Genomic DNA, 72,089 nt, shown 5'->3' with positions numbered 1-72,089 from the left:
ATGCTAAATAGGCTTCGCATGTTGAACCTAAGGTTTTGTCATGCAATTTCTATTGGCATATACCAAATAAGGCGAGTTCCAAATGGAATTATATTTTGACAAATTTGCATTTCCAATTTTTCCTTTATACATAAACATTTACGTATCAGTACTTTCTTATACTTTAAGTTATATTTTATGTATATCTTGGTAGGATTTTTGAGAGTGATTTCAAATCTCTAGGGGCTATAATGCAAATTCTAGCTTTTAGAGTATTCATATAAATTTCAGACAATCCAATTTCAACAATAAATTGTATCAGTACTCTCTCTCTCTCTCTCTCTCTCTCTCTCTCTCTCTCTCTCTCTCTCTCTCTCTCTCTCTCTCTCTCTCTCTCTCTCTCTCTCTCTCTCTCTCTCCTCTCTCTCTCTCTCTCATGTCTCCATCTATTTCCTTGAATTCCTCCTGTCTCTCTCCCTACCTCTTTGTCTCCCAGGTATCTCCCTCTCTTTACTTCCCTCCCTCTTGATGCAGAGCCCTGGCATAGGTATAGAGTAGGTTCCCCTAGTCCAAGAACAAATCAAGGACTCTAGAAATCACAAAAGACTTTAAGGGGTATAGGAAGATCAATTTGACAAGTCCCACATCCTTACCTTCCTAAATGCTTCCTCACAAGGTCACTTCCCTTGAGTGCTTCACAAGGACTTCTAGTGATTCTTAAGGACCATATAGCCCAACAAGGTTTGGTTCTCTCTCCAATTCATAAGTGCCTATATAGGGTTTTGTTTTAAGTTACCTAGGTCAAGAAATCTCTTTTAAATCACCAATTTAGGTTCCCTTTAATGGTTTGTGATAGCTACTGCAATAAGGCTTACTAATCCTAGTAGCCCTGCCAGGCCCGTTTTCCTCAATGAACTCCTTATTTCTCCAAAGGACATAGAAAAATAATTCCAGATTTGGATACCCTTTAATTATTTATAAAACATATCCAAATGGTTCCAATAGTTCAGTAATACAATGGTCCAAACCCTAACTTGGTTAGGAGACCTAATAGCCCCAATTAGGCCTATTTTACAAAGGAGAGGATAGGCACAAGCCCTATCTTGTCAAACCAACACAAGTAACACTCTTAGGACATGGTAAATCCATAAATTCCTAAGTTTTAGATAGTGATCAGACCCCTAACACCTGATGTGGAACCTATTTGCTTGCACTTGCACAGTGACCACATGGAGTTGCCCATCTTAATGCATCAAACCCTTGCCTCCAACTGATCCTAACCAGCAAAAGGATTTAAAAATATTAAAATAAATTGGCCATACTTGCATCTCCTCCAAAATCCATGGACCACCAATGAAGGATCAACAAGATTAGGTCATTTCTTTGTGAAACCCTAGGTAAAACTTTCAAATCTAAATCACTTCCAAAAAGTTGTAGGTTTCTCCCTTGTCTTGGTGAATTAGGACCTCAGACTTGGTGCATATGAAAGTTTATTTTCCACTCTATCACATCTCACCATTTTCCTAATTTCAAAATGTCCATACAGTATGGTATACCATTTAGAATAACAAAATTGTAGGAAATTCTCATAATTCTATCGCTTCAATGATGCCAATTGTTTACAAAACACTTCTCCCCCTTCAAGGGTGATTGGAAATTAAATTGTATGCCTTTATCAATGGTTATCGACCACCTTTTGAACTAAGGTGACCGTTGGGAAGAAGTTTCTCTTTGTAACCAAAAGTTGTCATGAAAAGTTGTCATGGTTTAGCAACTTAGACACATGTTAAGTCCGTAGACTTGGAGTTTCTTCCAACATGTCTTAAACCTTCCTAAGAAACCTACAATACATAACCACCTAGAAAATACTCAAATAAATACCCCTAGGACCATATGCCTGTTCAACCCAACAATAAGAATAATAACTCTAATTGAAGTCTCAACCCAAAGTTTGGACATTCATTTGGCAAAGTCACTATTTCCATAGTTGTTGTTCATTTGATTGTCAACCCAGGGACATAATACTTGAAATGGGCCTGCACTATATATGCACTAAGTTCCTGCAATAGCTATTCTACATTACTGCAGCAACTAACATTATGCGGAAAAGATGGAAAGGCTACATGAAAACTTCTGCATAAATTCATAAAAGAAATATTGGATAAATACATTGCTGATAAACAGAAACTACTATGTTCTAGTTTGGCTGCAGGAACAGTTAGTGGATCTTTTTCCAGTGGCTACAGGAACAGTCAATGCAAGAACATCTATTGTAGCTAAGGAAAGAAAACTAATATTAACAAATGCACAAGAACACTCACCAAGTGGTCCCCCTTGGATGAGTTGCACCAGGCTTCCCGAAAACAACTCTAAAAGATCAAAATATCATAATTTTATTCATCGTTCTTTGAAAGTCATTACATGATTCAATATGAAAAGAAACTCAAAAATTCTTATGAAAAATCCTCTGCTTTATTCTTCTCTCTTTCTATCTAACCTCTGAGAAGATGAAGAGCTTATTATTAAAAAGAAATCATCTACAATAGACAACACAAATCACACCGAAAAGAAGAGGGGGATGATTGACCGAGAAAGGAGATAGCTGGAGTTATGCTTCAGGAAACGCAGATCTAAAACCAAACCATAGTCATAACATACTGTGGCAATATTTACAACTTCAATGTCCACTTAAGTTAGACATTGGTAGTATCGCTTGATTGCTCCTCTTATGTCGTCCCTTACGCTTGCTCAGCTTTTTTGTTGTTCAATATTTAGTCATCTTCTTGAGTATCCTTTACTTCAATTGGTATGATAGGCGAACATCCACCGCAACATCATTTATTCCCTGCACTACAAAAGAAATAACATACAAGAACATACATACTCATTTTATTTAATCAGCACATCTATTAATTTCACATATGATATTGCCCTAAATAATCTGCATGGCAACATGAATAAATCACATGGCTGCAAGAATAAATGGCATGGCTGCAGGAATAAACTGGCAAAGATAAAACATGATTTAATAGGTTTAGGCTTAACATATGGAATACATATAGTAAACTTCCAATACATCACTACTACAATGAAAACCAAAAGATGACAAAAACTCAAGAGTTCTAAGGATAGAAATATGACAATGTCTCAACTCATCATGGCCCCCAACTTTAAGAGCTTGTTGATCCTATAGCAAAAGGAAAATTTATGATTCTTGCACTAATTCTCAGATCACCAATGCCTCCTTGACTTGTTCCTCCTGAAGCTAAATTCCACTAAAATCCTTTCATATTTTCCATCCTGGACCATCTGGCTGATTCTTTTGTAATTGCATCATAGGGCTTATCTGGAGTTTGACATCCCAATAGTGGCCACATAAGAATAGGAGGTTGAAAGATCAGTGGTAACTAGTTATTGGTCTTCTCTCTCCCAGTTGTATATATTTGGGGGCTCTTTGCATAGTTTCCTAAAAAAATTGCAGTGAATAAGGTTCTCCCTGCTTCAATTCTTCTGGTAACTTATTACAGCACTGAGTTAACCCATCTATTACAGATGCACTATCAATCTGAACTAAATGCTCATATGCTTAGTATATTTCCTCCCTCATTGGAAGCACTAGTTTCCTAACATCATCTCTTACCAGTAATTTTTGTCATTCATAATAAATAACTCTTGGTTCTTTTGCTTCCTTCCTCAATGGCAATGGATAGTCAAATTCAAAATCTGTATATACTCTGGCTTGTGCCCCTATGCTGATCTCATTTTGAATCCAAGATATTAGAGCTTTTATATGGATATCACCAATATATAACAAAGGATTCCACTCACTATATGATGGTACAGCATAGTTATGTAAATAAAATTCACATAACAAATTCTTCACAGCTGCTAGAGAATTCTGGTAAGTATAATAAAATTCCTCAGGGTTTTCTAAAGAGGGGCTAAGGTCCCTGACAATGCGGTTCAATTTGAAATTTAAATACCGCTCCCTTAAATGCAAAGCATAAACCCTTGGAGGTGCCCTACATTGCATTAATTTGGGGACCATACTAGCAATTGTTTCAACCTTAGCCTCTAATTCTTCAATTTTGTTATCCCTCTTTTCAATTTCTCTTTGTTATTTGTCAATAACCCCTTGCAATCTAGCCCTCTCTATTTCCCATTGTTTATAAAATGTTAATGCAATGGATAAACTTCTTAGGGATGATGGAGGTCTAATAGGTGTTACCTTAGGCCGTGGAATCTCACCAACAGTTTCCTCAAGTTGCTCTACCACATAAGCAAGATTTGACTATCTATCTACATCACCTTCTTCCTAGATTTCAACATCTATAGGGCTCCCTTCTTCTGATGTTTCCACTGCAATAACCTCTATCGGATCACCTACTAGACAAGCCTTCTGGGTCCTACTCTAAGTTCTTCTCACATAAACCTTTGGAGTGACTACAAGAATGGTTTCTAACTGTAGCTCTGCTGCAGAAGTTTTTCTTTTTGACCTACGCCTCTTGGCTGCAAGAGAAATTTGAGTTGCATGCAACTGAGCCATAGGTTCTTCATCTGTTTCATTTATTTCCAATTCCTTCCCTTTTCTCTTAGAAAGTGGTGAATCTCTTTGAAGAGAAGTGGAAGGTTTCTCCACATTTGCCTCAACCATCTCTTCTTCCACAATAACTGCAGCTCCTTCGGCAACGAGCAAATCATCCTCTGCAGAAAGTATGAGAGAAGATGGTTCTACAATATTTTCTTCTTCAACTGGTGGATTATCTGCAACAGGAGCATCTTCAACATGAGCATATTCAACCCTAAAATGCAATATATCCTCAAATACCCCCCATTCCATCTATGAAACATCTCTAAGAGAACATTTTACAAGCAATTTAACCAAACCATGATGGCTAACAGAATGATTTCCATTCTTTTGCATTTCTTTGGCACTTGTAGAAATGAGGTGGTATAGAAAATTAGGGACATTCACCCTCTGGCCATGTCGTAAATGACTAAGTAATTTAAAATGTGGTGAATGTAGATTTGAATACCTCCCTTTGCAAGTAATGTATTTCATGACATATAAAGCTACCTGAGGCCACTCTATTGGTAGGGAAACCCTCCTAGTTCCTTGCTTGTCCACCATTAGAGGTCCATCTATGGGAAGTGTAAACTCTGCCCTAGCGCTCCTTACGTCTTTTGATTCTAGAAACAATTCTCCTTCCTGCAGCAACCCTGTTACTTCAACTATCCGCTGCTCCATAGAAATAACCCTTAAACCTTTAATCATAGCTTCTCCTTCATTGAAGGAATACATAAACTCTGCAGCAATTTCTTCATTAAAATCTCTTATTTTCAAAAAGTAACCAATCCAACCATGGTGTCTAAAATAATGCTCACAAAGAGCATCCTGTAGCAACACTTCATGGACTGTTGGCTCATGGCAGATTGGATCTCCACCCATTTCTTACTTTGTTAGTATAGAACACTCTGTAGCTGAGAAATGGAGAACCAAAATATCTAATAGACTTGCAAAATTGAAAAATTCCATACATATCTCAAATTTGGTGGCAAAATTTATTACTTCCTTTCGTGAAAGAATATCTTGTTAAAACAATGATGGCAAGCAATCAATTCTAAGTACCAAAAAGGACAAATAATTACTAACTTTGGAAATCAAACCATAAAACACCCCCCCAACTTAACCTAGCACATGTCTGCACAAGCTGACGAGATTTAGGGGATTGTACGTGGATTTAGGAAGGCATAATCATAAGGAAATCATAAATGCATAATTAAAATAAAATACAATATATACATACCTGCAGTCATACAAATATGATGGTGAAATGAAGTGAAATGACAAATAAGAAAATAGGATGGGATGACAGGGATGGAATTTTATTTATGGAGAATAATATTCCCATAAGGCATGGAAATATTTATGATGAAGCGGCAAGCATGTTCACTGCAGTGGCTGCAGGAACCTTACCTTTATTATTTTGCTCAATTGTCATAGGAAGCTGATCAGTTGTTGCAGAAACTTTATCAGTTGCTGCAAGAACCTTTGTTTCATCCTTTTGAGAAAATTGTTGCAGGAACTCCTCTTTAGTGGTCGGCTTATGATATAGATGCAATCGGTGACCATTCACCAAAAGCCTAAACCGAACATGGTCAATTATGGTCAAATGAACAACTCCATTATTGAAAACTTCTTCTATCTCATATGGACCTAACCATCTAGTTTTAAGCTTTCCCATAGTATATTTATATATGGAGTCATACAATAGTGCCCAGTCACTGGCTTTGAACTTCTTCTCTTTGATATATTTATCATGCCACTTTTCTCTCTGATTTTGGATCAGTTTTGTCTACTGGACAGCCATTTTCTTCCACTCGTCCAAAGCATTCAATTGTTGAATACATTCCTTATGTGCTTCAGATAGTGTCATATTTAATTGCAATGTTTTCCTTAGAGTTTTATGCTCAAATTCTATAAGCATCATTATCGCTTTTCCATAAACCATTTCAAAAGATGTAAAACCAATTGGTGTTTTCCAAGTTGTTCTGTATGCCCAAATTGCTTCTGAAAGCCTATGAGACCAATCCTTTTTATGAACAAATAATGTTTTGGTAAGAATAGCCTCACGTTCCCTATTTGTAACCTCTACCTATCCATTAGCTTGTGGATGATATGGAGTAGATTTTATGTGCCTTATATTGTATTCATTTACCAAAGCTACAATCAATATTGAAGTAAATTATGGGCCCTAGTCTGATACAATTTCTCTTGGTACTCCATATCTTGTAAATATCTCCTCATAAAGAAACTCAGCCACCTTATTATCTCTTGCATGTATCATGGCATGAGCTTCCACCCATTTTGTTACATAATTTGTACATACCAAAATGTAGGATTTTCCATTAGAAGGTGGATCAATTGGGCCAACAAAATCTAATCCCCATTTATCAAATGGTCCAACTGATATTTATGGATATAATGGCATCTCATCAGATTTTATAGGTCTTCTCATTTGCTGGCATCTATCACATTTTCTTGTATATTGTGTTGCATCCTTGTGTAATGTGGGCCAATAGTATCCTGTATTTAGTATTTTGAGTGTTGTTCTTTTGGCAGCAAAATGTCCTCCACATGGCTCATCATGACACACATGCAGGATATCATATGTTTCATCTTCCCTTTCACATCTTCTCATGACTTGGTCAAGCCCAGTATAAAATAAACAATCAGCAATCCATGAGAAGTTAAAAAAAAATTCTACTAACAATCTTCTTTCCTTAGGAGAGAAATGAATTGGCATTTTAGCAGTAGCTAAATAGTTGTCAATATCAGCATACCAAGGAGTGTGAGCTTGTATAAGAAATAAATTTTCATCTAGAAAAACATCATCTATTACTGTAGAATCTTCTTGTAACTGAAGTCTTGAAAGAGAGTCTGCAACCACATTAGACTTCCCTGGTTCATCAACAACTATGATATCAAATTCCTGCATCAACAATAACCAGTGAGCTAATCTACTAGTAATTGAAGGCTTATTCGTGAGATATATGATTGCAGTATGATCTGTACGCACAAATATGGGATATCATGTGATATAGTGCCTGAATTTGTTGAGTGCATATATAACAACTAACATTTCCTTTTCAGTGAATGTGTAATTCAACTCAGGTCCCTATAAATTCTTGCTCATATAATATATTGCACTTTCCAATTTGTCAATATTTTGTCCCAATACTGCTCCTATTGCATAATCAGATGCATTTGTATGAACTGGAAATGGTAAAGACCATTTTGGACCTTTAAGAACTGGTGCTTGAGTCAAGGCATGCTTAAGCTCCAAGAAAGCTTCATTGCATGCAGAGGTCCATTTAAATTCCATATCCTTGGTAAGAAGTGAATATAAGGGACTTGCAATTTTGCTAAAATCTTTGATAAACCTTCTATAGTATCTAGCATGACCAAGGAAACTTCTTACATCTTTTTGCTTCACAAGGGCATTGATATGTTGAATGACTTTAATCTTTGTTGGGTCCACCTGTATTCCTTTTATAGAGATATGATGACCAAGGACTATTCCTTCCTGCATCATGATGAAGCATTTCTCATAATTTAATGACAAACTATAGTCCTCACATCACTGCCAAACTTTTTTTATGTTACCCGATGCTTGTTCAAATTCAAAACCATAAGTTGTAAAGTCATCCATATAGATTTCCATGATGTCTTGAGAAATATCAGAAAAGATATTGATCACTGCTCTTTGAAAAGTGGCTGGAGTATTACACAACCCAAAAGGAAGAATAGAATATGCATATGTGCCCCAAGGACAAGTAAATGTTGTCTTTTCTTGATCCTCTAGGGCTATCTAAATCTGATTTTTAACCACTGAACACATCAAGAAATGAAAAATATCTTTTACCAGCCAAAGAATCCAATACCTGATCCACAAATGGTAATAGAAAATGATCTTTTCTTGTTGCTAAGTTCAAGAATCTATAATCAACACATACCCTCCATTTCCCTCCTTTCTTAGGGACTATTACCAAAGGTGATACCCATTGGTTGTCAGAGATAGGATAGATAAACCCGACCTTTAACAATTTCGGCAATTCTTCTTTAACTATTTCTTTTAATGCAGGATTGATTCTTCTTTGCGGTTGTCTGAGTGAGCAACATTCTTATTTTATATAGATATGGTGGGTGCACACTGTTGGATCTATTCCATGTATATCCTTGTAATCCCATGCAAAAGCATTTTTATGACATTTCAACAAGTCCACGAGGGCCCCCTTTTGAGTATCTGAAAGATCTTTATTGATATTCAAACATTTATTCAAATCAACTTCTATCTTGATAGTAAGATCAATCTGGTTAAAATGAGAAGTAGAGACTTCCTATAGCAACAGGGTATGCAATACATCAACGGTTGTAAGAAAGTCTAAACCTGCAATATTTGGTACCAACTCCTATAATTGTTGTTCTTGCATCAACTCGTTTATCATAATTTTATAAAGAATTGAGTTTTCATCATGTAATTACATGAATGGCCCTTGATTAATCATCATAAGGTGATTAATAGAGTCAACTCCTCCAGATTCTTCTCCCAAAATAGACCAAACGGCTTGTTGTTGATCACACTGGGCTTGTACGGGAGAATACAAAACTAATATTTTTGTAGAGTTCCCATCTGGAATAGTCATATCCCCTGATCTACATCCAATATATGCATCAATCATGGCAAGCCAAGGTCTTCCCAAAATCACTGGATATCCTCCCAGTGTTGCCTTTGGAGATAGAATCATAAAGTCTGCAGGGTATTCCTATGAATCCAAAATAACCACCACATCTTCAATCATACCATCAGGTCTCACTGTAAAGCTATCAGCAAGTTGTAGAACTATGGGTGTAGGCCTTAGACTATTGATTTCATGTTGTTTCATTACTTCTCTTGTCATCACATTAATGGCTGCACCTAAATCAATTAAAACATTTCTTATCTGGCTGCCATTAATGATTATACTTACGGTAGGACTACCTGGATCAGAATATTTTGGAATTGCAACCTTGCCTAACATAATATCTGCCAATTGATCCATAACATGCACTATTTGTGGATCCTTCTTCCTATTGCCAGGTTTTTTTAGACATACTTCTCTCAGCATCTTACCATATATAGGAACATCTTTTATTGCTTGCAACAATGGAATTTTAACACAAACATGTTTTAGTTGATCTATAATATCAAAGCCTTTCTCTTGTTCTGTGAGAACTTCCTTTTCTTGGAATCTATGGGGAAATGGTGGTAATAGCTGCTTCTGAGGTATTGTATCTATTGGATTAGAGATTTCTTGTTCTTCATGTACCTCAGTGATAACTAGAGGAGATGGATTAGGCAGAGTTGTCCCAGATCAAAGGTGAATATCACTTAGAGATAGAGAATAGGTTGGGTATTGATTAAGATCAACTAAATAAGCTTGTTGTTGTTGCTGAGATTTAATATTAGGATTTGACATTGGTTGAGTGGGCAACTACATTGGTTTAGGTGGGACAACAGTGGTTGTAGGAGGAGGCATTATTGTAGGAGGTTGTGGTTGTTGATTAGGCTGTTGATAACCAAAAGATTGGGCAGTCTATGGCTAACTCCCCCTCCATTGAGGAGTAGGTTTCCAATTCCCTTGAAACTAACTTCCTTGTCCCTGAGGTGGATACCAATTCCCTTGTGGCTACTGCCACTATGGCATTTGATTAGAAAAATGTTGCCCTTGGCCTTGAGAACCATACTAGTTTTGATAATTACCAAGATTTTGAGCATATGGTGATTGCCATTGGTTATTTGGTACATAAGAATTTCCACTTTAACCAGAAAAACAAAGTGGATCTGGAAGCTTACCTTGTCTTTGGAAATTTGGCCTTCTTTGACAAACATAGAAGACTTACTCATCCTCACCTTATATTGGCTTGAAGTCGGGAACCTCCACATTTGTAACCATTTTACATCTGCAATCCTTCTTTCGCTATCTACAATGAGGGCCAAATTTTGCAAGAAATGCATCAGCTTCTTCATGCTTCTTCTTACCTGAAACTGTATCCAACTGAGTAGCCATATTATTTATAATGTTCTCCTTAAAGTCCTTCAATAAATGGCTAAGTTTCATTCTAGAAACTCTAGTACCAGATGCTGATGAAGATACTGTTGGCTTGAAACGCCTATTCTTTTTAGAAGTAGATCTGGAATACTTCTTACAAATTTGTCCTATTTCAGCCCACATGGACTATGTAATGTCACCTCCTCCCATAAGATCCAAAGAATCAGTGCATTCATCAATGACTCCCCTCAAAAATATCAACTTGAGGGAATCTTCATTTAGAGTACTATGTTTGGACTTTTTGATATTAAACAGAAACCTCTCCAGATAATCTTCAAGACTCTCATCTTCTTTCTGTGGCATTCTAAAGATATCATCCCCATGTTGATCAGTGCCTCTACAATAATCTTTATATTTTGCAAGAAACAATCATTTCATCTCATCCCATGTATTGATTGTGCTACTACCCAAGCTCATAAACCGTCTTAAAGATGATTCCTTCAAGGTGGCAGAAAATATTTTGAGTCTATGGGCATCTATAGTATAATCAAAACTCCTATAGAGAACATCAAACTCAAACAGAAATGTCTCTGGATCCTCTATCACCAATCCATAGAATTTAGGGAGGGAAGAAGCTGGAATGTTCTTGAGATTAGCTTTATCATGTTGATCAGATATGGGGAACTCAAATGTTGGGTCTGGTGGTGGTGGTGGATTACTTCCACCAGGAGGTGGGTTTCCTTGCATTGGACTTGTGGGGGTAGTTACTATATGAAATTCTTCTTCTTGAGGTCCAAAGAGGAACTGAAGACTACCTTCTATAAATTCAAATTCAGGATGGTTCAAATTCTCTGGGGTTTGGTAAAGTTCAGCAAAAGGATTTATATCTGGGGAATTTCTGCATGATTAGGATGACTGGGCAAAAATATACCTCAGCCATCTCTTCTTTTCCTTTGCATGCTTATTCATGAAATTTCATTCGAACAATCAGGTATGCCAAAAAAACAATTAACTAAAAACTGAAAAGACAATAACCATAACAGGTTCTTAGTTTGACAACATCCCTGGCAATGGCGCAAAAAATGTTCAACCCAACAATAAGAATAATAACTCTAGTTGAACTCTCAACCCGAAGTTTGGACATTCATTTGGCAAAGTCACTATTTCCATAGCTGGTGTTCATTTGATTGTCAACCCAGGGACATAATGCTTGAAATGGGTCTGCACTATATATGCACTAAGTTCCTGCGATAGCTATTCTGCATTATTGCAGCAACTAACATTATGCAGAAAAGATAATCAAGAATTGAAACTATGGAAAGGCTACAGGAAAACTTCTGCATAAATTCATAAAAGCAATACTAGATAAATTCAATGCTGATAAATAGAAACTACTATGTTCCGGTTTGGCTGCAGGAACAATTAGTGGATCTATTTCCAGTGGCTGCAGGAATAGTCAATGCAAGAACATCTACTGCAACTAAGGAAAGAAAACTAATTTTAACAAATGCACAGGAACACTCACCAAGTGGGCCCCCTTGGATGAGTGATACCAGGCTTCCCGAAAACAACTCTAAAAGATCAGAATAACATAATTTTATTCATCGTTCTTTGAAAGTCATTACATGATTCAATATGAAAAGAAACTCAAAAATACCTATGAAAAATCCTCTACTCTATTCTTCTCTCTTTCTATCTATCCTCTGAGAAGATGAAGAGCTTATTATTAAAAAGAAATCATCTACAATAGACAACACAAATCACGTTGAAAAGAAGAGGTGGATGATTGACCGAGAAAGGAGATAGCTGGAGTTATGCTGCAGGAAACGCGGATCTAAATGAAACCACAGTCATAACATACTGTGGCGGTATTTACAACTTCAATGTCCACTTAATTTAGACATTGGTATTATAGCTTGATTGATCCTCTTGTGTCATCCCTTACACTTGCTCAACTTTTCTGATGTTTGATCTATAGTCATCTTCTTGAGTATCCTTTACTTCAACTGGCATGATAGGCAAACGTCCACTGCAGCATCATTTATTCTCTGCACTACAAAAGAAATAACATACAAGAACATACATACACATTTTATTTAATTAGCACATCTATTAATTTTACATATGATATTGCCCACAATAATCCACATGGCAACAGGAATAAATCACATGGCTGCAGGAATAAATGGCATGTTGCAGGAATAAACTAGCAAAGACAAAACATGATTTAATAGGTTCAAGCTTAACATATGGAATACATATAGTAAACTTCCAATAAATCACTACAACTATGCAAACCAAAAGATGACAAAAACCCAAGAGTTCTGAGGATAGAAATATGAAAATGTCTCAACTCATCAATGCCCATGGTGGTTTATCAACTTTCCAAATCCATGCCATTGGGTAACAAAGTGGGGTTTATTACAAAAATCAAACAGACTAAACTATCATATTACATAGATTGAAAGATCACATTCTTATGCATGTGTGACCTTTAGATCTTGATTGCCTTGATTAGCCCTGATTATCTTAGTCATGAGGTGCCCCTGCACCACCTCTCTTCCTCTTGAGCTTTCTCTCCCTCTAGTCTTTCCCTCAACCCCAACCTTACTCCCTTTCTCTCTTTCTTACTCTCTCCCTCCCTCCTTCTCTTCACCTCTCTCTCTCTCTCCCTCTCTGTGGTTTATGGAAAGAAATACAAATACCAAGGGGGGAGAGAGAGAGAGAGAGAGAGAGAGAGAGAGACCTGAGAGATCAAGTGAGAGAGATAGATGGAGGAAGGGAGTGGTTGATGGAAAGAAAGGAAAATACCAAGGATAGATACATCAAGAGAGAGAGAGAGAGAGATCAGATGGGAGAGATGGAGGGAGGAACATAGGAGTTGATGGAAAGAGAGTGCTATATCAAGGAGAGAAAGATGAAGGGATGGAATAGGAGGAGAGGTCAAATGGAGAGAGATTAAGTGAAAGAGGGATGAAGGGGTTGAGGCAAAGACAAAGCCCAAGTGAGAGAGATGGAGGGAGGGAGGGAAGGGTTGATGAAAAGAGAGGGAGAGACCAAAGAGATATCCCAAGTAAGAGAGAGAGAGGGAGGAAGGTAGGGGTTGAGAGAGAGGGAGGGAGAGAGAGGAATGGGTTGAGGTAGAGAGGGGTGATAGAAAGAGATGGAGAGACCTAGGAAAGAGAGATCAAGTGAAAGAGAGGGAGGGAGGAAGGGAGGGGTTGATGGAAAGAGAGGGATATACTAGGAAGAGAACCCAAAGAGAGAATCTAAGTGAGAGAGGGGGGAGAAAGAGAGAGAGCGGAAGGTAGGGGTTGAGAAAAATAGAGGTAAAGACTTGAGAGTGAGATAGCCCTACCTTCCTACCTCCCTCTCTCACTTAAGCTCTCTCTCTCCCTCTCCCTCCCTCAATCCCTCCTTTCATCTCTCTCACTTTGACTCTCTCTCTCAACCCCTCCCTTCCTCCCTCCCTCTCTCTCACATGGCCCCTCTCTATCTCTATCTCTAGTCTTTTCCTCTCTTTCCATCAACCTCTCTCTCTCAACCCTTCCCTTCCTCTCTCTCACTTGGTCTCTCTACCTAATATCTTACTCATTTTCCATCCTTTCCTCCTACTCACTCAGGCTCTATCTCTCTCTCTCTTAGATCTCTCACTCTATTATGTCCCTCTCTCTCTTAGGTATATCTTGGGAGGGAAAGAGGGAGAGTGAAGAGAGAGGATGGGGGAGGGAGGGAAATAAAGAAAGTGATATTTGAGACGGAAAGAGAAAGGGAGTAGGAAATAGAAAGAAAGAGTGTTAGAGAGAGAGAGAGAGAGAAATGGAGTGGGAGGGAGAGAGTCAAAGATAGTTAGAGGGGAAGAGACAAAGAGAAATGAAGAAGGAGGGAGATGTTGAACACTAGATGTCACTGAGAGGGGGGGTGAATAAGTGATTTCTAAACTTAACCCTTTTCAATCCTATGTGTGTAAACTAGTTAACTGAACTAAAATAAAGAAGACATACCAGTTAGATGGAATAATGACACAAATGCAACCACACATAAAAGGGACCTCACATAACACCAGATGTATGAGGAAAACCCAAGATGGAAAAAACCTCGATGATAAATTCTATTGGAGTCTACTAATCCAATCTAGCCTCATAATGAAAACCTCAGTTACAACATTTAGGGCACCAACCCAAGGAGTACTACTTCTTTAGGGCACCAACCCCTGCACCGAGCTCCAACTCATTTATTACAATAAAACATATATCAGATACAAAAGTAATATCCTTGTTACAAAAGAACTTTGTAACTCTTATGCAAATCTCTCCATCAATTCTCCTCTCTCCAATTCCTTATCAGTTCTCTGATCACCCTCTCACTGCTGCAACCTTATCTCCTACTACAACTCACTCTTTTTTGCACCTTTACTGGTTCAGCCTCTTCTTCTTCTCTGTTGGTTTTGTTCTCTAGCAGTTTTCCTTCCTCTGTGTCATACTATTGTTAGTCACCACCAGTCTTCTTCACATAGTCAGATGCCTACTATCTGATTACTTCCAATTCACAACTTACCAGTTCTTCACTGCAATATTCTTTGTAATCTTTTGTAGTTCTTCTTTGCTGGTTCTGTCACCATCAGTGTATTCCTCTGTCATACTTAATGGCAGGCTACCGGTTGTCTCACTCTTGCCAATTGAACACTTTAAATCAGTTCACTCTCACACACTCAGTCTCTTCTCTAATTGATGTTGAGCACTTGGCTCTCTTTACTGGCCTCACTCTCTCATGCAACAACACCATTTACATATTTGATTTGCACTCTTATAGCTAGACTTTCCCGCCTAAACATGAGTTCAAAAATTTGCATACTATGATTTCTACCATACACCAAATCTGCATCCAATCTAATCTCTGATCATCATGGAACATCATATCCGATTAGATCTCTTGTCCTTGATTGATGATCAGCACCCCATCAATGAGCATCACCATTCTATTTACCTTGTGATTCACATCATCTATCTTTAGCCGTCTGCAGCATGATTTTTTTCCTTATGTCTGGTCAATCATGTGCATGATGCGGTCTCCTTCACCCACTTTGATCTTCTAGATCAGTTTCTATTGGATCTCCATTTTTTCCTTGATCTCAAGCTGCAATCCTCTACCATCCTTCTTCAATCTTCCCAGTCATCATTTAATGTTGGACCAACCACCAATGACCTCACTTATACACCACACTAACCTATGCATGCATGCCACTTTTACTCCATGTGGCCCCTTTGTCGGTATCCACCTTGGCTCACTATGTTGGTCTGACTTGGTCACCAATCAGTAGCACACAACCGGGTTCACCAACACTGTCGGTTATACCCTAACTAGTTTGTCTTAAACCTTGCACTTTTCTTCTCTTCTAGTGGAACACCTAAACCAGTCAACACACTTGCCAACCTACATCATGCACATCTTCAATAGATGGGAGCCTTTCACTTTTGTACCTTGTCAAATTTATCGATGGGCATACTTATCGACAACCACCTTGATGACACCATGTCATGATTATTCAACAAACTCCATCTTCAATCTAGTTGCTCTCTTTGTCTGCAATTTCTCAACCTCACCTTCAACTTCATCAGCCCAGACATCATCTTATCTAGTTTGTCAAAGTGACTAACCTATCACTCCTTTACTCTTCCTTCTATGTACCAGCAACTCATCATGTCTACCCTTGCTGATTTGGTGCACATCTCTGGTTTCATGTACCTAAGGCAACTTAGTGTTTCACTAGTACATCCGGTGTGAGCCTTCAATAACTTGCCTTTAACTCTTGGCAACCTATCCCAAAGAGATGTAATGCATTTCATGCATATTAAGGGATAAGTTCCACTTACTGGTGGGAGTGGATCCTTGTCAACTACATCCAATATTGCACCAATATGGCTTCCTTGTTTGAGTAGGCATATCTTCAATTAGGCACCAATAATCCAGTTGGGCACACTCTCTATGAGTCTTCTCATTATCTTGTGACTGCACTCTTGTGGGAGTCCTATTGTTTCACATCCAAACATCCAACAGCATATTGGTTGGCACTTCTACATTAGCTCACCCTTCTTGCTCACTTGTTGGTTGACAACAATGCACTTCCAACATACCGCTTATCGGTTGTTATCCAATATCAGTCTCCAGTATATGTCTTCAACACAATTCAACACTAACTTATGTACCGGTGACTCCAATGACCATTATGCTGGATAACATCATTTTCCTTACCGGTAACCTACTACCTACTATCCTAGTTGACACCAATGCCACCATTGCACATACATCTTCCATACCAGTTTTCCATCCTATACCAATTGACATCAATGACAACACAATGCCAACAATCTCCCCCTTTGGCATTGATGCCAACACATGTAGTATATGGCATATTACAGAATCTTTCTCCCCCTTTGACAACAATGGAAAAAGGAACTGACAAGGTTTCTCTCCTCCTTGTCTCTATCATGCACTGGCATATTTTTCTCTTTCCCTTTTCTCTACCAATTGCTTTTCCTCCTTTGACCATCATACTTTGCATCCTCTCAATCCACAGCACTTGAGATGGAGGGCTCAGACACCAACTAACACCAATTTCTCAACAACCAAATGTATATACAAACCGGATACCTATTGCATATACAAGTTTGATACCAATTGAAGGAACATGTGTCAGTGAATACAACTTACCTATCGGTCAGACTGCATCATCTCCCCTTGATATGCAGAAGTTATTCTAACCCTAATTTGTTGATACCAAGTGTTGAAGATAACACTATTACCAATTGTATCTTCTCTAATACCAAATGCATGTTCTCTTGTGCAGGTAACTCTCCCTTACTGTAGGAAACACTCATGTTGGTCTAGTTGTGATTTCAATAAATCACAAATTGGATAGACATTGAAATACCTCACAAACAAGGACCGATGAGCACATCCCAAAGTCTCAATCATACCGGTACAACCATAGACACTTGCACACCCTCTGTATTCAACAAATTTGATACAAGTTAGAAAACATGGTTGTGAACTCCCCCTAAGTCATACATCTCAAGTCTTCATTTGTCTGTCAAGTTCCAAATCGGAGCCAACCTACCCCTTATACCTGTTGAGTTGTGCATATGTGATCAATCTAATGATCTATTAGCTCCACAATTTCCACCACAACATATGACATGATCCTAGGTGTGCACAATGCCATGCAATATCACTATCATGCCACATATCAAACTGGTTATCCCAAAAAGGATGCATGCATACATGATCAACAACCTGGCCAACATATGTCATTTAGGTCTTCTTCAGTACCATCTAAGACATCTTCAGCTTCATCTTCTTCTTCATCTTCACTATCATTCCAAACACATCTTTTCAGTAGGATTGATATGCATGATCACTTTTAGATGTGTGCTACTCATGCTTTGACTCTTGAGCCATGAAGAGGTGGGCTCCTTCTTCATCTTTGTTGTTGCTGCTAACAGATCTACCTTCATCTGTAGACCCATGTGTTACATTTTCCTTCTTGCTTCCACAAATTGGTTCTACAGTGCTAGGCTCATTTCCATAGAGCTTCTTTAATCTATCCCATAAGCTCTTTGTCAATTTGCACCTGTCCACTTGTGAGGAAACATCATTTGAGAGCCCACAGAGTATAGCCTTCATTGCTACATCATTGCATTAGTATCTTCTTTCTTCTTTTGAATCAGTGGGAGGACTGACTTGACTAGGGCAGCCATTTACAACCGACATCCACACATCAAACCCTAAAGAGGATAGGTAGACTTCCATCCTACAACTCCAAATAGAATAATTTGAACCATGAAAAAATTTATTAGGGGTTGACACTAAACAAACCATTGTGTTCAAATACCAGAATCTACCCAAGTTGGAGAAAGATTATCAACTTGGAACCTAGACTTTAATACCAATTGTTGAACACTAGATGTCACTGAGAGGGGGGGAGTATCAATGATTTCCATACTTATCCCTTTTCAATCCTATGTGTGTAAACTGGTTAACTGAACTAACATAAATCAGACATACCAGCTAGATGGAAGAATGACATAAATGCAACCACACATTAAAGGGACATCACATAACACCAGATGTATGAGGAAAACCCAAGATCAAAAAAAACTCGATGAGAAATGTTGTTGGAGTCTACTTCTCTAATCTAGCCTCATAATGAAAACCTTGGTTACAACATTTAGGGCACCAACATAAGGATTAACACTCCTTCTTTAGGGCACCAACTCAAGGAGAACCAACCCCTGATTTTTGGGCACCAACCCAAGAGCACCAACCCCTACACCGAGATCCAACTCAGTGATTATAATAAAACATATATCAAATACAAAAGTAATATCCTTGTTACAAAATAACTTTGTAACTCTTATGAAAATCTCTCCACTAGTTCTCCTCTCCCCGATTCCTTGTCTGTTCTCTTCTCACCTTCTCACTATTACAACCTTATCTCATGTTGCAACTCACTCTTTGTTGCATCCTTACTAGTTCAACCTCTTCTTCTTCTCTATCAGTTTTGATCTCTGTCAGTTCTCCTTCCTCTTTATCATGCTGCTCTTAGTCACCACTGGTCTTCTTCACACAGTCAGATGTCTACTATCTAATTACTATCAGTTCACAGCTTACCGGTTCTTCACTGCAATCTTTTGTAGCTCTTCTTTGTCGGTTCAGTCACCATCGATGTATTCCTGTATCAAATGTAATAGTAGGATACTGGTTGTCTCACTCTTGTGGTTTGAACTATTCAGACCATTTCTCTCTCACACAATCAATCTCTTCTCTGATTGACATCGAGCACTTGACTGATTAGTTCTCTTTATTGACCTTACTCTCTCATGCAACACCACCATTTACATCTTTGATTCGCACTATGATAGCCAATGGTGTAGGAGCACCCAAAGATACAAATGAAGACACAAATGAAGTCTAAAAGAGCCTCATATCACCCATAAGGTGAAAATGATCATATGTAATAGGTTGATAGTTTTGTGAGTCAATAAGACCCAATTGATGTAAGGCATTGTCATGGTTGCATTTTATAAGCCACCATGGATAAATGACCATGTGGGTCAATAGGAGTCTAAGCATGAGTCAGGAAAATAAATATTGGTCCTAGAAACATTATACCAATCCTTAGAATAGGTCAAATACACCTTGGAGTCGCCAACTTTGAAAAGTGCAAGTTGACAAATTTTGTTGTCATTGCAAAATGTTGTAAAAAAGGATAACTAATCCTCCAATGGTTTTAAAGTTTGAAAACTGGTTGGAAACTATTAGAGAGGCTATATTATGCCTAATTGGATCGATTCCAGGTTCCTGTTGGTGTGTTTGTTGAAGTTGATGAAAATTGATGATGTTTCAGAGTTTGGAGCAATACAATATACTTGGAGTTTTCTGAAATTCTATATTTTTGTTATTCATTTCTGATCAGTATGGATTGGTGAATTCCTAAAACCAATTGGATGAGTTAGAGAAGTCTCTTACCTTTTGTTTGAATCAAGTTTGACGATTTTTAACAATCGGGTTGTAGGGATCCATCCAAATCTAACCAGACTGGTCACAAACCTTGTCAACACCTAGGGTTTCACTGTAAAGATGCCCTTAATCTTACGTTTTCACCAGAGGACCAAACAACCTATGGGAAAATGTTAGAAGGCCCATTATATCATAATATTTTGGTGTTGGTTTGTAGGGAGGCTTCAAGCCTGAAGAGATTGAATTGACCCTAGGCGGCCATCTCTATGTGATCACATAAACTGTAGAAGTGGAAATTACTTGCAGATGATAAAGAATATGGGATCAAGTCTTGAAACCTTGGATTTAGTGGTTTGACACATTAACCCACCTTGTAGAAGTAATGGTTTAGTCAAGGGACTAATACAAGGGGTACTTGCTTTGTAAATTAGGCCCAATTGGCTTAATTATCTTTGGAAATATAGTAAGGGTGCATGCCCTTCAACTTGTGGTTAGAGTCTAATCCTTTGGGGAATGGTGTAACTAGATAAATGGTATCTGAACCTACCTTTACTTTGTCTTTTCCTTTGTAACTTTTTTGAGTTGTGTTTGGAGAACTCAACCAGTAGGGCTACTAGACAATAGGACAGTTGTGAGGCAAGTATTCCCTAACACATCTGATAGCCAGATATTATGGGTTTTTTGTGTTGGTTGGACCACCAATGGAAAAAATCCAATAGATTTCCATCCCACTAGTACCAGAAGATACTAAACTAGTTCACACAAGGGTAGAGTATTTTCATCATACCAGTACCGGAAGAGACTAAACCGGTATGGATCCGGTCACACAAATTGTTGTGTGAGTTGATTATTTGGTAGGTGTGTTGTTCACACCCTGGACAAACAAAATAACTTGTTTTGGACATAGTAGTTATGGGTGAGAGAAGGTTTTCACCTATTTTGTTTCCTGACTCTGCATCATATTGGTATTAGAGCACGAGTTAGATCGCTTGGAAAAAGTGACTTGTTGTGTAGGTCTATGGAAGGAAGTGAGGGAGAGGCTATCAAAATGCCTCCTAAGAGTATGTTTCAAGATGCCATCAAGAAGTTGTTTGAAGAGATGTTTGAAAACAAAGTGAGGGAGTTAGAGAAGGCTAAAGGCAAAGCAAAGGAGGGTGAATGTGACTCTAATGAAGAAGAAGAAGAACAAAGGGGAGAAGAAGAGACCCCAAGGAAGGAAGTTGAGTTACCTGCAGATTAGAGAGAAATAGTTGAGGTCCTAAATTCCATTGGCAGAGAATCCTCATCAGGTAAAGATGACATTCCTATGTTTAGTGGGAAAATGAATGCAAAAGAAGTGATGGATTGGATTGAGGCATTAAAAACCATTTTGAATGCAAAGAGATCCTTGAGAATAAGAAGGTTATCTTTGCTAAGTCCAAGATGAAAGGAGCAGCGCTCACTTGGTGGAATTACCTCCAAGGTGAGAGGTGAAGGAAGGTAGAGGTATGATAACCTAACCTCATGGGATTGAATGTTGGCAAAAGTGAAGGCGCAATTCATCCCGGTAGACTATGAAGTCCAAGTCTACAAGAAGTTGCAAGGTTTGAGGCAAAAAAACCTTGATGTGCATACATATACTGAGGAGTTCTATAGGTTGAGTCTAAGGACCAAACACCATGAGGAGAATCTATCTACCATTTCTTTGCAACTAGGTTTTTAATAAAAGGAAATAAATGCATTGTTTAAATTCTATAGAATATATCTAGTCTGTTAAAAATGTTCAAAATAAAAACAGCAACATACATCTGCAAAACAGAATTTGCCTTGATGCAATATATATATATATATATAGAGAGAGAGAGAGAGAGAGATACATATATATGTATATATATGTATATATATATATATATGTATATATATGTATATATATATATATATATATGTATATATATATATATGTATATATATACATATATATACATATATATACATACATACATACATATATATATATATATACATACATACATACATATATACATATATATATATATATATATATATATTTATATGAAAATATATTCAATTAAATGAATTCTTTTCTATAAAAAAAAAATGTATATATATACTTAATTGTATAATACATATACATATATATATATATTTATATTATATATATATATAAATATATATATATATACAAATATTTATATATATAAATATTTATATATATAAATATTTATATATATTTTAATACATAATAAATATACAAAAAAAATAACTAAACAAAATTAAATAAAATAAAGAAAATATTATTTAAAGTTTTTTAAAAAATAAAAAATAAGCTAAGTTCGGGGCCGAAACCACTATGCTAAACACAGTGGTCGGCGGGAAGGCCGAACCATTGTGGTTAGCATAGTGGTCGGCACGGCACTGTGGGCGCCCACAGTCATCGGCGCCACTATGGCATCCCACAGTGGACAGCCCGAGGGCCACTACTGTGGGCGGCCACAATGGTCGCTGCCACTGTGGTAACCCACAGTGAGCGGTATCCCCAAGGACACCCGCCGCCGCCTGCGACCAAAACGCCTCCCACCGAGTCGGCCATGGCCACCGCCCATCCCTGCTCAAACAAGAAAAAATATATATAAAAACCCTAGCCCAGTTAGGGCTAGGGTAAAGTGGTCAATAAAGAATGATAAAATAAAAGAGGGGCCTATTTATAATAAATAACGGATTAGGGTTGTATGGGTAAAACCCTTTGATTTTATATATATTAATAAAGTTGGTATATATATATATATATATAAGTTGAGATGTTTTAGAGTAAATATTTATGAAGTAATATTTAATTTAAATTAAATAGTTTGAGATGTTTTAAAATAAGCTAATTATTTTTAAATTAAATAGTTATGATGTATTAAATCAAACATTGAGGGAATTTAATTCTGTTGTAAATTATTTGACTATAGGGATTAATTTTTAGCCCACCTAGACGTAGATATATGTGATTTAACTTTATGGGTCATAGGGCATTATGAATTTAATTGTCCCTTTAGTCGATTTAATTTTAAGTACATTTTAATTATTGATTGAAATATAAGTTTAGACATTATAAATAATAGTGCTAGGTCTAAATTAATTTGGCTCCTAAAAGTAATTAATGGTTATTAGTGAACAACATTATCTTTGTGAATTATTTTAGGGAGTTTGATATAATCAACTATTAACCAATTTTGATGAGAAAATAAATTAATTATTTTAGTAATCTGCATTTAATTCTAAATTATTCTCATTTACTTGAGTTGGGGTTTAAGTTAACTCAACCATAGTTAAGACAAAACTTGCCAAGTGCATTTATATTTGCAGTTCTAATGTATTTAGTTGTGAAATTTTTTAAAAAAAATTATCCCGTTCTTGCCCAAAATTTTGGGCATGATAGTAGAGGTATGATAACCTAACATCATGGTATTGAATGTTGGCAAAAGTGAAGGCACAATTTATCCCGGTAGACTATGAAGTCCAAGTCTACAAGAAGTTGCAAAGTTTGAGGCAAAAACACCTTGATGTGCATACATATACTAAGGAGTTCTATAGGTTGAGTCTAAGGACCAAACACCATGAGGAGGAACCAGAGAAAGTGGCAAGATATCTTAGTGGATTGAAATATAGTATCCAAGATGAGATCAGTATACTAGCACCGGAGACAATGAACAAGTGCTTTCAACTAGCACTAAGAGAAGAGGAGAAGCTAAAGAGAAAGAATGATCAAATTAATAGAGGTAGAGGGGGAAGAAACTTCAGAGGAAAAGGCCCTATGAATGGTAGAGGATAGAGTTGTATGCCACAAGGAGATGCTAATCAAGAAATCCAGCATGGAGATGGTAACACAAGAGGGAGTTTCAGAGGAAGAAGACCCAATCATAGAGGTAGATTTGGTGGAATAATCTCGGAGCCTTTCAAATGCTACAACTATAATCAAGTAGGTCATACTATAGCTAAGTGTCGTGAGAAGACCGGATCAAGCTCCCAAGAAGAGAGGAGAACACATTTGGTTCAAGACACTGATTGTTAGAGTGTCAATTCACCTGATTCCTACGGACTTCTAGAGAGAGGAGAAGCCTTGATGATGAGGAGAACATTCTTGAAGGTACTAAGCAATACTGAACATCCAAAAAGGAAGACACTCTTCCAAAGAACATGCAAAGTAGGAAGCAAGAAATGTAGGGTTATAATAGATTCAGGTTCAACTGAAAATTTAGTATCCTTAGAAATTGTAGAGAAACTAAAATTGAGAAGAATTCCTCATCCATTTCCATGTAAACTTTCTTGGCTTACTAAAGGAAAATAAACCTTGGTAGAAGAGCAATCATGGGTTGAATTTTGGATAGGAGCATACAAAGACAAAATTATGTTTGATATTGTTGGGATGGATTCCTGTCATCTTCTTTTTGGGAGACCATGGAAATAAGACCTCAAGGCCTACCATGATGGACACAAGAACACCTACTCCATCACCAAAGATGAAAAGGTGATTGAATTGATACCCCTACTTGATAATAGTGAGGATCAAAAGGAGAAGGAGGTCAAGATCATGATCTTGGAAGGAAAAGAGTTCCTCGAGGAAATCAAGGAAGGGGGAACACTTTGTTTTGCACTGATGTCAGTACCAAGGCAAGAAGAAGAGCCCATTTCAGATGGAAAAGTAGAAAAGAAAAGGGTGATAGTCCCTGAGGAGGTGGAGGAAATGTTGAGAAAATACAAAGACATAGTTGTAGAAGAGTTGGAAAGAACCCTACCACCAATAAGGGAGATAAGTCCTTGCATTGATTTCATTCCCGGTGCGACCTTACCAAACAAGCCAACCTACAAAATGACTCCCCAACAAAATGAGGAAGTTGCAAGGTAGGTCCAAGAGTTGTTTGATAAAGGTTTGATAGGGAATATCTTGAGCCCTTGTGCAGTCCTGGTTGTCTTAGCACCAAAGAAGGAGGGAACATGGAGATTGTGCACTGATTCTCGGGCCATTAACAAGATAACCATCATGTATAGATTCCCTATGCATAGAATAGAAGATTTGCTTGATTGTTTAGGAGGTGCAAGGTATTATTCCAAGATTGATTTAAAAAGTGGTTATCACCAAATAAGGATTAGAGTCAGTGATGAATGGAAAACTGCTTTTAAAACAAATGAACGATTGTATGAATGGAGGGTGATGCCATTTGGGTTTTCAAATTCCCCTATAACTTTCATGAGACTCATGAATGAGGTGTTGAAGGATTTCATTGGTAAGTTTGTCATAGTATATCTAGATGACATCCTAGTATTTAGCAAGATGAAGGAGGAACACTTAAAACATTTTGATATGGTCTTGAGAAGGTTTAATGAAGAGAAACTAATGATAAACATGGAAAAGTGTGTGTTTTTGCAAGAAGAACTGACTTACCTTGGGTTTGTGATTTCTAGAGGAAATCTGAAAATGGATGCTGATAAAGTGAATGTCATTCTCACATGGCCAACTCCTAGAACAATTGGTGATGTAAGGAGTTTTCATGGCCTAGCTACATTTTATAGGAAGTTTATCAAGAATTTTAGCTATATTTGTGCTCCCATGTTAGAGACCATCGGGAGTGGACAAAAGTGAAAATTTTCATGGACCAAGGAGGCGGATGAAGCATTTGAAATGTTGAAGAAAAAGGTATCATAGCAGCCAACTCTTACCTTACCTAATTTTGACAAAATCTTTCAGATTGAATGTGATGCAAGTCATTTGGCAATAGGTGTAGTACTTAGTTAGGAAGGTAGGCCAATTTCATTTTCCAGTGAAAAATTGAATGATGTTAAAAAGAAATATTCTTCCTATGGTTTGGAGATGTATGCATTAGTTCAGGCACTAAAGAAGTGGAGGCATTATTTGCTTCCTAGCGAGTTTTTTGTGTATACAAATAATCAGACACTAAGCTTCTAAATAGTTAAGAGAAATTGAGTCATAGGCATATGAAGTGGGTTGAGTCTATTCAGGCCTACACCTTTACAATTAAACACAAGAAAGGTGTTTCAATCAAAGTTGCAGATGCTCTTAGAAGGAGGGCACTAACAGTTTTAGAAATCTAGTTGGAGAGTGTAGGAGTTGATTCCCTCAAGGGTATGTATGTTGAAGATGAAGATTTCAAAGACATCTACAAGGTCTGCACTGAGTTTGGTAGTCGATAACATTTAGAGTATTCTGATTATTTGATTCAAGATGGTCTTATTTTCAAAGGATGATAGTAATGTATTCCTAAATGTTCAATCAGGGATAACATAATTAAGGAGAAGCATAGTGGTTGTATGGGGGGACACTTTGGATTAGACAAAACTCTTGAGTTGGTGAGAAAATTTTATCACTGGCCTAAATTGTAGACAAATGTCCAAAAATTTGTGGATTCATGTGTGGTGTGTCAAAAGGTCAAAGGGACAACATAAAATGCAAGACTATAGTAGCCATTGCCCATTCCTTCAAGACCTTGGGAAATTGTGAGCATGGATTTTGTGATGGGTTTGCCAAGAACTCAAAAAGGTTTTGACAATGTTTTTGTGGTTGTTGACAGGTTTAGCAAGATGGTACCTTTTTTGCCATGCAAGAGCACAAGTGATGCTACATATGTTGCAAACCTTTTCTTTAATGAAGTTGTGAGAATACATGGTTTACCCTTGAACATTGTGTCTGACAGAGATGTGAAATTTGCAGGACATTTTTGGAGGACCTTATGGAGGAATTTAGGCACAAACTTGTCTTTTAGTTCAGCTTATCATCCCCAAATGGATGGCCAAATAGAAGTAGTCAATAGTTCACTCAGAAATTTGTTAAGGTGCCTCACTAAAGAGCATGGTGAAAAGTGGGATTCCATCATCTCCCAAGAATAATATCCCTATAATGATTCTATCAATAGGAGTACCAAAAGAAGCCCTTTCCAAATTGTCTATGGACTGAATCCAAGAGGTGTGTTGGAATTGATAAATCTACCCTCAACTGAACAAATCAGTGCTTGTGGAGAATAATTTATTGAAGGGATAAAGGAGATTCATGACCAAGTCTGGATGCAATTGTAGAGAAGTACAAGGAGCGGGATGACAGAAGAAAGAGAGATGTGCAATTCCAAGTTGGAGACATGGTATGGGCAAATCTGAAAAAGGAGAGATTGCCAAAAGGGAAACACATAAAGCTCATAATGAGAAAGGTTGGACCTTGTCCAATACTCAAGAAGTTTGGGAACAATGCATATGAAATCCAATTACCTTCAGTTATAGGTATATCCCCAATCTTTAATGTTGCAAACCTGGCATCATTCAAAGGTACAATGCAGGAAGATGGTACATTTTTGGTGGAGGATGCTGCAGACATACTGAAAGAATTTACATCAAGGGCCAGCCAAAATTGAAAGGATATTGGACACCAAGATTGTGAATAAAACTAGGAATAAGGTCTACAAACAATACCTTGTCAAGTGGCAAGGACTCCCTGAGGTAGATGCAATATGGATGGATGAAGACTAGATGCAAAAATATGGGACTACATTGTCAGCACTCATCTCAAGTGGAATTGAGATTAAATCACCCAAGGAGTATGGTGCAAGAGCACCCAAAGACACAAATGAAGATAGAAATGAAGTCTAAAAGAGCCTCATATCACCCATAAGGTGAAAATGATTATCTATAATAGGTTGATAGTTTTGTGAGTCAATAAGACCCAATTGATGTAAGGCATTGTCATGGTTACATTTTATAAGCTACCATAGATAAATGACCATGTGGGTCAGTAGGAGTCTAGGCATGAGTCAAGGAAATAAATATTGGTCCTAGAAACATCATACCAATCCTTGGAATATTTCAAGTACACCTTGGAATCACCAACTTTGAAAAGTTCAAGCTAACAACTTTCATAGTCATTACAAAATGTTGTAAAAAGGGATAACTAATCCTCCAATGGTTCCAATGTTTGAAAAGTGGTTGGAAACCATTAGGGAGGCTATATTATTCCCACTTAGATTTATTCTAGGTTTTTTTTGGCGTAGTTTTTGAAGTTGATGAAACTTGATGATGTTTTGGAGTTTGGAACAATATAATATACTTGGAGTTTTCTGAAATTTTGTGTTTTTGTTGTTCATTTTTTATCAGTACGGATTGGTGGATGCATGAAACTAATTGGATGAGTTATGGAATTCTCTTACCTTTCATTTGAATCAATTTTGAGGTTTTCTAACAATCGGGTTGTAGGGATCCATCCAAATCTAACCAGACTGGTCACAAACCCTATCGGCACCTAGGGTTTCACTGTAAAGATGCCCTTAATCTGAAATTTTCACTAGAGGACCAAAAAAACATATGGGAAAATGTTATAAGGGCCATTTTATAATAATATTTTGGTGTTGTTTTGCAGGGAGGCTCCAAGCCCAAAGAAATTGAATTGACCCTAGGTGGGCATCTCTATGTGACCACCTGAACTATAGAAGTAGAAATTACTTGCAGAAGATAAACAAGATGTGATGAATTCTTGAAACCTTGGATTTTGTGGTTTGAAACCTTACCCCACCTTTCAAAATTTTTGGTTTAGTCGGGGGACTAATACAAGGGGTACTTGCTTTGTAGATTAGGCCTAATTAGCATTTAGGTCTAGAAAGACGGTAGGGTACATACCCTCCAACTTGTGGTTAGAGTTTAATACTTTGGGGAATTGTGTAACTAGATAAAGGGTATATGAATAAACCTTTATTTTTTCTTTTCCTTTGGAATTTTGTTGAGTCATGTTTGGAGAAATCAACTGGTAGGGCTACTAGGCTACCAGTAGCGCTACTAGACAATAGGACAGTTGTGAGGCAAGTGTTCCCTAACACATTTGATAGCCAGATCTTATGGGTGTTTTCTATTGGTTGGACCACCAATGGAAAAAATTCAATAGGTTTACATCCCATCGGTACCAAAAGATACTAAATCGGTTCACACAAGGGTTGAGTGTTTTCATCATACCAGTACCGGAAGAGACTAAATCGGTATGGATCAAGTGACACAAATTGTTGTGTGAGTTGAGTATTTTGTAGGTGTGTTGTTCACACCCTAAAAAACAAAAGAACTTATTTTGGACATAGTAGCTATGGGTGAGAGAAGGCTTTCACCTAGTTTGTTGATTGTCTCTGCATCAGCCAGACTTTCCCACCTAAACGTGAGTTCAAACATTTGCATACAAGGGTTTCCTTCATACACTGAATCTACATCCAATCTCATCTCTGATCATCATGGCATATCATATCTGATCAGATCACTCATCCTTGATCGATGATCAACACCCCCATCAATGAGCATCATCATTCTATTTACCTTGTGATTCATGTCATCTATCTTTAGCCATCTGTAGCATGATTTTTGGCCTTATATCTGGTCAATCATGTGCATGATGTTGTCTCATTCACCCACTTTGATCTGCTAGATCAGTCTCTACTATATTTGAGTTGTTTCCTTGATCTTGAGCCGCAATCCTCTCCCATCCTTCCTCGAGCTTCATAGTTGCCATTTAATGTTGGACCAATCGCCAACGACCTCACTGACACACCACACTGACCTGTGCATGCATTCCACTTCAACTCCACATGGCCCCTTTGTCGGCATCCACCTTGGCTCACTATGTCTATTTGACTTGGTCACCAATCAGTAGCACACAGTTGAGTTCATCTACCGGTTCACAAACACTGTTAGTTAACCCTAACTGGTCTATCTTCAACCTTTCACTTTTCTTCTCTTCTAGTGGAACACCTAAACCAGTCAGCACACTTGCCAACCTACCTCATGCACATATTCAATAGATGGGATCCTTTTACTTATATGCCTTGTCATCTTTACCAGTGGACATACTTACTGAAAACCACCTTGATGACACCATGTCATCAATCTTCAACAAACTCCATCTTCAATCCGGTTTCTCTCTCTATCTATGATTGCTCAACCTCACCTTCAACTTTATCAACTCGTACATCATCTTAACTGGTTTGTCAAACTGACAAACCTATCACTCCTTTACTCTTCATTCTCTATACTGGCAACTCATCATGTATATCCTTGCTGATCCGATGCACATCTCTGATTTCATGCACCTAAGAAAACTTAGTGTTTCATTGATACATCCAATGTGAGCCTTCAATCACCTACCTTTAACTCTTGGCAACCTATCCCAGAGAGATGTAATGAATTTGATGCATATTAGGGGATAATTTCCACTTAATAGTGGGAGTGGATCCTTGTCAATATGGCTTCCCTATTTGAGCAGGCATATCTTTAATCAGGGACCAATAATCCTGTTGGGAACACTCTCTATGAGTCTTCTCATTATCTTGTGACTGCATTCTAGTGGGATTCCTATTGTTTCACATCCAACAGCATACTGGTTGGCACTTTTACATTATCTCACCCTACTTTCTCACTTGCCGGTTGACAATAATGTACTTCCAACATACCACTTACCAGTTGTTATCCAATACTGGTCTCTAGTACATGTCTTCAACACAAGTCAACACTAACTTGTGTATTGGTGACTCCAATAACCATTATGATGGAAAACATCATTTTCCTTATCAGTGACCTAATACCTACTATCCTAGTTGACATCAATGACACCATTGCACATACATCTTCCATACTAGTTTGTCATCCTATACTAGTTGACATCAATGACAACACAATGCAAATAGGAGAGAAGGAGAGAAAGGGAGAGAGAAACACCTAAGATAGGTAGAGAGAGAGAGAGGGAGAGAGAGGGAGAGGGAGCGAAAGAATGGGAGGGAGAGAGGGAGAGGGAAGATAGAGGATGGTGGAGGAAGTGAGGAAAAGAGGGTAAGAGAGGGAGAGAATGGGGGACAAAGAGAGATGAAGGGTGAGAGGAATATATACTTGAGAAAGAAAGAGAAAGGGAGTTGGAGAGAGAGAGAGAGAGAGAGGATGGGGGAGGAAGGGAAAGAGAGAAACAAAGGAGAGAATGGGGGAGAGAGACACCTAAGAGAGGGGGAGAGATGGAGATAGAGGGTCAGAGAGAGAGAGAGAGACCTAACATAGGGTGTAAGAGAGAGGAAGACACTTGTGGGGAAAAAGTGAGATACCTGAGAGAGAGGGAGAAGTTAGGGAGGGAAAGAATGGGAGAGAGAGAGAGAGAGGTAAAGACTATGTTAATCCTATGAGTATCTGGTTAATACTAAGAGGGGGGGTGAATTAGTATTAAGACCAATTCAAACTTTAACTCTAAATAAAAATTATTTCAGATTATCTCAGATCTAAAACTATATAACAAATATCTCAACTTCTGTAATAAAATCTAATAACCTCTTTGTTAGATTTGCTTAGCACATTAATCAAATAATTTACCAATACTTTCACCACCAAACTAATCATATAAACTTGATCAATTACCAACTCATTAACCTTATCATTAAGATCAAAAACTTTCTCAAACAACTTCTTATCAGTACCGGTAACCTCCGATAAACTTCTAATAAAACATCATAACCGATTTCTCAGAAATAATGCATGAGATTAAATATAAACAAGAACATCACATGAAAAACATTCCACACATGAACACCATAATTTTTTGATGTGGAAACCCAAATAGGGAAAAAACCACAGCAGGAGTTGGCACCCACAAATATTTGTAATCTTTCAAAGTACATCATGTTAGGAGCTTAGCCTTGCTAGAAGCTTACAATACACCCGGTTATGAGCACACCCTGTCAGGAGTCACCCAGTTATGATCTATTAGGATCAACCTCATGAGAGGATTTAACACTCTTTTGAGAGCTTCCCTTTTAGGGGACTTAAATGATTAAGGTCTATTAGAACCTACCCGGTCAAGGGATTTAACCTGTTGCAACTATTAGGGAACAATAGTAAAAAAATGATCTATTTTTTTGTACTTCTTTGCTTTCTTGATCAAATATAGTTATACACAACACTCTACAACTCTTAGACAGATGACACACTTCAATTGGATGGCTTAACACATTCTCTAAGACCACCAACACAATAAACATCAATTGTGTCAACATAAATAGCCATCTCAACTATGTTGACCACAAAACCTAATTACATCAAGAATTTACAATAAGATTACAAAAGATCAATGTAGATCGCTAACCAGATCATAACAACAAATTACGATCCAATCTCAATCATTGATTGATCATAACTCATCACAGAAATATGATATGTATCCTCAAAACACTCTACTAAGCATTTCGCTGATTTCCAAGAAAGTCTTCCTTGAATCACGCTAAAACAACTATTAAACTTTCACGCGGGTTGTTTTGTGTTACCCACTTTAAGTAGACTCACTATTGATCACTGTCATAACATATATTATTATCGGTTTGGTGATTTGTTCACCAGTCGTTAAACCCTACTATAACCTTAGCAAAACTTCATCATAAATTGAAACACGCCTTTCAATAATCATCACAAGTTCCAGTTTCGATCACATACATCTTTCCATGATACAAGTTCACCATCCAAACCACAAATCACCAATCATCGCCAATCAACCAATCCAATCAAAACAATTCTGCTTTACCGGTTAAAGTCCTATTTCACATACTTTAGCTCACTGTCGGTAAACCTTGTCTTTTGGTAAACCAAAACACTTAGATGATAAAACAAAACATCAGGAACATCAGTTTCCAGCAATGACAATACAAATAACTAATCATGTCATCTATTCATAAAATCTCAATCTCTTCATCACAAATAGACTTCTATCCTTTACTGGTCCAGTCATCCAACTTCAACTACATGACCTGATCTACATCAGTTATGCCAAATGTCAACAATCTCCCCCTTTGGCATTGATGGCAACACTAATCAAATACACAATCTGAATACCATCATCATCATCGACTTGCTTGTCGATATCACATCTTTGATCATATCTCTGTTGGTTCTCCTTTTGTATCTCTGATGGTTCTCCTTTTGACATCTCACCCTAAACCAATGCTTCACTCAATTTGATCTTTCAACTTGTCACATGTCTGCCAAATCTTATTTCTATTCATTTCTTCTCCCCCTTTGACAACAATGCCAAAAATATAAATGCATCACTTGTCTTTAATTTTGTTGGTGCCTCTTTCATCATCTCTGCTACATAAATCAGAAAATTATAACAGAGCATTCAATCATAATTTTACATCAGACCTGCTCACAAAGGAGTAGCATGTACCTTCATCAATCCTTAGTTTAAAATAAACATTAAATCCATAGGATTGATGGATCTCCATCATTCTATTTCTTTGTATGTAGGGGTCTAACCCCTAGTTTACCTCTAAGAAACTCAAAAGTAGCCTTTGGTAAGGGCTTAGTAAAGATATCAGCCAACTAATCTTTACTCTTCACATATTCCATCTTCACCTCCTTATCTTTAACTCTTTCCCTTAGGAAATGATACTTCAATTCAATGTGCTTTGTTCTAGCATGTAATACAAAAAATTTAGAAATGTTGATTGTACTTGTATTATCACAATAGATAGTCATTGGTTCTGACATGTCTATCTTGAATCCTTCTAGCACATGTCTCATCCATATTGCTTGTGTGCAATTCATGGATGTAGCTACATACTCAACTTCAACTATAGATTGAGAAACACAAGTTTATTTCTTGCTTGTCCATACCACCATTCTTCCTCCAAGTAGAAAATCTCCACCAGTTGTGCTTTTCTAATCATCAACATTACCTGCCCAATCAGAATCAATAAAGAAATCCAAAGTAAAATCACCTTTATAGGGATACCATAAACCATAGTCTATTGTGCCTTTGAGATACCAAAAAATTCTCTTCAGAGCCACCATGTGACTTTCTTTAGACTCTTTTTGAAATGGAGCAATTAATCCAGTAGCATGATCAATGTCCAGTCTGCTATGGATAGCATAATGTAGCTTTCCAATCATAGATCTATACTCTTTTTCACTAACAGCAAGGGAATCATCTTCCTTTGACAACTTGCAACCAGACACCATCAGTGTACCTACCAGTTTGTAGTCTTCCATGCCAAAAGTCTTCAACGCCTCTTTGATATACTTGGTCTGACAAATAAAGATACCACCATCTAGTTGTTGGACCTGTAAGCCAATAAATAACTTAATTTCACCTATTAGAGACATTTCAAATTCCTTTTTCATTATATCAGCAAAGTCCATACACATTTCATCATTGCCACCAAAATTTTGTATCATCAACAAACACTTCTACTATAAGCATCTTGTCTCCATCAGTCTTCAAATAAATATTGTTGCCCTCACCAGTACGATGGAATCCAATCTTGATCAAATGTGCATTGTAATCTCTCATACCATGCTCTCGGTGCCTGCTTAAGACCATACAAAGCTTTGTGCAATTTACACACCATGTCTTTATCATCAGTCAAGGAAAATCCATCTGGCTATTCAATGCATACTTCTTCTAGAATCCCATTTAGAAAGGTTGACTTGACATCCATTTGGTAGACTTTGAATCCCTTATATGCAGCAAATCCCAGTAGCATTCTTACACCTTCCAATCTAGCAACAGGTGCAAATATTTTACCATAGTCCTCACCTTCTTCCTGAGCATACCCTTTGAAGACTAACCTTTCCTTGTTTCTTACAATCCTTCCTTCTTCATCCAATTTATTCCTAAAGACCTTTTTTCTTTCAATTAAATTTTTATCCTCTGGTCTAGGAACAAGTGACCATGTCTTATTCTTCTCAATTTTATCTAATTATTCATTCATTGCCTTAACCCAATCATCATCCTTTATGATGAATAGTAAGAGGGCGGGTGAATTAGTATACCAAAAAACACTGAACTCAAACTTCTAAACAGTTTAGCAGATAACCAGTATAATAGATTCATAAATAAACGGGTTAAGATAAATGCAAACCAAATATCAAACAAAGCATTTACCCACAGGAGCACAATCACCATAACACAAGATGTTTGGCATGGAAACCCAAATGGGAAAAACCATGGTGAGCAGAAACTCACAAGTAACTATCTGTAGAATAGAAACCAGACCGGTTAAGGTCATACAATGTTCTTCACTAGAACAGATCCTGTTAGGAATCCAGATCTCTGTTAGGAGATAAGTCATGTTAAAGACTACCTTGTGAGAGCATTTAAGATTCACAGTTGTGAACCACCATGTTAGAGGATTTACATGTTGGTATTTTGGTATGGTTTTGTCATTGATGTCAACACCTACTAAATACACCTACTTTGGAGATCCAGCAACATTCACCAGCAAACAGACACCTACTTTGGAGATCCAGCAACATTCACCGGCAAACAATAAACTGTGCAATAGTTACTAGCATATGATTAACCGGTAGGATATAATGTTCACCGGTACTTGGAATGACATGGAAGACACTTGGTAATGTCAAAGACATCATGTGGACACTTTATTTTGAAGTAATAAACATTGGTATATTCTTATTTGCATATTTGCTTTTACCGGCAAATAGGTCCAGGTTATCTAGGGTTACACTGGCAGGTTTATCTTTTCCAGATCAGCATGGCACACTACGCAGATGATTTATTATTGTTGTAAATGCATTAAGCCGACATGTTCAATCAGTTATTGCATCGGATATTGTATTGCTTGTAAAATGTTTTTATTGTAATATCTTGTAAAGCCGACCTACTAAAATTGGTCTTAGGGTATGGTATAAATGTAAGATCTTATTTGTAAGATCAAGTGTGGAATGCGAAAAAGAATTGTGTGAAGGTATATGCGAGATCAAGCAGAGGTATACATGAAGACATCATTTGAAGGTGAAGGTAGCTTTTTGCAGAAGCATATCAGCATTACACCGGTACTGAATCCAGCATATGAAGATGCTATTTTGTGCAGTACATTCTTATTGGATTTAACCATCCAATTGTAGTCAGTGTGACTCCCATTTGTGATTGAGCAGTGAGCTCTAGGCTGTTGGCCTTTCTGCATGTTCAGACCCCTCTTGTACACTTACTATCTGCAGTAGTATCATCTAATTATGGGTAAGGTTTCCCACCATGTTTTTTCCCCTTACAGGGTTTCCACGTACAAATATTGGTGTCATGTGTTGTGGATGACTTTGTGCTTATGTTTCATGCATTAATTCTTACCGGTATAGCAATTTACTGTTAATACTGTCTACCGGCATACTTAACTGATTTACCGGTATTAAGCATTAAGTTGGTTAATAAGTTTTTGGTTTAAATTTATTAGACAACTAATTCACCCCCCCCCCTCTCAGTTGTCTCCAGGACCTACAATTGGTATCAGAGCTTAGTCCTCTTTTTGCAGAAGTTTAACAACTTGAGGAGATCCAATGTCTACTAATTATTTCAGAAAGGATAGTCCTAAACTTGATAGAACTGACTATGGGATATGGAAAATTAGAATGGAGACACATCTAAATTGCATTGGTAAAGACATCTAGGAAGTTACTAAGAATGGCTATACTATTGTTGTAGCTGGTCAGACTGCTCCCACTACTTTAGCTAAAGATGAAGAAAATGATTGCAAAGCAAGAGAAGCACTCTTGAGCACATTATCAGATCAACAAATCATGGGATTATCAGATAGGTCCACTGCAAAAGCTATTTGGGATCACTTGGAAACACTAAATGAAGGGGACTCCACAGTCAAAATTGCAAAACTTGAAAGCTTCCGAGTTAGGTATGAACATCTGAAAATGGAAGAAGATGAAAGGATTTCTGCTTTTATGGAAAGAGTAAATGAAATTATTTTAGGTATCAAATGTTGTGGAGGAACCTTGAGTGAAGATGAGATTGTTTCAAAAATCTTGAAAGGTTTTCCACTGGCATATAAAATGAAGGTTACTGCTATAAATGAGTTGAGAACAATGCCTAATACATCAGTAACTAGGGATACATTGATTGGAAAACTTTCAGCTTTTGAAATTGAGGAATTTGGTCTTGTTACTACTATAAAAAGTGATTTGGCCTTCAAAGCATCAACATCATCTACTCCATCCTTTGACAAATCAGACTTGAGAGCCTTTTATGCAAGAGAACTTGAAGAAACCAGGAAGGAGAATGAAGAGCTTGAAGAACTTGAAGCACTATTTGCAAGAAAAATGCCAAAAGGCCCAATTGGAAGTAAGTATGAGGGTAAAGCACCCTTTAAATGTTTTAACTGCAATAAGATTGGTCATATGGCTTCAAGATGCCCTGATAGACATGCTAGACTAAGAGAAGAAGCTAGAAGAACATACAAACCTAATCCTGAATATCAGAGATACAGATTTAAGAAAAACAAATATAGATCTTGTTAGATTGCTGATGAAGGTGTGACTGATGATTCTGATGAGGATCCAGCAAACAATGGATGGGTCTTTGTTGCTATAATAGAAGATCAACCGGTACCTATTGCTCAACTGGTAGAACAAGCCCTAGCAGCTAAAGTTGAATCAAAGGATGAATGGATTATTGACTCAGGATGCTCACATCACATGACTGGAGACAAAGGTAAATTCTTGAACTTTCAAGAATACAATGGTGGTTTAGTAAGATTTGGAGATGACAAAGCCTGTTTAATCAAAGGTAAGGGTTCAATATCTCTTGATGGCAAACATAACACTGACAATGTCTACTATGTTGAAGGATTAAAACATAATCTTTTAAGTGTTGGTCAATTAGTTGAGAAAGGTTTTCAGTTACAATTTAAAAATGGAAAATGCAAAATCATGAATAGAACTGGTTTGGAAATTGCAATCGGTAATCAGACTAGAGGAAATATATTTCATTTGAATAACAGTGAAAAGGCATGCTTAATTGCACATATAGATGAAAGTTGGCTATGGCATAAAAGACTATGTCATGTAAATTTTGATTGCATGGTAAAAATCAGTACTTCTAAGGCAGTTAGAGATCTACCTAAAATTGTGAAACCTCAAAATACAATTTGCAAGGAATGTCAATTTGGAAAACAAGTTAGAGCTAGTTTCAAAAGTATTCCAGAAAAATCCAATAATGCCCTTGATTTATTCACACTGATTTATGTGGTCCAGCTAGAACTAAAATCTTACAAGGTGATAGATATTTCATGCTAATTATTGATGATTATTCTAGAATGTGTTGGGTTACTTTTCTCAGAGAAAAATCAGAAGCACTTGGGAAGTTCAAACTATTCAAAGCAATGGTTGAAAATGAAACCGGTAAGAAAATTAAATGTTTAAGATCAGATCAAGGAGGAGAATTCACATCTAAAGATTTTAATACATTTTGTGAAGTAAATGGAATCAAAAGACAGTTATCATCACCTTGGACACCACAACAGAATGGAGTTGTTGAAAGAAAAAATAGAACTATTTTGGATGCAGCAAGAAGTATGTTATCAGAAGCAAATCTACCACATGTGTACTGGAGAGAGGCAGTAAGCACTGCTGTCTATACATTCAAGAAAGTTCACATCAAAGGTGAAACCGGTAAGACCCCTCATGAACTATGGTTTGGTAATACTCCTACTCTTAAGTATTTCAAAATTTTTGGAAGTAAATGTTATATTAGAAGAGATGAGTATATTGGCAAGTTTGATCCTGGAAGTGATGAAGGAATATTTCTTGGTTTTTCATCTAAGAGTAAAGCATATAGATGTTTTAATAAAAGATTACAGAAAATTGTTGAGAGCACCAATGTAAAGATTGATGAACAATTCAAAGGAACTCAAGGTATATAGACTCTGAACCAGGAACAGAAATTATGACAAATGAACCTACAATAAATCCATCGATACAGAATGATGATCCAGTTACTCTGGTATCATCAGAGGATTCCACAGTAATTGAAGAACAGCAACAGACTAAGACACCCTGGTATGTAAGACTGAATCATTCTAAAGATCAGATAATTGGAAGCAAATTTAAAGGAGTCATGACAAGAGGAAGATTGGCAAATGAAGAGGTATGTCTTATTTCTCAAATTGAACCATTATCTATCAATGAGGCATGTGAAGATAAATTTTGGATTAAAGCTATGGAAGAAGAATTAGGACAAATTGAGAAAAATAATACTTGGACATTAGTTCCCCGGCCTAAAAATAAAAATGTAATTGGAACCAAATGGGTATTTAGAAACAAACTCAATGAAGATGGTGAGGTTGTCAGAAATAAAGCAAGACTAGTGTGTAAGGGATATTCTCATAAAGAAGGAGTTGATTACAATGAAACCTTTGCACCGGTAGCCAGAATTGAGGCAGTTAGATTATTCTTGGCCTTTGCAGCCCACAAGGATTACAAAGTTTATCAAATGGATATCAAATGTGCATTCTTGAATGGAGATCTTGAAGAGGAAGTCTATATTGAACAACCTGATGGATTTTTCCTTGACAGATGACAATGATATGGTTTGCAGATTAAGAAAAGCTCTATATGGATTAAAACAAGCTCCAAGAGCTTGGTATGCAAGATTGGATAAGTATCTTTTAAAGATTGGTTTTACTAAAGGAAATGCAGATAGCAATTTATATTACAAAGTAACTAATAATGACATCTTGATTATTGAAGTATTTGTTGATGATATAATCTTTGGAGGAGAAGATGAATTATGCAAAGAATTTTCTCTTGAAATGCAGCATGAATTTAAAATGTCTATGATCGGAGAAATAAAATTCTTTTTAGGATTGCAGATTTTACAGACTAATAAAGGCATATTTTTTAGTCAATCTAAGTACTTGAAAGAACTGCTTAAGAAATTTGGGATGGAGAACTCTAAACTAGTAAGCACACCTATGACTACAAATGACAAATTATCTCAAAGGGATGAATCTACACCTGTTAATCCAACTAGATACAAATCTATGATAAGAGGTTTATTGTATTTGACTCAAACCAGACCTAATATTATGAATGCAGTGTGTATAGTTTCTAGATTTCAGAGTAATCCTAGGGAAAATCATGAATCAGCAGTAAAAAGGATTTTTCGGTACTTACAAGGCACAGCAAATCTTGGATTATGGTATCTTAAAGATGAAAATTTTGATCTATATGCATACACAGATGCAAATTGGGCAGGAGATGTGGATGATAGAAAAAGCACCACTAGAGGAGCATTCTTTCTTGGAAAAAGATTAGTTTCTTGGTTAAGTAAGAAACAAAGTTGTACATCTTTATCAACAGCAGAATCAGAATATGTTGCAGCAGCAACAAACTGTACACAGGTACTTTGGCTTAAGCAAATGTTGAAAGACATAAAGGTAAAATGCAAGGAACCTATTACTATATATTGTGATAACACTGCAGCAATTGATATATCTAAGAATCCAGTATTACATTCTGAAACAAAACATGTTTCTATCAAACTGAATTTTCTAAGGGAAAAAGTTGAAGAATAGGAGATAAAACTGGTTTATGTGAATACTAAAGAACAACTTGCAGATATTTTCACAAAACCTTTGCCTAAGGAAACTTTTGAGTATCTCACAGATCAACTCGGAGTCATACCTCCACCAATAGAGACTTAGATAGTTGATGATTGTCATCAACTGGTAGAATTAAATGGACAAATCTTTTATTCTGGTATTGGATGAGGAAGCTACTTCTCAGGGGGAGTAGTTGGTATTTTTGTATGGACTTCAAATTTTATAGCTTTGGCATTTGATGTCAAAGGGGGAGAGATATATGGAAAAACACATTATCAATTGAGGAGAGATATCTATGGTGAAAATTGGTACAGGATAACATAAAATAACTCATGTTGCTCCCAGGGGGAGAGATTGTCATTTTAAGGAGATTGTTGGTTTTACACTTGGCATTACTATTTTGGCACTTTGATGGTTTTTCCATCTTGTGTTGCCATCAATGCCAAAGGGGGAGATTGTTGGTATTTTGGTATGGTTTTGTCATTGATGTCAACACCTACTAATTACACCTACTTTGGAGATCCAGCAACATTCACCGGCAAACAGACACCTACTTTGGAGATCCACCAACATTCACCGGCAAACAGTAAACTGTGCAATAGTTACCGATATATGATTAACCGGCAGGATATAATGTTCACTGGTACCTGGAATGACATGGAAGACACTTGGTAATGTTGAAGACATCATGTGGACACTTTATTTTGAAGTAATAATCATTGGTATATCCTTATTTGCATATTTGCTTTTACCGACAAATAGGTCCAGGTTATCTACAGTTACACCGGCAGGTTTATCTTTTCCAGATCAGCATGGCACACTATGGAGATGATTTATTATTGTTGTAAATGCATTAAGCCGACATGTTCAATTAGTTATTGCATCGGATATTGTATTGTTTGTAAAATGTTTTTATTTTAATATCTTGTAGAGCCGACCTACTAAAATTGGTCTTAGGGTATGGTATAAATGTAAGATCTTATTTGTAAGATCAAGTGTGGAATGCGAAAAAGAATTGTGTGAAGGTATATGTGAGATCAAGAAGAGGTATACATGAAGACATCATTTGAAGGTGAAGTTAGGTTTTTGTAGAAGCATATCAGCATTACACCGGTACTAAATCCAGCATATGAAGATGTTATTTTGTGTAGTACATTCTTATTGGATTTAACCATCCAACTATAGTTAGTGTGACTCCCATTTGTGATTGAGCAGTGAGCTCTAGGCTGTTGGCCTTTCTGCATGTGCAGACCCCTCTTGTACACTTACTATTTGCAGTAGTATCATCTGATTGTGGGTAAGGTTTCCCACCATGGTTTTTCCCCTTATAGGGTTTCCACGTACAAATATTGGTGTCATGTGTTGTGGATGACTTTGTGATTATTTTTCATGCATTAATTCTTACCGGTATAGCAATTTACTATTAAGACTGTCTACCGGCATACTTAACTGATTTACCGATATTAAGCATTAAGTTGGTTAATAAGTTTTTGGTTTAAATTTATTAGACAACTGATTCACCCCCCCCCCTCTCAGTTGTCTCCGGGACCTACATTACAAAGGCTTTGCTAGGCCTACCCTGTTAAGGGTTTCAGACTTGTCGAAGATATGAGTAATCAACAAGTAGGTGATCTAGATACTAGCACAGTATGCCTGGTTAGATCCTTGATAGCTCATTGTTAATGCACTTCTAGCATTACTTCAGTCTTCAGTATCTCAACACTCTATTTCTTCACACAGACCTAATATTCTCTTCAATGATCGCACATAACCTTGTCTATCTCACATACACACATATCTCTCATACATACAAACCCTAGACATGATGTCCTTATAAAGGAGTCTGATTTCATGTCAGTCCAATAGGATTAAACTACAAGTTCCTAGGTTCAGTGCATCTAGACATATTTGGTAACACGACACAAAATCACTGCCAAAGTGTCGGTGGATGATAACTCATCACAAAGTAATACCGGTTCATACAATTTACCGATTACCAGTTGTCAAAATGAAGACTGGAAAAATGTTAACTACCGCTTTGTTCCTTCGTACCACTTGATATCTTCATACCGCTTTGGGTCTTTAGTTAGTTTGTGATCGATAACATCTTCTGCAAAACACCGATAGTCTAAAGACTATAATACATAATACTGGTTGGAACAATTACTGGTTGAGCATAACTCATACATCAAGAAAGTGTACACAAATCAAGTGTGTGTCCATCAATGACAATGATAACATCATCAAAATTCCAAGACTTTATTGCTTCCTTAACTGTCTTGGGTTCAATTGTAGATATCAAACATGAATTCTCTCGAATCTTTCTCCTAGTTTGCACACCTACATTCTTATCATCAATTATCTATTCTTGTGAATGATTCAGTCTGACATATCTAGGTATTGTCTATGTCAGTTTTGCATCTTCTTCATCAAGTTCTTCATCTTCACTGTCATCGCTCACCACTTGAGCACCTAGTTCTACATTTGTTGGTTATTCATTATTCTTTGCTTCTGGTTCAATGATCACAAACTTTTCCTTATTATCATCCTTTCAGGTTCAAATCTACTTGTACCTTCAGACTTATTGGATAAATCATCAACTTTTACATTAGCACTTTCAATAATTTTCTTAATTCTCTTATTATAACATTTATATGCTTTACTCTTAGAAGAGTAACCAAGAAAAACTCCCTCATCAGATTTTGCATCAAACTTATCAATGTAGTTATCTCTCTTGATAAAACATTGTCTTCCAAAGATTTTAAAATAACTAACACAAGGAGTTTTTCCATACCATAGCTCATAAGGTGTCTTATTATTACCTCTTTTTACCAGTACCTGGTTAAGAGTGTATACAATAGTACTGACCTCTTCTCTCCAATTTTTTTTGGATACATTAACCTATAATAACATGGTTCTTATAGCTTCAACTATTGTTTTGTTCATTATTTATGCAATGTCATTCTATTGTAGTGTCCTTGGAACTAACATCTGTCTCTTTATACCCTGTTCATCACAATACTTAACAAATTCATCAGCTATGAATTCACCTCCTCGGTCTGATCTTAAACACTTCTTGAGTTCTTACCCATTTCCTTCTCAACCAGAGCTTTAAATGATTTAAATTTATTAAATTCTTGTGATTTTTCTCTCAGAAATGTTACCCACATCATTTTAGAATAGTCATCGGTGAAGATCATGAAATACCTATCACCATAATAACTCTTTGTTCTTATAGGTCCATAGAGATCAGTGTGTACCAAATCTAAAACATTCTCAGAAATACCATTCTTGCTCTTGAAATAAATAGAGGTCATCTTACCGATTTGACAATCTTTGCATATCACATTATCTGGTTTGACAAGTTGGGGTAATCCTCTTACAACACTTGACTTGCTTATCTTAATCAGATTATCAAAATTAACATGACAACATCTTTTATGCCATAACCAATTGTCATCCATTCTTGAAATCAAATAATTATTAACATTACTATTCAAATGGAATAAGTTACCTCTAGTTTTCTTCCTGGTAGCAATCAGTTCACCATTTCCTCCAAGAATTCTATAGACTCCACTCTTAAATTCAAGAAAATAACCTTTATCATTGATCTGACCAACACTTAAAAGATTATGTATAAGACCATCAACCCAAAATACATCATCAGCATTACTCTTTCCATTTAAAGAGATAGAACCTTTACCTTTCACCATGCAAGGAGAGTTGTTTCCAACTCTAACAACACCTCCATCAAATTCATTAAAGGTTATGAACCCACTTTTGTCTATGTTCATGTGGTGTGAGCAGCCCTTTCCTTTGAATCTTCTAAACTTTTCTTTATTATCAGTGTTAGGGCGGTTAGTAGCAATATGACCAGTTTTATTACAAGAGAAACACTTCAAAGGTATATTTCCTCTATACTTACTAGTGCCTCTTGGAAATATCTTTGCTAACAATGCTTCAAGTTCCATCACTTGATCTTCACTGTCTTCATTTCCCCATTTGCTTCCATGACTTGTCCTGCACTCATGATTTTGATATATATCTTTTCCTTTTCTAGCAAATGAACCGGTAATAGAAGTTTTAAAGGCAGATTCAATAGATTTTGTCACACTGTTGTCAAAAATAAAATTTGTAAGCTTTCCAATCAATGAATCAATAGTTACCTTATCCTTTGAAATAGATCTAAGTTCTCGGATTGCTAATACTCTTATAGCATACTGAGGTTGAAGAGTTCTGAGCATTTTCCTTACTATTGCATCATCTTCTATTTTGCCTCCAACACTCTTAATGCCACCAACAAATCATTTGATTCTCTTACCATACTGTCTAATATTCTCTCCTTCAAACATTCTCCTGTCATCGAACTTTCCTCTCAATCTTTTCTCTTTGGCTCTTTGAACATGTTCATCTCCTCCATAGATTGTCTCTAACTTTTCCCAAACCTCACCTGCAGTTTCTGATCCTTGAACATCAATATATTTTTATTCAGATAAAGTACTTACAATAGATTCTAAGGCTTGTGCGTTATCTTTTTGTACTCTAATTTCATCTAGTGTCAAGGGAGTAGTGGTAAGATCAACATATGTTGTTTCAACTTGATTCCAATATTGTGCACCAAGACCTTTGATGTAGATCTTCATCTTGTCCTTCTAGAGCTTGTAGTTGTCCTTGTTGAACTTGGGACCCTCTTTCTTCATCATCTTGAATTCCTCAAATTCTTTTCCTCAAGCAATTAGGCTTTTTGCACAGAGAGGATTAGAGATCTGATACCAATTGTTAATCCTATGAGGATCCGGTTAAGACTGAGAGGGGAGGTGAATCAGTATTAAGACCAATTCAAACTTTAATTAAAAATTAAACTTATTTTAGCTTATCTCATATCTAAAACTATATAACAAATATCTCAACTTTTGTAGTCAGATCTAATTACCTCTTTATCACATTTGCTTAAATCAAATCACTTACCAATACTTTCACCACCAAAGTAATCACATAAACTTGATCAATTACCAACTCATTAACCTTATCAATAAGATCAAATACTTTCTCAAACAACTTCTTATCAGTACTGGTAACCTCTGATAACTTCTGATAAAACATCATAACTATTTTCTCAGAAATAATGCATGAAATGAAATATAAACAAGAACATCACATGAAAAATATTCCACACATGAACACCATAATTTTTTGACATGGAAACCCAAATAGGGAAAAAAACACGGTGGGAATTGGCACCCACAAATATTTGTACACTTTTGAAGTACGCCCTGTTAGGAGCATAGCCTTGTTAGAAGCTTACAATATGCCTGGTTAAGAGCAGACCTTATCAAGAGTCACCTGGTTAGGGGATTTGCCTTGCAACTCGATTAGGATCTTGATGATCTATTAGGATCAACCTCATGAGAGTATTTAACACTCTTTTGAGAGCTGCTCTATTAGGGGACTTAAATGATTAAGGCCTGTTAGAACCTAGCCAGTCAAGGGATTTAACCTGTTGCAACTATTAGAGAACAACAGTAAGAAAATGATTTGTTTTCTTCCACTTATCTGCTTGCTTGATCAAATCCAGTTATACACAACACTTTGTAACTCTCAGGAAGATTACGCACTTCACTTGAATGACTTAACACATTCTCTAAGGTCACCTACACAATAAACATTGACTATGTCAACATAAATAGCCATCTCAACTAGGTCAGCCACAAAACCTAATTACATCATGAATTTACAATAAGATCACAATTTAGATCATCATAGATCGCTAACCAGATCATAACAACAAATTACAATGTAATATCAATCATTGATTGATCATAACTCATCGCGAAAATCCGATCTGTATCCTCAAAACACTCTACTAAGAATTTCGCTAATTTCCAAGAAAATCTTCCTTGAATCACGCTAAAACAACTATTAAATCTTTCACGCAGGTTGTATCGTGTTACCCACTTTAAGTAGACTCGTTGTTGATCACTGTCATAACAGAAATCATTAACGGTTTGATGATTTGTTCACCGGTCCTTAAACCCTACTATAACCTTAGCAAAACTTCATCAGAAATTGAAACACGCCTTCCAGTAATCATCACAAGTTCTGATTCTGGTCACATACATCTTTCCATGATACAAGTTCACCATCCAAACCATAAATCATCAATCATTTCCAATTGACCGATCCAATCAAAACAATTATGCTTTACCAATTAAAGTCCTATTTCACAGAATTTAGCTCACTGTCGGTAAACCCTGTCTTCCGATAAACCAAAACACTTAGATGATAAAACAAAACATCCAGAACATTAGTTGCCAAAAATGACAACACAAATAATTGATCATGTCATCTATTCATAGAATCTCATTCTCTTCATCATAAATAGACTTCTATCCTTTACCGGTGGAATCATCCAAGTTCAAATGCATGACTTGATTTGCAATAATTATGCCAAATACCAACAGACTAGGAGAGAGATACCTAAGAGTGTGTGTGTGAGAGAGAGAGAGGGGGGGGGGGGAGAGAAAGAATGGGAGAGAGAGACACCTAAGAGAGGAGGAGAGAAAGATATAAGAGATAAAGGGTGATAGGGAGAGATACTCGAGAGAAAGGGAAAGGGAGCAGGAGGGAGAGAGAAAGAGAGAGAAAGAGAGAGAGAGGGAAAGAAAGAGATACTTGAGAGAGAAAGAGAGGGTAAGGAGAGGGAGAGAATTGGAGAGAGGGATTCCTAAGAGAGTGGGAGAGAGTGATAGAGAGATACTTGAGAGAGGTAGAGAAAGAAAGAGCCCAAGTGAAAGAGGGGAAGAGAAGGAGACACAACAGAGAGAGAGCGAGTGGGTATGGGAAATGGGAAAGAGAGGGAGAGATACCTAAGAGAGGGACGTAATTAGAGAAGGGGAGAGAGAGAGAGAGAGAGAGAGAGAGAGAGAGAGAGAGAGAGAGGGAAGAGAGAGATATGGGGGAGGAAAAGAGAGGGATAAACCAAAGAGAGAGAGAAGGTGAGGGAAGTAGAAAAGAGAGGGAGAGAGAGACTTGAGAGAGGGAGGGAACTAGAGAGGGAGAGAGGACAAGGGAAGAGATATATATATATATAAAGAGAGAGAGAGAGAGAGAGAGAGAGACTTGAGAGAGAAATAGAAAGGGAGGGGGGGAGAGAGGTCCAAAGAGAGTTAAAGGTAAATATGAAAAGAGAGGGAGAAAGAGGGAGAGATTTAAGTGGAAGCATGTGAAGAGAGGGAGTGAAATGGGAAATCGAAAGAATAGGAGAGAGGGTAAGGGAGTGGGGGAGATGTAGAGAGACTTGAGAGGTTGATGGAGGGATCGTGAGAGAGAGAGAGAGAGACCAAGTGAGAGAGAGGGAGGGAGAGAGTGAGATACTTAGAGAGACATAAGAGGTGGAGGGAGGGATGGTGAGAGAGAGGGGGGAGAGAGGGAGGGAAAGAGTGAGAGTGAGAGATAGAAAGAGAGAGATCAATTGAAAGAGGGAAAGAAAGAGAGATATACTTGAGAGATGGAGAGAGGAAGGGAGGGGTTGAGAGAGAGAGAGAGAGATGGGGGAGGAAAAGAAGGAAAGAGTGAGAGATAGAGAGAGCCCAAGTGAGAGGAACGGATGGAAAGAGAGTAAGAGGTCAGAGAGAGAGGTGAACAGAGGGAGAGAGTGAGAAAGAGAGAGAGGGACGAAGGTGGGTGTTGAGGGAAAGACTAGAGGGAGAGAAAAACCAAGTGAAAGAGACAAAGTGAGGGAAAGAGAGGGAGAGACCACAGAGAGAGAGAGAGAGGTAGGGGTTGAGGAAGAGAGAGATGAGGAATGTAGGGAAGAGACCAGAGAGATAATGTTGATATGAGCATGTTGATTACTTAAATTTTACTAAGTCTAAGATTTATATGAATACTCTAAAAAACTATAATATGCATTATAACTCCTAAAGATCTAAAACCACTCTCAGACATCTTGACAATATATAAATAAAATATGACTTAAAGTATAAGAAAGGAAAAAGACAAATAGAAATATGACTTTTATGTATTATGTATATATTTGAAGACAGAGAATAATTTGTGCTTTCTAAGATGAAAAATTGCTATGGAATACATTTGGTGTGTGTCATATTTGGTGCACACCAAATATTTTTTTGCATTTTTTCATTTGGTGCATGCCAAATTTGGCGTGCACCATATTTGGTGTGTGCTAAACTTGTTTCCTTTGAAAACACTAAGACAAAGGCTTGGATTTGCCTTGGGAGTCCAAGACAAACCCTTTTCAAGCTTGAGACATGTTTTCCAACAAATATTGAATATTTTATAACTTTTTTGTTCGTGCTCTCCACCAGGTTTGCATGTGTTTCAATCCATACAAAAAAAACACAATAAAATCGTCAAGCCCTCTCTTAGCTAACCAGTCATATAATTATTTTCGAATTTTGATAATGTTAAGGTCTTCATCCATAATTTCTTTTGTTAGTGTGTCCGTTTAAGTTCAAAAACCAGCATGTCGTATTTCAGCCATAGATTTTTACTCGTTTATCAAATTTTGAGTCAAATTACTTTTTTAGAAATTAGACTCTATTCTACATAATTTAAATATATATATATTAGTTTTCACAAATTTTTTGGAGGGGGCATTCTCAATTTTTTCAGTTCTTCAAGATATGTCCATTTCAAAAATTAGTAAAATAATCATATACTCATTAAAAAAATAGCCAAAAAATCTAGCATAAACTACATGGTGTTAGCAAATTTTCCACTAGAGAATTTTTAAAACTTACAAAAAGAGGTTAACATTTTAGGGGAAGAATACTGGGTGCTATGTTATGTTTTTTTGAAAAAAAAACAGGACCACTTTGTGTGCTCCCCCTTTTTAAAACCCTTAATCTCCAGCGTTTTCAAACAAAGTTAGTAGTTTAGAAAGTAGACTTAGATCACTACAACTCTTGTTCTTGTTGCATCCTCATATTTTGAGTGTAACTATCTTCATTTTCTTGCCAAAATTCAAAATTTGCTAATTCTAGAAAAAAGTGTCGTCTTAAGACCCCTCTTTGGTCCCTCATCTTTGTGCACTTAAACTATGATATTCTTAGAAGAGAGATCATTGAGTAAGGTGTTAGCATTATCATCCTATTGGCTAAAAATGTCCTTATGAATATGAGGATCTTTAGGAGAGGGATAAAGGGTCATAAGAAGAGCTAAGAAACTATCACATCCATGAAATGGCTACATTGTGAAAACAAATAACCATAAAATTAGATATTTAAATAAATAATTTTTTTGTAAATAATAACAATGAGGTACCAATATTGTGATTAAGAAATGAAAACACATAAGAAATAGTTTTTGAGAAATGGATGAATCTAAATCTAAAAATTTCATGCAAGAATCATATTTAAAACTAAAAACTAGAGAATATGAAAGTGTAAGATACGTTGAGTTCACCAAAATGAAACATAGTAAAATGGGATCCTCACCTAGCAGCATAAACTATGATTCGAATCAATATCATTCACTGGAGTAAATAGTCAACAAGATCCAATGTTAGTCCTAAAGGAGAGCTAGATGTTGCGTATGATTATTTCCTCTTTTTTAATTAAATTTAATCTGATGTGAATGTGTAATGACTAGGTAAAATGTTAGGAAGTTGACAATAATCAGCATAAATAAACAGATACAAAATTGAAAGCTAAAACAGAAGTATATATTTGAAAATGAGATGTCGAGAACTAGTTACTAAAATTTAGACCTAAAAGTGTTGGTCAAGTTTGGTATTTTTCATAGAGCTGAAGGTGCTTCCATTAGCTAAAACTTTAGATTCTAGATCAGGATGCTCTATAGATTGTTCCCTCCAAAATTTATCCTAAAAGTATTGGCTAGGTACGCGAATTGGCATAGACCTAGGGATTTTTTTGTATTCAAAGTGTGAAACTATGTGTCTCAATATAGTCTATGTACTTGGTGATCCCACAATACTGGGTTACACTTTTTGGTACATCTCGATTTTTGCTGAAATTATACGTTTTTTAGAAAATATAATGATTTAAGCTTTAAGAGGTCCCAATTGAAGTAATTAATTGAGGAGAGTTAGAACAAAGGCTCTTAGATCAAAATTTCTTCGATGGAACCTCTCTTCTTTTAAATCATACTTTTAATGGAGTCTCCTTCGCACCTATCAAAATGCTAATAAAAAACCACTTTTACATTAGTTTTTTGGGGGTCAAATGAATTCATTTAGAAGTTTTATTTTTTTAACTATTTAGTCTTTGTTATAAGCTTTCCAAATAGTATAATTTTTATTCTATTTAATTTCATTAATATATTTATGTTTTATTTCTCATGAATGTAGGTTTTTCATCAAACATTAAGGATTGTGTTCCACATGCAAAAAGTTTGTAAAATAGAGAAAAAAAATTATAAAAAAATATATTTTCCCTAGGTATTGGTATCCTCATTTAAACACAAAAAGAAGTAGTTAATTCAAATCCATACAAAAAAATGTTATTCATTACAGAATACACCTCTGTTGAAATTACAATTACTCTATCTTCAAAAATTAACTAAAATATATATATGCAACAAAAAATTATGAAAAAATATCCATTCACTAGATATTGGTGTGAATTTTCTATATTTCGAAAATTAGAATTTCCTTATCGCTATAAAAAAATGTTATGCGTTACCAAATAAATGTCACTTTTGAAAAATGTTGATTATTGTAAATATTGAGTTATTAAAAGTTACATAACAATATGAACAATCATTTTCTAATTACTTTAAAACATATATATTTAGAATCTATATGAAAAATCTCACAAATTAGTAGTTAACTTCATGTTCAAATTCTTAATGGTTTAGCTACTATAGGTTTTAGAAAGTAAATATTTGACGCAAAATATTAATTTTAGTATCAAGTTTGGCCAAAAAGTGTAACCCAGTATTATGGGATCACCCTGTAAATATGTAACTATTGGTTATCTAATATTTATCTTCATGTAGAGAAGATGAAAAAATGGTTGTGTTGCATAGGGCTTTCCTAAGTCAAACCTTATTTTGGTGTTTCCACCTACACTATAACTATGATGATAAAAAAGAGAGATTATCTCTAGTAGGGAATAGGCTAAATCTAAATTTAAATGATATTACATTAGGATTGATAATGGGAGTAATGCAATAACATTAATAAATTATAACAAAATCCAACATGAAAACATACTTGGAGATAAGTTGTTGTAGCTTGATGCTCATTCTACTTAGATATTCTCTTAAAGGAATTAGGAATGCTTCAATAGTAATTTTAGGTTTGTGAAATTAGATTGTGAATGATTAGATCACAAATTGTGGGACCTAATAATTAAATACATTTGAATTTGGGCCCCGTTTGGATGGACTATGCCACTAGGAACTATAGTACACTAGGACTATGGTGCTAGGCACCATAGTCCATCTTGAAAGGGACAAAAGAAAGATGGTTTCAAAGTGCACATGCCCAAGACATATGGTTCAGTCACCAAATGAGAATATTATGATAATTTGGATGAGATAAGACAAAAATAGGCACAAAATGGTCCATAATAAGATGCACTAAAGCAAGGGCCCAAAGAGGAGTATGAAGTTGTATAGGGGTTAGAACTTACAACACTATAATTGTATGTAATGGAAAAGAATTATTATGTTAATATTAAGGGTATCCCCTAATAAGGTGAAATTTGTGTTTTCATGAGTACTTTACTAGGAACAATGTAATAAGGAGGACAATTATGATAGGCGTAACATTGTGCGATTAGTTTGGTGACATTAGCTTGATAGTTATGGTGAACAAGAAAGCACTTACAATTATTTCAAAATTATTCCACCCATTTATATATCATTTTTATTCGTCAATAAAGTTGATGGAACATTTATACTCAATTTTTTACCCACAAGAAGTTTATTATGGGTGAATTTTTTAGTTCTAAGAGTATATCATACATCTTATGTGTGGATTATGTGAATATAATAAACATATTTTTAATGTTGCTATGTAAAAGTAGTATGCAATTATTTTATAAATACCTATATGCAAAATAAATTAACCAATGTACCTTCAATTTTATACTTTGACCTATTGCTCGATAATATTAGAAACTCCTCCAAAAAGATTAGTTAGCTATTTCATAAATTAAAATTGATTTTTTTTTTTTTTAAATTATTATTAATTTTTTATATTAATATAAATTTTTATGTTTCTAAGGTAAAAGTGGCATGGTTTTGAATTTCTAAAAATAAGTCAAATATTTTTGTTTTGAATTTCTAAAAATAAGTCAAATATTTTTTTATGTATATATAGGTTTGTGAGTATGCTAACTTATTTGAAATTAAGACAAAGCATTTTATTAAAAGTCATTTTATAAACAAAGTTAAAAGTAATGTGGATCAAGATTTTATAAATGGCTCTAAATATTCTTCATCTTGAAGACTATGTAAAGTGCCTATTTCTATCTTTCTAGAAGGATGGGTAAGGAAGTCCTTCATGTATCTAGGCACTACCTAGCTAAGAAGATTAACCCAGTTATTAATGCTTAGTAAAAAACTAAGTTTCAATTGAGTTAGAAGCTATTTTTTAGTAGCATTTTTGTATGGGATATTCTTGTACGAGCTCTTTGTCACTATGCTAGCTCTATTTGGATACATTAGAATAGGTAATATAATTTGGCATATTTTGGTTTTTCTAGACCTTTCTTATTGTGATATTATGATGGTTGGTTAAGTATAGATTTGATCATTATTCTTCTTAATTTAAAGATTATACTTTTTTGTGGTGACTAATGCTTTTTGAGTAATATGTGAAAAGTATAGTCATATTAAAAATATTTTATAGGTGGATGTAGTGAGGCCTAGTTTATTATAAAGTCATAAGTTATGTTACAAAATTATATATAATGGAAATGGGCACTTAACTTTTCAAATGAATATTAGTTTCATTTTTCAATGATTCTTCAATTTGATTGATGCCTTATTCAACGAATAACATCTCTCTATCTTTCTAAGTTCTTAAATTCTATGATAAATTGGTGCTCTGTTAGGAATTGAATCTATAGGTAAAGGTCTCATGTATAGTTAATTATCATTAATATCAGTGAGGGGAGATTTCTATTAGTTCAACTTACTGAAAAATTAGTTAAACAAATATGGTTGATACTCATTCATGCATATATTTCTAAGATAATAATGAAGATTTAGATTCCTTTTACTTCATGAAACTGAAGAGTTTGTCTCCCTTAGATAAAAGAATACATGAGTCATGCTTGAACAATATGAAGATTTGACATGATTCCAACCAAATACTCTAAAACATTACGAATATAATTAAATTATTCCTATTAATACTTGGTCAACTCAACATCAAAAAATAATGTAAAAAAATGGACCAACATTTTAAAGTAATTTTAAATGATTGATGATCAAATTCCACAACAATGGAAATGACCTCATGTATATAAACTATCAAATCTAGAGATGGATACCATTTATGCTAAGGGAGATGTACAAATAAATGTAATAAATGCAATCCTTGAATGACTATATTCAAGTATGTGGATAAGAATGAAGTAGGAGCTAAATGATTGAGCCTATACTTACACTAGATTGTGTCATTTCTCAATATATAAGTTTGTATTGAGACAATGTCTCAAAATAATTTTAAAAACATATAAGAAATGAAATAATTGTACAAACTTTATCAAAACTATATCATATCAATAAAAATATAAAATATTTAATATTATGAAAATTAAAAATTGTGTCATTAATATGACACAATGTACACTTGTCATTTTTGCTTACAATTTCAAATGTATCTTAAATAATGTCACAATATTCTAAACATTATAAGTATCACATTCTAAACATCATTTCATCTCCTCACAATATACCAGACTATGCAATATGTAATTCATAGAACATTATTATTATTTGGTTGGCTGGAAAACAAACCAACAATACTTATGCAGACCTAGGATGTGGATGTGGATGTAGATGAACCTTCATTATTCTGTGAACTGGTCATATATATACCTCCTCTATTGTCAAGAAAGGGTGAGATATCTATCGGTAATTGAATAGCTTTAGGTGCACCAAGAAATGTACTCCTTATGACCTTTAATCTATCAACTATCTCCATCATATTTGGGCGTTCTTGAGGTGACTCCCTTGTGCAAAACAGCCCAATTTGTAAGAATTGGGTAAGGCATTCCATTACAGTTGATATCTCTGATTCATTAACATCTATAAGAAGGAAATTATCCACCACATTTGAAATTTTATTTGGAAAATGCATTTCTATCCATTTTTGTAGATTGATTCCTTCATTGAATATATCATCTGTTGGTCTCTTCATTGTCAACAACTCTAAAACCAAAATTCCATAGCTGTATACATCTCCCTTTGAAGTAAGTTGACAACCTATTCCATACTCTATAATAACAAATAAACAAGGATCAAAGACTCATAAATCAATTGAAGCATTCAATGATTTATAAGATGAAGCAAGAAAATCAACAAAATTCATATTGCAATAATGAGTGAGAAATGTATACCTGGTGCAATGTACCCAATGGATCCTCTAAGTGCATCTGCAGAAGTTGAAGAATCCATGGAATTTGCATGAATAAGATTGGAAATGCCAAAATCTGCTATATATGAAGTCATGTCATCTCCTAATAGGACATTACTCGGCTTGAGGTCACAATGAATCAATTGAACAAAACAATAATGGTGAAGATATGCCATTCCTTCTGCTATCTCCATGGCTATCCTTATTCGATCACTCAAATTTAATCTGCATCTACCCCCTTCATGAGGATACAACCATCTCTCTAAACTTCCATTTGTCATTAATGGAAGAATTAAGGCTTTAAAATCAAAATTAGAGCATGATGAAATGATTTTGATTATATTACGATGTCGAACTCTCTTTAATGCCTTGCATTCTCTCCCGAAACTTTTGTGAGCACGTTCATCTTGTACCTTGAGAACTTTAACAGCAATATTTGTCCCATTGTTTAGAACCCCTTTATAAACTGACCCAAAACTGCCAATCCCTAAGAGATTGTCGTCATTGAACCCACCAGTTGCATCTACAAGTTCTTTATATGAAATATTTGGAGGCCATACTTTCAAAGTAGGGGTACTAGAATGTTTGCATCTAAATGAAAATGCTATCAATAGAAGAGACATGATCAAAATAACAATTCCCACTACAACAGGAATTATTACCTTTTTGGAGATTGATGGTTGTTTTTGTTTGGATTGAGAGCATGGCGGCAAGTTTATCCATCCACCGCAAAGGCCAAGATTTCCCATTACTTCTGAAGCATCAAGTGTTGCAAAAGCTCCTCCCTTTGGGACCTCTCCAGTTAACCTGTTTGAAGAGAGATTGAGATGCCGAAGCATTTTCATCTTTTTGAAAGCCATCGGTATTGTACCTGACAAATTATTGCAAGAAAGATCCATGTACTGCAGATTTTGCAAATCTGCTAGTGATGCTGGGATTGACCCCTCAAATGCATTCGAAGAGAGATTTAGATATTCCAACCCTTTGCAGCTTGCTAGTGCATTGGGAATGCCACCTGAGAAGTTGTTTTGGGAAACATCTATAGCTAAAACCATAACCATTTTGCTCATTTCCGAAATAGAACCTTGCAATAAATTTCCAGAAACATTGAAATAGAACTGGAGATTCTGAAGACCTGCAACTTCAAGGGGTATGCTTCCAGTTAGTTTGTTGTGCGCCAAGTCCACCATTTCCAAAGTCTTGCATCTTCCTAAACTCGCAGGTATTCTGCCGGATAGTTGATTGTGATGAAGTACAAGCCTTCTTAATTGTGGAAGCTCGCCAAGACTATCTGGAATTCGCCCTGAAAGCATGTTCCCATGGAGGTCCAAGAATCCAAGCCTTTTTGATTGGCCAAAGTTTTCTGGAATGCTTCCATGTAAGTTGTTTGTGCCCAGAGCTAATATTTCCAAATTTGAAAGTCCACCTAGTGTAGATGGAACAGTCCCATTGAAGTTGTTTCCTTCTAGGGTTATTGTCGCCAAATTGGTCTGGTTGCCAATCTCATTTGGTATGTTTCCCTCAATATCATTTGATTGCAATGATAAAAATGAGAGTGAATTTGATAGCCGACCAATTGAAGTGGGCAAAACGCCTGTGAGATGATTAAATCCCAAATCAATAATTGTTAAGCTGGAGCAATTAGTTAACGCTATTAAAATAGACAAACCACTGCTTCCACTAACAAAATGATTTTGCCACAAGAGAAACCGTCTCAACTGCTGCAGTTTACCAAATTCCAGGGGCACTGTGCCGCTCAGTTGATTCTTATCCAAATACAATTCTTGCAGCTGAGTCCAATTACCCACTGATCTGGGTATTTCTCCAGTGAGTTGATTTTTCCACAAACGCACTACTTGCAACTCTGATAGCCTTCCAAATTCCCTTTGAATCGGGCCTTTTAAGAAGTTATCACATAGCTCCAACATTTGGAGACGAGTGCAATTTGAAAGGGCAACAGGGATCGACCCTATTAATCTGTTAGCGCAAAGATCAAGCCAGTTTAGGTGACTAAGCATACCCAACTCAGCAGGAATACCACCTTGGAGTCTATTTTCGGGCAAGTCAATGGTAATTAAAAGGGACAGATTTCCTAAGAAAGGTGGGATAATACCTGTCAATTTGTTATCTGCTAATGCCAAGGTCTCTAAATTTGACAGAAGACTAAATTCAGAGGGAATGCTTCCGCTTAAATTGTTATACGCCAGTATTAGAGATTGTAAAGAACGACAGTCTCCTAGAGAGGATGGAATGGGGCCTGCCAACTTGTTTCGAGACAATCGAAGCCTTCTCAAGCGAAATAGCCTTCCAAGCTGATATGGAATAGGGCCCTCGAAGCTATTATTAGAAAGATCAACTGCTTTAAGGAAGGAAAGATTACCCAGTAATGGAGAGATAGGGCCAACTAGTCCCTTACCTGTGAGATTCAAGGAAACTACACGCTGTCTACGAGAAGAGCATGTAATGGCAGTCCAATTGCAGAAGGCGTGATTGGGAGACCAATCAAGGAAGGTATTAAATGGATCGAGGGAGATGGCAGCTTTGAAACCCAGGAGTGTTTGTTCATCAGAGTGATAAGAAGGTTTCGCCATATGTGCAGGCAGCTCAGCGAGACAGAAAAAGAGTAGCAGAGGTACCATCATCATCTTCATTATTAGCTTGCCTTGGACCGAGCCCACGGAAACCCCCCAAAAAAAAAATTAAATGGTATAATGGTTAGGTTCACATATAAATTTGTCATGAGAGCTCATACAAATGAAAAACGCGTATAACGTGGGGCGCAAGGTAAACCATATACGATTTACTGAAAGATATGACAGAGGCTTTGGTAAAAATTACTTGAAATAGAAGAGAGATTTTTTTTAGTCGACGCGATTTTTTACGTCTCCATCTATGTTGTGAATTAAGATCGTCTAGCATCACACCTCTTAATTAATCTTTTGATTTTCGAATTAATTGACATGTTTAAAATTTAAGTTAAAATAAAAAAAAAACAATAGTAGAAATTGGTTGAAATTTTTATCGTTTTGAAAAACAAATATATTAAAAAATAAAGGTTCGGATTTTAAATTTAAATATTAAATATTAAATTTTATTTTTTTAAATGGGTGGTTATAATTATTTATGCACTATTAATTAATTTTTATGGTGAATTTTCTTTTATGATATTAGAGTGTTTATTATTGACAAATAATTTTCATGATGTTAATTTTTACTTTAATAATCTTTATTAATGTTAATTTGATGGAGCCGAAAAAATTCTCTAGTGCATGCTCATAATAGATGGGAGGCTATATTATTGTTATCAATCATCGCAACCTCTCATGGAATCAAAATATTGCTTTGTTGCAGTTTGTTCTATAGCTTTCCATGCAACACCTAAAGGCTCACACCATACCCTCAATCATTGTAGGAGACTCTCGATTAGGATTGAACACACAATCATGTGCCTATTAGCAACATAAACACACTTATACTTTTTCACATGTACAAATGCAAAGAATCACCCATCAACATAAGTAACTAAATGGTAGTAGCATAGGGTGTGCAATCCCAAATCATGGATAGAGAACAATGTATCATGCATAGTCTAGTATGGAAAATTAAGCGATCATCCTTCATTAGTATAAGGTAGAATATCCCTTCAACATTTGCATTGGTTGGTAGCATTGCAAAATAAGAGTGATTTAAAACTGCCATATATCTCTATCTAATTAATAAGACTGATTTAATTTTGGCCTCCCCACTAAAACCTCCTATTTGAGTGCTAAAATTGTCATATCTAAAGATGGGGGCATCCTTGTTTGATTTCAAAACTATTAACCTCTTTTGGTTGTGCATAGCTAAAACAAGATTTATAGTCCTTCTTCCTCAATAGTAAACAAAAGATTCAAATCCTACATTGGTAGCAACCTTTAAACATTGAAAATTGAGGTAGAAAATTGTAGTGATGTAAGCTAGTACAATACCCTTACATCATACTTTTCGAATTAAAAAATTATGAGCCATCACTCAAATAATTTGTGATAACTACACTTCATAACTTGTGTTGTTGCAAATAAGTTTACGATTAAAAGCCTTGTAGATTGTTTATCAATGACAAATTACTTTTATGATGTTAATATTTCTTTTTTTAGCAACCTTTGTGTAATGTCATTTTAATGGTGCCACTATGGTACAAAACATTTCTCTAATCCACACCCATGGAATAAGGGAGATTATATGAACATTGGGGTAATTAGGTGGCTACACAACATCCCCAAGATCCCGACCGAATGAGCAAAACAACTTCCACGAGAGATAATGACGAGAAATGTTGCTTCAACAATGCAAGATTGACTCAAATGATAATTGAGAATACAAAATGTAAATCAGAGACCTTTCTTTTAAAGACATGGTGATGAGGTAGGATGACAAATACCCTTGATACAAACATTAAATGAATGATGCAAATATTTAATGCTATGTGGCCAAAATTAAATAATGAGACATGGCTCCATTATAAAGAACTTTTAGAATGTCCTCTAGGACAACTTACTTAGACCTATGACACTTAACTTAGATCCTAAGTAAACCTAAGATATGAATAAGTTCCCACTAAGAACTAGATAGGTAATAACCTCATTCACACTAACAAGCCCCCTTAACGCCAACAATCATCACAACCTCTTATAGAACCAAAATATTGTTTTTTTGTAGGTTTTTCTATAGCTTCATACCCAATACCTATAAGCTAACACCAATCCAATACCTATAGGATAACACCATTGCCCAAATTATGTAAGAAACTATTGATTACGATTTCACAGTCAAGTGTTCCTCTATCCGTAGCATAAATACATAGATAAGATGCTTCCAACACACAAATGCAAAGAATCATCACAACATAAATAAGTAAAAATGGAATTAACATGGGATAAACAATCCTAAAGCATGGATCGAAAATAGTGTACCATGCATAATCTATATGGTAAATTAAGCTATCATCCTTCATTGACATAAACTAGAATAGCCCTTTGGCATTTAAATTGACTAGTAACAATACAAAATAAGAGTAATTACAATTACGATCTCTCTCACTCTCTCTACAATTTTAATATACTTATATTCATATGGGATGCCTCTATTCAAAGTTCTTTCTAATGGTCAACCACTCCTTAATCTTGCAACTCATCGTTCCTTCACAGATGATGTCATCCTTCTACTTTTCTCTTTCTTTCTAGAACTCACTCTCCCTTTGTCCTTCCTACCATATACTTTGTCTTTTTTGTTTTCTCACATGTCATATTTATACTATATATTCTAGCACAAAACAAAACTCTTCTTATATGATGGAATAGAAATGTGCTTCACATTCTCTCCCACCATTGGTCTCCTAGTATTTCTTCCATCTTTCAAGTAACTCTTTTATTGAATGCCTACACTACCATCACCTCAAAACTTATCAAAATCATATTCAAATGGTTCTAGCATCTAATTGGGTCAATGTTTTCACATGTAGTTTCCTATACAATTCTGCTCTCATTCTAGACTGCTTCTTATTCACTCAAAACTATCCTTTTATCCTATTTATGTTGTAAAAAACTACGTACTCCAAACTAACTCAAAAATATAACCTTTTTTTGTTGAATGCTAAAATGGCCCTCTTAAAATTTTAAATCTTTTATATGTTATATTCTTAACTCTTTCCTCCCCACTCAAATCTCCACTTTGATTGCAAGAATTGGTAAAATCTAATGATGGGGCATCCTTATTTTATTTCAAAACTACCAACCTCTTCATAGTTATCTTGATTGTGCATAAATGCTTAGCTAAAACAAGTGAATGGTTTGTTCTCATATAATTGTTAGTAAAAGATTCAAATTCTAGTGTAGTAATCATTTCTACAACTTAAGAAATAGATAAAAATAAATTATGGTGATGTGGGCCATTATAATTCCTCTATATTGTAATATTTGAACTACATAAATTATGAGCCACTACTCATAGTAAAAACTAGATCACTACAATTAATAATCCATTTTTCTACATATTAAATTATAGTTATTCAATACCTTATATTTTCTCTCATTTGTGCCTTTAATAAGAGCCGTCTATTATCTACATCATTAATCTAGCTTATATTATCTTACATCTTATATATATATATATATATATCATCCTCCATGATAATGATCTTATTTATTCTCTTTTCTAATATGTAAAAACTAACTAACTAATAAATAATGGCTCCACCTTTAGCTCTTATCAACAAAAATTCTAATGAAGTGATGGTAGGTAAAAAAGTTTATGTTTTATATTTAAGGGTATATCACTACAAGGCCTATGTTCATGGACCTAAGGAAAAGTGATCTAAATTGGATCCAAAGGAACATTAATTTAACTTTATCAATTTTAATGAGAATTTAAAAGGTTATAAACATTGAATTCCACTAAGGAAATTTGGAATATCTTTAAATTTTTGCATGCCTAATACTACACATCCAAACATGGCAATCTAACGATAGTCTAGGAATCTAAATTGCAACACTAGAGGTTTGAAATATATGACCTCTTAGCATCATTTTAAGATGATGATAGTTACCTCATATGTCTTAACACTATTATCCATTTGACTCATCCCCCAATATAGGTTTTAATTATCTATAAAATATCGAAAAGATTTTGTAAAACTTTGACTAGAGGATAGTTTGAGAGAACAAAGGTATACTTGGGTGACCTATTCTAAGTTGAGGGGTCACATGGGTGGCAAGCCCTTGTAAAACTGGGTATTAGACTCCCAAAAAGACCTTGGCACTATCAAATTTTTGGAATTTATAAAATTACTTTATTTTTACTAGTTGTTGATTAGTTGATCTCATAATTAAGAGTCCATTCAAAGCCTAATTCAGCCAATTTAACCCCTAACTAATTCTAATCCCTTTTTAACTTTAAATTAATTTTTTGTCATCTATCCATAAACTCTCTAATCTTCTGCCAAATTATTTTCCTAGAGTAAGTAGCTTTTAAGGTACAAATACTCCCATTTCCTTTTATGTCTACAAGGTTGATTATTCCTACAATTTTTGTAAGTCTCTTTTAGGATATCTAATTCTCTATGACATTGATTGTAACACAAGGATAGTGAAGAAGAAACATAGTTTACTAATGGAGAGAGGGAGTGGGAGTGTGTGTTCTATTAGAGTTTTGGGTGGAAGGGTTGGAGATGTTGTTGCAGAGAAGTCAGATGAGGAAGATGGGGATCAAGTTGGTGGGCAGGATGTTGCTTGCCCTAGGTTGTTTGCCCTTGGTGTTTGGTTTCCTTGCATGTGGCGGTAGAGGTCTTGTCTTTGGTCGATATTTTGTGTTTCTCTAGCAGTTTTTGGAGAGTGCAAACTCTTTGATGATTGTCTGCCCCCCTCGGTGGCTATCCCTTCTATGGTCATGTTCATTTATGTGATGGATCTTCTTGTGCGATGTGGGTTGGAGTTATTTTCCACCCACCTTCTCTACTATTCTTGGTGGATCCTGGTTCAACAGTTCTTTCTTCGTGTCCCACCTACGTTTTTGCTTCCCTTTTATTGGAGCTTGTTCTTGGGGCCTATCGAAAGTTTGGTTCAATGGTGTGGAGGGTTGGCCTTCCTTAGTGGGGGTTCCATTTCCTTGTTGCCTCTTCCCTTTTCTCCTAGTCCTATCACCTGTTGGTATGGGGCGGAGTTATGGTTTCTTGGGTTTTGTGGGTTGGTGTTGGTTGTCATTTTTATGGAGGTTGTGGTTTCTTTTTCCTCCCCTAGCCCTATTTCAACTTGTTGTTTCTCCTTTGGTGGCTATTGCTTGGTGGGTTTTTCTTCCATGGAGGTAACTCTCTGCTTCTTAATACGGGCTACCTCAGTTACCCTCTACCTTTAGTTTTGTATCTTTTTCTTGGGGGACTCTTTGATCCTTCCATGTTTGTCTGATATGGTTTCTCCTATTGATGTGAAGAGTGTTTGGTTGGACTAGGTTTTTTTATTCTTTCCATCTCCTTGGTGCTCTTCTGCTTTGTCCATTGAGGTGACTCTATCTCCTATTGAGGTGGAGATAGGTTATGCAGTTGATTTTGGGAGGCGGTGCATGATGATGTGCTTCAAGGTTGTATGCTTTGTTCTATTCCCTTGGCTCATATGGAGGTGGAGCTCTTGGATTGTGCAGGGTTCTATTTTTTGTTTGATGGTTATGGGATCCATTCTAAAACCCATTCTCATGGTTTGGGGTTACTGTGCAAACCCTATATTTCTTCTCCTCCATATGTTATTGGCTATTCTTATGAAGTAGGTGTTGCCTTTACTTCAAGGTTATAGGAGCATTTTTAAAACCCAATCTCCTAGATGTTTTGTAAATGTTACTAGTTTATTTTTATGTGTCTTCAGATTACAAGAGCCTTGTCAAAATCCATGTTTCGGGTTATGTGAACCTTTCAAAACCCTATGTCTTTGTATTTCCAAGTTATGGGAATCTTGTCAAAACCCATGTTTTTAGGTTATGGGTGCCTGGTAAAACCCTTGTTTCAAGTTAAAGGCACCTAGAAAAACCCTTTATCTATGTATCTTTGAGGTCTCCTGTTTGTTGGTTCTGACCTCTTTAGTGGTTCAACTAAATCTTTGATGTTCATTTTCTAGTGTTAGGTTGGTGTTTGGTTTCTGTTAGTCTTTGACACATCTGGTTGCAACAATGCTCTTCTTGTGGGTTTTGGATACTTGTAAAATCCTTCTGTAAGAGGTTTTGGGTCCCCTCAAAACCTTTTTTACCTTATCAAAAACATAAGGATAGAAAATCACTTCTAGAGAACAAAAATATTTTATATTATCTAACATCCACTCACGTTATTCTAATTTTCTTATGACTATATTGTCTCTTTCATTTCCTTAATGAATATTCAAAACTTCATCTATTCTCCAAGTAATCTCTAATATACTATTACATTCCTTATCTCTACTAGCATCAATATAAGATCCTGATTGGGGTAAAAGAGTATACCAAATAGTTACATTTTTAAATAAAATTGTAGCACTAAAATCTTGTATAAAGGTTCCAATTACTACACATTTTTCTTATATTTAGATAATTTTAGTTTAAAATAGTAATAAATAAATTTAGATTTTCCTAAGAATGGTAACATTCTTTTACTAATTCTTAACTATAATAGAATCTTTATTTTCTTAAAATAAATAAAATTCATTTTTCTTTGATAGAACAAATTAGATTTATTATTTTTTTTACAAAAGCACTTGATCCCAAAATAAGGTACTGAAAGAGACAAGGCCCTCAATTCCAACAGAAGGTTCTTAATCAAACATTTAATGTTCAAATCAAAGATTAAAAAACAAGAGGTTCTTATAGTCTCACTAAAAATTTAAAAATCCTAAAGGTTGCATTTAAAGCATTTAATTTTTAATCTATAAAATATCAAAAAAGATAGAATAGATTTCTTTACTGAATGAATTAATTTGATTTGGACATCAAGGGGAAACATAACAAACTTAATTTACTTTATTCAAGAAAAATAAATTTTATGTGTTGAAGAAAATAAAGATTCATATTCTAACAATGAAGTATCAAAACAAAATTATCATTCTCACACAAATTTAAATTAATTGTGTTTAATTATTACATTTATTCTGTTCAGCTAGATTTAATTAAAATGGAGTAGTGCTAATGAAGTTTAATATGATTAAACATATGCATCAACCCAAAAACAACTCCTCAATTTATCACTAATTATCATTTTCATTTTTCCTAATTATTTCACATAAAAGTAAAATCGTTCAATATTTAATTAATCTTATTTTTAAAAAACATAAAATAACTTAAATTACTTTTGTATTTAAGAAACTTCAATATGTTTTGCTTGGAAACGTACAAGAATCCTACAAATATTTTCATCACCAAACTCTCGTTCATAGGACTGCCTTATCTTTGGCAATCTTGTCTTGCTAAATTGTCGCACACCATACTAGATGCCAAATACAAGCTTCATTTAATGACTGAACTGATAAATCAATCCAAAAGAAACAATACTTCAAATGATGTCCTTGTTTTATTAGTAATTATCTTTTCCCTTCTTCCTAATAATATGACATAAAAAAAAATTGAAATATTTAATTAATTATATTTAAATAAAATAACTTAAATTACAAGGATGACTTATAACATTTACTTGATAGATAAATTCAATTCGCAGAAAAATCCCAAAAATGTTTTACCTCGAAAATCATTCTAAAATATACTTAACTGATGTACTTGACCTTGAAAAATGTCCACTATTAATAAAGAAAAAAGAAAAAAAAAATCATATTTAAAAAACCTCAAAATGTTTTATCTAGAAAATCACACTAAAATATACTTAGAAAATGGTTTACTTCCGTTCTCTTTCTAATTCTAATATGTAACCTTCATATTCAACTCAATTCCGCGTTTATCTTTTGTCGTTGGGCAAAGTCTAAAGTCTAGAGTCTAGCACGAGAAAGAAAAATGAATGTTGCGCAAGACCAAACTCTCATTCCACACAGCCAACTCATCTTCACCGTTCTCTCCTTGCAAAATTTCCGCACACCAAGCGACACGCCAAATACAAGACTTTTATATTTGATGTAATTTTCGCTTCATTTATCTTTCACGAGCTTGACCAGCCTAGATTTTGCCTGGCGAGAAGAGATAAACGTGGAATGGAGTTGAAAATGAAGATTAGAAAATAAAAAGAAATAGAGGAGGTCATTATCAAGTGCACTGCAGGAGTAGTCTGTTCGCACTCAACTTATTTGTCCTTTCCAAGTTATTTTAATTCTTTCACAACACGCCGAAGATAAAACACTCTGCCAAAACTTTCAAAAATTCATTTAATTTGTCGTGCGCCTCTTTTCTCCTTTGCGTGATTGACCAGCCTACAATTTGCCCAACGAGAAGAAACAAACGCAAAAAGGACCCTGTTCAAAATTTGGAATTATGTGTCTCAGTCTGGTCTTTGCGAATCTGCAACTCCCTACTGTTGGATTTAGAGTGTACATATAGTAAGGAGGGTAAAAGTGTTGACTTGTATAGGGGCTAGATAGGTATTGCCCCAAAAGAAACGCTTCAAGATGTAGATGGATTTCTACCAACTACAATACAAGGGGCTAGATAGGTATTGCCCCAAAAGAAACGCTTCAAGATGTAGATGGATTTCTACCAACTACAATACAAGGGACTAGATAGGTATTGCCCCAAAAGAAACGCTTCAAGATGTAGATGGATTTCTACCAACTACAATACAATGGAGATAGGATATTGAAGCTTTGGGTGAGGAAAACATAAACAGAGCTACCAAACTTTACAATTCCATCATTGAGTAGTTAAACCTTTTGCAAAGAATTCTAACAAAGGAATATAGAGAAACTAGCATAGAAGAAAGTATTCTCATGTGGGATAATTTTAAGGCCATCATTGAAGATGTGTTACTCCAAGTTACAATTTTAGATGAGTCAAATAAAGGTATGTGAAGAGAATGTCTAGTGGTCATCAAGATGGTTGTCACTTCTTACCGAAATTCAAAAGAAGCTATGACTATATTATTGTACGGGGTAGAAAAATTCATAACATTGCTATCACACACATTTTCTAATGTACCTAGCTTTTTTGATTCACTACTTGGATATACACAACATTTTGGAGTTGATCTTGTAGAAAATTTTATTGGTCTTCACACTTTTCTAGTACCAAATCCAACTTAGAATCAAAAAATATTTCTTTCACATGCAAATTGAGCCACATGGATGGCATTATTTCTTTTAGAAATCCTATTGAGTCCCACAACGCCAAACTATAGTTCAAGCCACTTTTTAAGAGCTACATTTTACTATATTTTTACCTATAATTTAGCTACCTATGTCTTTCATGATGCATGATGTAAGTTAACATCAATAGGAATAAATTTTAGATTAGTTTAATTGTAGTTTTATTCAAGTTTAGACAATAAAACACCAAATTTTCATGTTGAAAACCGTAGCTATAGGTTGGCAACTTTTGAGTATAAAATCTATTAAGTATGTTAATTTTACATTCTAAGGGCTGAAAACTCTTTATGTATAGACTATAGGCAAATTTGTTTGAACATTTTGTTGAAACTTGTACATTTTGAATTCAGTCAAATTCAAACATTTGTGGTCTACATTTTGGTGTTATCTAATCACTCGATATTAATAGCTTCTTATTTGGTTTGTTCAATTGGATAACTTGGTTGAATTATGATTTGAGTGTGCTTCATATGGTTTTGTCTCATATGTGTGCATGTGTATGGGTTTTGACATTGATGATATCCAAAAACTTCATGTAATTTACCATATTCCTTTGATAATTTCACTAATTAATGTATGAATTTCATAATCTAATTTATATGTTGTTGGTTTTTTAAGATTCGATCTAACCATTTGTTTGTGTTTTCTAGCTAAGTTTCCTAGAACCCTTTAAATAATGGCCTCTTCTTATGATCAAGGGCTTCTAGGTTAGTGGCCAACGAACAAGGAAAAACACTATTTAAACCCTAAGGCTTAAATCTTTTGCACTTTTGGCTCTACCAACCAAAGAGGGTAATCCTATTACAATATCACATTGACACTGAGACTTTATTCAAGTAGGTATGCTCTTATAAATCCAAGTTTTATGTGTATTTTTCAAGGCTAGATTATATTAGATTTGATTAACATTAAAGGTTAGAGCATCAAATTCTACTCCTTCAAACTAAAAGAAAAAAAGTTTTTTTTTGGATTTTTTCAAATTAAGTGCCTCAAAACTCTAACCCCCAAAATTCATTAGGGGAAGAGCACCAATAGCCGTCATAGCTAACTTCGCGCACCCACAGATCCTAAACAGTACATCGGGTTTTGATTTTTTTTTTTAGTTGTCTTCAATTTCTCCCTAATTCCTCCATTTTCCCTTTAAGAGACACCTAACTATTCTGCAATACCTCAATAACCTTCATAGTCTCCTTCTTGTCGTCCTTTTAATCAATCTTCTCATAGAGACCTTTATGGTCCTCTTCCATTCCTTCCTACTTATCAATCTTTTTAGATAAATCATTGGTCACAACCCAAACCCTCTAATCTTTGTCTTTCATCGCTCAACTAGAAGCTCTAGAATTTGCTTCAATGAGGGCTTCCGATATGTTAATTTTTTTTTTTTCCCACATTAAGCTAACCCATAAACCAACAACCTATAGCTTCTTTCTTATTGTAGCAATCACAAATCTCATGAACTTTATCTGTAAAGGTAGGGAAGTCCCACTTCCTGAATGAATTCACAAGTGGCGGAAGAGGAGAACTAAAAGAAGGCGTACTAACTTTGTTACCAAGCTTATTTGTGGTCTACTATGATCCAATAGACCATGAGGAAGCAAAGTCCTTATAGGCATTATCCTCTTCCTCTGACTCTTTGAAAACACACTCAATAATTGAGGAGGTGGGGGGGATTCTTAAATTTAGTCATTCTAATGGGGTTAACCCGTTTAGGGGTCCCTTTGGGTTTAGGAGTAGAACTGGAATCTTTACCATTTATGATGTCCAAAAGATCAACACACAAAGTCAGGCCAAAGGGATTACAAGCCAGCCCAATGGTAGGGATTAGATTCAAGTAAAAATTGTATAGCCACAGGATAAGCCCCTAGTGCAATAGGACATTTTCAAATTTGGCCACAACAATAGACTCAGATATAGATGAAAAAATCCAGTAGTGGAAATTCATCTTCAACTCATACCTTGAATGGTTGAACATGGGGAAAAGATGTGAATGGAGACATTTAAACCTCATGTCCAATGTGATGAACTTCATGAGAAGTAGTGTTGCTTCTTTCCACTTTGCAGGCAAACCACATTCTCCCCGAATTTCAGGATACACTTGAGTCCTCCATGTAATTAGCATTTGGCTTCTTTGAGAAGGTCATGCCTTCCACCACAAGACCCATAGTAGCCACAATGGTTTCCCTTTTAAGAAAAAAAAAGCACAAGCTACTGTTGTCTCTATAAATGATAATCAAAATACTATTTTTGTTAGTTCTTATTTCTCTAGTATTTTGGTTGTTATGGATAATACACTCCAACACCAAGTATATGCATTTCACAACTACTATGATAGAAACAAATTGTAATAGCCCAATTTATATCATCCTTTGGCTTATTGGCACTCTATTGTCCTTATTAATTCTCGGCCAAAAATTATTTAAATTCACGTGCCCTAACCTTGTATAAACAATCTTGAAAATAATACTACTTAAAGTAGATATGTGGTCATATCCCAAGTATGTATGCTTCATGGTGGCTAAGTTTAATTGAAACAAAAAAATTGAAATTCTTGAGAAAATTTGGTAAAGTTTTGATAGATGGAATACATATTTCTGCAGTAGAAATGATTTAATACCCATTTTTAACTAGTTTACTACTATACAATAATCTAGGAGAGTGATTACTTTACCATACTTTAGATGATTTGTAGTCATTGTACCTCAAAATCTCTTTTGTGAATACCCGCAATCTTACCCCTTTCACTTTCTATGAATTCCTCTTTGAATACTTCACTTACATAAATTATTTGATCTCTTTTAGTCTTTTAAGGGCCTATACTCCTAGTGTGTCAATGAGCATTAATAATGGTGGATGAATCTTTCCTTGAAGACTTGATGCTATACTTTTGAAAAATATTGGTCTAATAAAGTTGGGTGGCCTTTTTGTAGGTTTTGAAAATCTTGTCAAACTCTAAAAAGTGTTTCAAAACCTCTTTTCATATATGATGCCCAATATTGCTAGTCCCTTTAAGTTTCCTTAATAAAGAGTTAATCATTTTTAAAGTTGCAAGTTCTAAGTCAGGTCCTAACGTTGTTATGGAAACCTTATCAAGCACTAGCAAAAGTTTTGAAACCATTTATGAGGATTGACAACAAAGATAGGAAGCAATTTGTAGTTTTGAAATAATGACATTTATTTGCAAGTTTGGAACTTACATGAAAACCTTGTATGTGGTTGATGGGGTTATGAAAACCTTGTTGGCTCTTAACATAGCTTTTGAATCCAAGCTACAGATGCACAAAAAATGGAGATAGACTTTGAAACTTTTAAACGAAAGGCTTGTGAGAAATGAAGATGGTTTTGATAACCCTATCAAACACTGAAGGGGTTGTGAAAACCTCATTGTTTCCTGACAATGATTTTAGAACCATTGGAAAAGTCTTGGATAAAGGAAAAAAAAAAAAAAAAATCTAAATGTGGAATCGTTTATCAAGATTTAAAAGAGTTTTAAGAACTTGGTCAAGGCTGAAATTTTTTTTGAAACCTTATAAATCTCCACTTTAATCATCAAATAAACTTTATTGAAGGGATTGACAAAAACCAAGGCAACATCTTTACAACTTAAAAATGATTCCCTATATTAAATATTCTTGTGTTTGGCTAATACCTAGTCTAAGAGTGATATCTATCTTTGTAACTCATAGATTTCTATATTGTTTGGGATTGAATTTGTAAATATAGGTCTTCTATATTCATGAATTTTTCTTCTATGTTTATACTCAAGCATGCTTTGTACACTTCTACACTCCATTGGTCATCTAATTAATTTTAATATGATTTACTCTGTTTAGATATCTATGACTACTGACATTTAGTAAAATATTTATAAGATAGCATTTATATCACAAGGAGATACATTATTTTAGTTTATCTCACAATAAAATTGTTTAAATAATTATGAATGACACTCTTCAAGCATTCATATTCTCTTGGGATAATCATAAGGATTTAGATTCCTTTTATTGCACTAATGGAAGAATTTGGCTCTCTTATGCTAACAATATGTTAACAATCCTTCAGAGATAAGTGGATGTGACATAAATGTAATTGAATTCCTTTAAATAATAGAACACACAATTAAATCATGCCAATGCATACTTGGGCAACTCAAGATGGAAAAATAACACAGAGCAATTGACAAAAAATGAAGTGAACTATTGAATGATCAATGACGAAGTCCACAACCATAGAAATGACTTTGGATATGTAAATTATTGAATCTATATGGATAATATTTATGATGAGGTCGATGTACAAATAAATGTAATAGAATAAACCTTAAATCAATGTAATAGAGTATATGCTCTTAGGAATAAGATAAGGGCTAAACAAATAATCCAAAATTCATATAAGATTATATCATTTTTAATATGTAATGGAGTATATGCTCTTAGGAATAAGATAAGGGCTAAACAAATAATCCAAAATTCATATAAGATTATATCATTTTTAATATGTAATGGAGTATATGCTCTTAGGAATAAGATAAGGGCTAAACAAATAATCCAAAATTCATATAAGATTATATCATTTTTAATATGTATATGTATTAAGACATTCTCCCAAAATAATGACAAAATGAATAAAGAATGACATGAGTATAAAATATTTATCATTTCAATATAATTTTAATGAAAAAAAATTTAAAAAATATCATATTATAAAAAATTAAAACTACATATATAATCATTTTGATATATTGAAAGTCATTTGAATAATCTGATATAAAAATTTACTGCATCTTATTAAAAAAAATCGTTTATAATTTACAAAAAAATTATGTTTACTTTTTAATGAATTAAAAAATATTTGTAATATTCATACTTTAATAATTATTATAATATAAATAAAATTACAAAAAATATTTATAACTGAAAAGATATGAAAATTGCCATTTAAAGAAAATTGGCCTTCCAAATTTCCTAATACCTTTTTTATATATATATTAAGCATAGTAGGAAAACCGTACATATATCTAAGAATCAACTGCTCATAGTTCGGTGAAGTCACACCATGTCAAAAGATCATGATCTGTTCTAAAGCATCTATAAGTCCTAATTTGAGTATATAAGAACTACAACAAGATTATGATCTGTCATATGATTATAACATATACAAGTATATACTATAAACAACAAAACATTTTCAAAACGAGCCTCAATCCAGCAGGATAATCAGTGTTCAACCCATGAAGTCCATCCCATGGGA

The 72,089-nt window shown here is 35.4% G+C and overlaps 1 protein-coding gene across 1 annotated transcript; it reads right to left on the bottom strand.

The window, feature by feature from the left end:
* Positions 1 to 22,534: 22,534 nt before the first annotated feature.
* On the bottom strand, positions 22,535 to 57,647 carry LOC131875050 (putative leucine-rich repeat receptor-like serine/threonine-protein kinase At2g24130). The gene is made up of 3 exons (XM_059219054.1): positions 55,040 to 57,647; positions 54,601 to 54,917; positions 22,535 to 22,696 (listed from the first exon to the last, which is right to left on the bottom strand). Exons 1-3 carry the CDS (start codon positions 57,645 to 57,647, stop codon positions 22,535 to 22,537), a joined length of 3,087 nt encoding a protein of 1,028 aa, XP_059075037.1.
* Positions 57,648 to 72,089: the final 14,442 nt, after the last annotated feature.

The sequence above is a fragment of the Cryptomeria japonica genome, chromosome 4, assembly GCF_030272615.1.
Source record: "Cryptomeria japonica chromosome 4, Sugi_1.0, whole genome shotgun sequence".
NCBI lineage: Eukaryota > Viridiplantae > Streptophyta > Pinopsida > Cupressales > Cupressaceae > Cryptomeria > Cryptomeria japonica.
Note: the sequence above shows the minus strand (reverse complement) of the source record. Positions and strands in the feature narration are given on the sequence as shown.

Bases quoted from the DNA above. Each gene is read 5' to 3' on its own strand.
- LOC131875050 (XM_059219054.1), bottom strand. From the start codon at position 57,647: ATGGCGAAACCTTCTTATCACTCTGATGAACAAACACTCCTGGGTTTC. The intron at 54,918-55,039 runs GTATACATTTCT...TTGTTATTATAG, and splicing joins CATTGGGTACATTGCACCAG to AGTATGGAATAGGTTGTCAA. The intron at 22,697-54,600 runs GTCATAAGGAGT...TTGTTTGAGCAG, and splicing joins AGATAGTTGATAGATTAAAG to GGATGGGCGGTGGCCATGGC.